The sequence below is a fragment of the Lagopus leucura genome, unplaced genomic scaffold (assembly GCF_019238085.1).
Source record: "Lagopus leucura isolate 7727_CA_CO unplaced genomic scaffold, USGS_WTPT01 Super-Scaffold_100002, whole genome shotgun sequence".
NCBI lineage: Eukaryota > Metazoa > Chordata > Aves > Galliformes > Phasianidae > Lagopus > Lagopus leucura.
In genome coordinates this window covers 48,661,401-48,733,489 of record NW_024962263.1, presented here as the reverse complement: position 1 = coordinate 48,733,489, position 72,089 = coordinate 48,661,401, and the positions used below count along the sequence as shown (strand labels likewise).

General features: G+C 37.1%; 1 protein-coding gene across 1 annotated transcript; it reads left to right on the top strand.

The window, feature by feature from the left end:
• Positions 1–45,303: 45,303 nt before the first annotated feature.
• On the top strand, positions 45,304–69,859 carry LOC122179426 (desmocollin-2-like). The gene is made up of 16 exons (XM_042870282.1): positions 45,304–45,345; positions 47,450–47,534; positions 50,241–50,443; positions 50,889–51,002; positions 52,285–52,440; positions 53,370–53,514; positions 54,801–54,967; positions 56,388–56,522; positions 57,788–57,973; positions 59,303–59,562; positions 59,745–59,887; positions 61,302–61,517; positions 62,143–62,367; positions 64,797–64,918; positions 65,931–66,167; positions 66,931–69,859. Exons 1-16 carry the CDS (start codon positions 45,304–45,306, stop codon positions 67,126–67,128), a joined length of 2,634 nt encoding a protein of 877 aa, XP_042726216.1. The 3' UTR covers positions 67,129–69,859.
• Positions 69,860–72,089: the final 2,230 nt, after the last annotated feature.

Below are 72,089 nucleotides of genomic sequence, written 5' to 3'. Positions count from 1 at the left end.
ATCACATTGCAATAAACAGCTGTACAGATGGGCTCTAGAGCGAGGTAATGGAATTTGTTTTTAAGTTTGAGCATAAAAACACTAGGAAACAGCCTCTGCAAAGAACAGAAAGAGCAAAGTTGTCTCTTAAGGATGTCTGACCTTGACTATATGAAAGCACTGTTTTGAGGGTTTATGTGCTGTCACAAGGAAGTTAGAAGACTGTTCTCTGTGCTTTGAAGAGAGACATAGTGTCTGGGAATATTTAACAATATTAAACTTCTAAACAACTGTGCAGAGGCTGAAAAGCATTAAATGACAAAAAACATTTTAGAGGGCATGATGCTATATTATCAGTAGCTATTAACCGTGAAAACATGAGAAAAATAATTAAAAGCATTTAAAAAAATTCTCCGCAGAGAAACAGATGAAATAAACATTGCACCAGTGAACTTAGAACAAATTTCCAAAATGATCTTATGAAGAAAGTAGCTGCCCAGAGAGGTTGTGGATGCCCTGTCCCTAGAGGTGTTCAAGGCCAGATTGGATGGTGGCCCTGCATGTGACGGGGGATTAGAGATTGATGATCCTTGAGGTCCCTTCCAACCCTGGCCATTCTGTGATTCTGTGATTCTGTAGCAGCTGTGAATGGAATAGAAAATGTAAAAATCTGCTCTGTGGTGTAAAAGTTGTCATGATGTAACTAACAGCAAAGGAATAAGACTATTTGCTAGTGCTCCAATTAAAAATAACATTGGTACAGACACATTGTTTTCTCACATACGCATTCACATACAGATGTAGTTTTGCCTGTCAAGTAGCCTGGCCCAAGGGGAGCGAGCTATTTACAAGCTGGACTGTTTGGACTGTTATCAGCAACTCAGTGATCCAATTTCTTTAACATTTTAACATCAACTATTTATTTTGTTTTAATATTTTATATCAATTTTTATTTTTCTATTTGTAGGTATTTATTTTAACAATTTCAGTGAGATCTTCAGATTTTTTAAAAGTATTCCTTCAATTCATCCTACTGTGTAAGGCATTGCCACCTCTCCATGAAAGAAACAAATACAAGCTTATTGCTTATTTAAAGAATATTTAATAAACTTATTTCTTGATATCAATATCAAAATTCAGTTTGTTTCTTTTTTTTTTTTTTTTTTTCTCCTTTTTTCTTTGCAGAGATTTTTTTTTTAGGGGCATCATCATCATCATCATCATCATCATCATCACATTTCCCCTGCTATCAAGCTTTCTGAGAATGAAGTTTCAATCACAACTGAAAAAAGACTGAAAAAACCCAGCAACTTTTAAAATGTATGTCCTTCTAACACACACACACACACACATATATATATACATTCAGAAATATTTATTGTTCATTGAAGAGGAGACAGAAAAATACAAATGTTCTTTGATTTAAAATTAAATAGCTAGTAATACCAAATTTCCCTCCCCCCCCCCCAAAAAAAAAGAAAAAAAAAAGTAGTGTTAATCAAACTAAATTTTGAAAATAACCACATTGTTGTTTATTCTACACTATTCCTACACACATATGCTTTTTCCTTAGAGTTATTTCAGTTTAGCTCACAAAGAAAAAAGAGTATTTAGACAAATATATTTAACACCTAATTATATGTAGAATACTCTAAGTAGAAAACATACTGTATATTACATATCATATCAGGTAAATCATTCTGTAGTATGTGTAATCTGCATTTGTACCATTAAAATCTGTGAGAAATTAAATAACTGAAGAAAAATTATTTCTGGCAGTGCGTTTTTTGCTCTACAAACACAAGGCTTGGTTGCTTTCCAACTTACTTCACTTCAAACCTCACTCTATGGAGGACACATTTTCTTCTATACTGGTAATAATCAAAAGTCTTTGATCTCAGTACTGTCCTCTATGTTCTCTCCATGTAGTAATAAGCTTGAAAGCCACAGAAATCATTTAGCTGCTAGTTTGTCATCTCAGTTGCATGCTTAAGGCACAGTTTGTTTTCCTGTATATATTTATGATTTTTCCTATCTGCTCCATCTCTACTATGGCATGGCATACATTACCAGAATCTTGTTTGCCTAAGCACAAAAAGGACTGTACAGATAAGAGATCCTACTACAGAGTGAAAATACTTTCTTACAGTATTCTCCACCACTGAGTTAGTCCCATACCTTATTCTGCATCTCTTCTTACCATTCCCTTAGAGGTCTTCTGCTCATAACTGATATCAGCCATAAATGTCAGAAAATCTTCTCACTGATTCTTAATTGCTGTTATTTCACTGCAGAGACTGATTTCTCTGATACATCAGTGATAATTACATTTCTTGGGATCCTTACTGTGGCATTATCTCTCACAACAACAGAAAACCTGGAAAAGGATCCAGAAATCCAGACACTAAACCTTAATGACTGCTGGGGAGAAGAGTCAGGCAACTGATCTCCTTTGAGCTACCATCAGCTGGAGCAGCATTATGAGATGCTCCAAGCAAAGGGCAGGGATCAGCCACTTGAGCTACAAGAGCTGCTGGAAAAGCTGATGCTCTTCCTCTGGCACCCACGCGAAGCTGGTGCTGGCAGTGGTGCTGCCACCAGCACTGTGATTACTTGGCAGCCTACTGACCTAGATGGCTTCCTGTTTTGTCTAAGCCTAAAGCCATCCCTGGCTCCAAATTCCCTGTTTGGCAAATGTTGGGAGGCACAGATATGACTAAAGCTTAGTGGCATTACAGGCAGTCCTCACGTCAGAGGTTTAGGTGCCGATGGGTCTCTACTGATGGTATTATGATGACAGAGGAATGTGGCTACAGCCCAGGTAGACATCAAGTGACAGAAGCATTTGAGATGCTATGTATATGCATACAATTCCCAATTATTTCTTTACAACCTTTTCTGGTTATAGCTGCAAGTTATCCCAGTTTACCTAGGATATACCTTCACTTATCATAGCATTAGTGCCCCACACACTGATTCCAGACGTAGATAAATAAAAAACAGTGATAAAAACATAGTAAATAACACCAATTATTTGCCTTTTTTTTTTTTTTTAATTATGACTAATAATAATTAACAGAAGGAGGGGAAGTAATTTTTTAATACGGAATTCCAGATTTCATACGACTAGCAAAAAGAAATTTGGCTAACACTTCTGATTAATTCTCAAACAGAATTTCTGTATGTATCTACACTTTAAAACAACAACAAAACCAAAGCAATGAGAAAAAACAGCAAACCAAAACAACAAAAATACCCAACACCATTGCTGTGTTCTCCTCCCCCTCAATCTAATAACCATTCTGCCTGAACAAAGAAGTACCATTGAATTTTATTATCACCTTTTCTCACTTCTATCTTTCAAGGCTCATAGAAATCATTGCAAAGACATACCCAACAAAAATGAAATCCACCATCAGCAATCCATCAATTTTTTTTCTCAGACTTCTTCACTCCCTTCCCTTCTGCATACACATCTGCTTCTGTTTGTATTTTCCATTGAGATGCAAAATTGAAAAAATGAAACTGGACTCCATTCTAGATAAGGCAGAGACAGGCAAAGAAAGTTGATGTGGCGTGGCCCAAGTGGAACTGGTCCTTTGGAGTTGATTCCTAGTTTCATTGTAGACAAATCTATAGTCCTTGTGATGCTCATTATGTTGTTCATTGGAGAGTGAAAGGTTGGCAATGTCTTTCCATACATCCTTGTATGAATTGCTAAGGTCAGTCCTGAGTCTTTCTGGAGATATGGGGAGACACACTGGAGAAAACTTCTCCTCCCAGGGATATCCCTAGGGTTTAGACAGTAATTTCAGAAGTCCAGGACCGTGTCTCAGCTGATACACAAACTGTAATCAGCGCAGACTTTTCCTCTAGGGACAGGCCTACAAGCACGTAAAGAACAGAAAACAAAATAAGACTCAGAGATTTAAAATCTCATAGAACAACTGTGTCATGCTGATCTGCATGATAGCTAGCAAAATGACAACAGGAACAGATTTTTCTTGTCATTCTTATTTTTCCCTTTTGTTAATGGGCCCAACGTGCTATCTCAAACAGCAGAAACAGCACAGCCTTGTTACTGTTTTCTTTTCCCCAAACTGTTTTGCTTTACTGTGTTTTTGATTACACTCCAAATGTCTCTGCTGAGATCTGTGTTTATCTAGCAGTTTTTGAAGGAGCAGCAACTGTGAAATAGCCTTAATATGTTCAGAACAATGGAAATCATTTATTAATTCAACAAATAAATAATCATGTACAGGTCAAAAATTGTAAAGTATTCAGTCTACAGTGTATCAAGTATATGTGATGAAAAGTTGTTTGCACTCTTGTCATTGAGATGCCCAGGAGATGGAGGCAAGCTAGTCTGGATATGGAAAAGCAAGTTATAAGGACAAGATTCTGCCCTGAAAAACCCGTGGTCAACTCTATGATGTCCTATTTGAGATCTCTGTATGAGATTTCTTGGCACACACATAGACTTGGAGGACGAATGAGTCATCTCAGCTTACCAATAAACATTTATATATTTTATATTGTGTTCTTTGGAATAAGGATTCAAGGTTGGCCCTCCCAGCTCCCAGTTCCATGGGAAAAACAGCAGGTTGTCATAGAGCCATTTTTAACTTCCCTTGGCAGATGGCTAATACCTAGGGCACTCTCATTAAAGGTGTAGAAATGAGACAGAAGATGAATTTAAACATATATGTCTCATAGAGGAAGTATTATGGACTGAGTACTACAGATGTCTGGATTAAACTCTGTCTTCCTATATGTAATGAGAAAGGAAGGATGAAAGTATCTGCCTCGAACAGGAGATTCGAACAGCATATAGATGGCTTCTTAATATTCTTCACAGCCATGGATAAACTGCTAAGTTTCCCTTAATACTACTGAGTAGTCAGTTTGGGTTGCTTCCCATTTCTAGTGCTGGTTCTTCAGGATCTTCATATAAGAACTTAAGCTCTGTCGCTAAGTGCAATGGGAAGATTTGGCATTGAACTTAAGGGCTATGAGGTATGCTGATGAAGTGGCCAAAAAATGAAGAAAACCACATTCTAACTTTTGTTATGTGAACATTTTTATTTTAGTTCTTGTTGCTAGGAATTGTTCTTAGCTCCACTGAAATCTGTTGCCAAACCCATGTGGACTTCAGTGGAGCAGTCAAGTCTCACGGTCATGCTGGTCTCTTTCACAGAGATTATTAATAAGCAGAATGAAGGGCTCAGTGCCGATGGAGTCCTAATGGTTTAGCCAACACAGATAATAAAGTAAAGAAAGAACAAATGAACTTCACTCATCAAACGCTTCTTTTTAATGGGAGGCTGCGTGGAGCCTCATTTGACTAAAAGCATTATTACAGATTGTGCACAGGCTATATCGATGAGAAGGTTTTCAAAGAAATTGCTGTGACTGTTGGCTGTAGGAATCTTTGCTGTTACCTGAAATGGTTCCTTCTCAAGGAAGTAATGGCAGGGTAAGACAGGTGATTGTCAGTCACTGGAGTAATAATTAGAGAAAACAAAAAATGGTACAATCCAATTAAATATTTTGATTTTAAAACTAAAAGGCATCATTAAGTCATTAACTCTAGATAAAGAATAAGTTTCTCACAAGACGGTTTCATGAGGCAGAACAGTTCAATGGTGTAATCAACTCAGTACTTCCAGTAGATGTAGCACTGCTGTCACCTTGGTTGTGGACAGAACAGGGATCTGGGGACACCACAAATTATGGGCTTTTAAAGTAGCTTTTAAAGTAGTTTTTATTTCCTCACTACAGCTCATCTCATTCTCTTGTCACGATATTGGCACCACTTGTGTTCCTGTTAGTGGATGATCATAATTAGACTGGAGCAAAACCACAGCATCAAGACCTTTTTACTGTATCAGTACATCTTATCAGTATCGTTATGTTTCTGTGCTACAGATCCAATTGTAAATATCTTCATGGTCTTCACATTGTACATGGCTGCATAACTTCAAGAGATGATGTCTAGTTGTTTGCTAGGTAGAACTGGACTTTGGTTAGTCCTTTCTTATTTGGTTCTGCAATGAACTCTCTGTGAGGAAAAGATATGTGATTTCAACATAGTAACTCCTGCACATTCATTATCACTTATTCATTCCTTAACAAGAATATTACAGTTCTGAAGGATTCATCTGCAGCCTGTCCAAACCTGTCAGGTCACACGTGCTGAGTAGACTCACTCACACTTTTGGTCCCACTCAGCCTGTCCCCTCATGGAGATGTCTCAGGCTTTGGAACACATTGGCTTCTCTATTTGACGACACCATGCGTCACATGCAGATGGCAGCTGTTATCTGCTCTTTCCCCAGAAACAACCCTCTGAGTACGTTCTGTTTCACCACCTGCTTTCCAGCATGACTCCCATATCTTGCAAAATCTGCTTGCAACACACTGAACAGCTCCTTTTAGTGTAGCGTTATTTAAGCTCTTCTAAAGACTTGTACATGAGTTGAGAAGTAAATGTAATTCTGACTCTTTTCAGTCATCTTTATATTTATCTTGGAAAGCCAGAAACACTTGAGCATAATGTGACTACTGAACTCTGGACAACAAATGACCTCAAAGCACATAGGGAAATCTAGTAGGGTGTTTTTTTGTTGTTGTTGGTTTTTTTTTTTTTTGCTGATTAAAGCAAGTATTTTCTACTGCTTATGATCAAGCTGCATGACTGTACCCCCACAGCAAAGTGGACTTGTATGACATACACTTACTAATTAATTCCTAGCTTATTTCTTTTCATTGCTAACCTTTCATATATGCATGGGCGGAGTACTCATTGGCAGCTCAAACCTGTTCAACAAGAAAGAAACTGCTCCACAGAAGATGTATAAACCTCCATTACACACTTAAAAATTGTTAAGTGATTACCTTAAGATACCCTGGAGTTTCACTGTCTTTCAAAAAAATTTTATTCAGAGGAAACTTGCTATCTGACTATTGCTATCTGCTAGCTATTTTTGAAGAAATGTGCCAATTTGGTAAAACTTTATCAGGCACAGGATGTAGTCTCATAATGAGGTGATTATGTCTGGTTAATTCAACAGTCCAAGATATGAAATTTGAAGTTTTTTGTTGTTCTGGGCCATGCGTGTCTTTCCTGCTAAAGACACAGGCTGGGGGAAATACTTCAGTTTTTGCTGTATGATAAAAAACAGGAATACTCCAAACTAGAAATTCATGTGATAAGAAACATGAACTTCAATCATCTTTACGTTATGTCATTCAAATTCTCAGTCATGATGTCAAATAGACAATATTTCTTTCAGTGCCTTCATTTTCAGAGTGATGTATAGAGAAAAAAACCATTAAAATATGTGTTCACTTTGGACTCCCTGATTGATTTTTAAAGCTTGTTGCAGAACAGCAACTTACATATTATAGAAGGAGAGTATTAAAAGACACACATCATAGCTTTAATTTTGCAAAAGAGCCGGTAAGAAATCTCAGAAATGCACTAATTTGTAAAATATAAGCAGCTTTGATTCAAGAAAGATTTGCCCAGCTGTTGAAATTTCTCTGTACTGCTGTTTAGGTCATGTGATGCTATAATGACAAATGAGCTGACTACATTGACTGAAGCATCATGCTTGGGAAAAACCTTATGAAGCATTTGATTTTAAAAGAATACTGTAATTCTAATAGAACTAAATAAAATGTAACAAAAATGGAGTCATTTTCTCACGTTGCTCACACATACAAAGGGATGATTCAAGCTCTTTTTTTCCCTGCTTACATTTACAAATGGCCCATCACATGCATGGGATGAAATTCCACTAAATAACTTCTTGAAAAACTGCACCAAATGATGTGAAAAGGGCAGGGTAAATGTCTTTTTTTTGGAGCATGCTCTTCTACTGTATGCCTTTCTCATGACTGTATCACAGAAAAAGTGGTCCCAGCTGGGCTACCACCAGAGCATGGACATCTTTAGGATGACACATCTCACTTGCATTGCTTGTTATTGTGTTTGTCTGCTCTCCTCTCTTCACACCTGTGACTCATATGTGTATATGCCTCTTTTTAATATATTTTATAATAAATCCTTTACTATGGTGGAGTTGAACTGTTCTAGACAGCCTATATTACGGTGACTCATTATTATCTAAACATTCAAAGGTAGAACTGGATCTATGTTGTCTGGTTTCAGCATAGGCAAACTCAGCTTACAAACATGTGTTTGCCTGCAGCTGTATCACATAAAAACAAACTTTAATTTGCTATGCCAAAAGCTGTATTCATTAGTCAATCTTGAATTTCAAATCCTGACTTGTAATAGGAAATCAAGAGAAATAAATGTTTTAATAAATGTAAACATCAAGTTTATATGAGAAATATTTGTTCTAATTATCAGGGTACTCTTGTTCTCTGCAGCATGAGTGTCCTGTGCTGTCCTGGTCCTGGAAGAGATTCAGTAGATACAGAAAAGAGCAATAAAGATGATCAAAGGTATAAACAACTTCCAATTACACAGGTGAGGAGACTTCAGCCTGGCAGACAGAAAACTAAGGGGATATATGATAAAGCTATGAAAAATGGGGAGTGGCATGGGAAGTGTGAATGGGGATCAGTTGTTCATTGTCTCCCTCAGTTGTAGAAATAATGACATCAGATGAATCCATAAGTCATTGGTTCAAAACAAACAAAAAGAGATTTTTCTTTTCTCATGCAACATGTATTAAGATTAAACACTATTGTAAGAGCTTTGTGGTTGCTAGGAATTTGCACATATTGAAGGACAAACTGGATAATTTCATGGAAGTAAGATCTATAGAGGCACAGAATATACATATGGAAGTCCGCGACTAGCAAATAATCAGTCTGTTGAAATGCTTGGTAGAATTACTACTTACCTGCCCTTCTTTTAGTTGTTATTCTGTTTTTGTTTGTTATCTTGGTCTGGTTCAGTGCAGTTATATGGTTCATCTGTAATTTTTGGGTCCTTACCCAATAACTATAAGCCTGTCTCTCAAAATTAATTCTCAAAGAATGTTGCAGTAAATGTGCCAGAGTATAAATAAAGTATGAATTAATATAGCATTATCTGTATTAAAAAGGAAAGAAAACATAGAACAGTAGGAAAAATATTTCAAGTTTAAATATGCATTTATATTTTTTACTATGTCTTCCATTATTATATAAAATCTTTAAGAGATTTTAACTTTGCTATGAAAATATATTACAAGATTATGTTTTTCAATCAGTTATGTAAAGTGCTAAAATGTATTTTTAAAAGTCACTACATTCTTATGACTATGAACTTGCCCATTTAAGACAAAGAAAACGCACAAGGTAAAAGGAATGGGAAGGCAGATAGTTATATGTTGAAGAATCTGACCTGTAATATAGTCAGTCTCGTTACTTTCCATACAGACTGCTTTTACAATATTACTATACCCGAAATCCTACTGAAATATACTCTGAAATTGATCAAGGTTTTAATCGTGAAATATAACAGTCAATTATGCATTTCACTTGACAATTTAGTGATAGGAAATTCAAAATTTGAAATACCTTGATGAGATACTAAATGAGTAAGTATTTATTTGGTTCTGGTGGATCTGCTTTACCTGTTTGGAAGGTGAAAAACATCTTCATTTCCAAGTAGAAAGCGGTACTGCTCAGACTGCTGAATTGAAAGCATTTTTAAACTAATTGTTATCCTCAACTCTGTGGAATGGAAATAGAGGCAGAATTATATGGACATATTGCCAGATTCTGTATCTGTAAAGGGGTAACCTTGGCTATTCATACAGACTGGGAGATGAGACACTGGAAAGAAGCTCTGCTGCAAGGCATCTGAGGATCTTGGTCAACAGCAAGTTGAACATAAGTCAAGAATGTGCCCAGGCAGTGAGGAAGGTCAACAATATCCTGGGATGCATCAAACAGCATTGCTTCTCTCAAGCTAGTTGAGGGAAGTGATTATTCTGCTCTACAGTGGGGTCTCACATTGAGTACTGTGTACAGTTTTGGATTCTATAGTCCAAAAGGGTCATAAAACGAGGGCTAAAAAGATGGGGAAAAGTCTAGAGGGGAAGATGTATGAGCAGGGCCTGAGGTCCTTTGGTTTGTTCAGCCCAGAGGTGACTTGAGGGGAAATCTCATGGCAGCCAACAGTTTCCTCATGAGGCTAGCAGAGGGACAGGCACTGATCTTTGCTGTCTGCTGACAGTGATAGGACCTGACGGAATGGCATGAAACTGTGACTGGGGTGGGTCAGGCTGGATATCAGGAAAGGGTTCTTCACTGAAGAGTGTCTGGGCACTGGAACAGGTGCCCCAGGGAAACAGTCACAGCACAGAGTTGCTGGCATTGAAGAAGCATCTGGGCAATGCTTTAAGTCATATTTTTTTGACTTTTAGGTGATCCTATGTGGATCCAGGAGTTGGATGCAATAATCCCTATAGGTCCCTTCTACCTCTGGGTATTCTGTGATTCTACTACATTTTCTGTGATGATGAGAGCCCATTATTACAGGCTCACATGAAGCAAGTTTGCATAAGCAAATGTTAATCCAGCAAGTAAAGCAAGCAGATATCAAAGTGAAATTTATGACACTTTGGCATAAATGAAAGCAAAGGCCTTACACCTTGATTTCTTTGAGGAAGAGGGGAGTATTTGCCTCAGTAACAAAAACTAAATAGCAGCAAACAGGCAAGAAATCCATTCAGTAGTAATGCAATACATGATGTGAGAGGTTAATTGGGCTTTCCAGCACTTTGCTATGCTACTAATAGCAGTTCCTTTCCTGGCACTTCACCTGTCATTGTCATTCACCTGTCATTCACCTGGACAAGACAGCACAGATCCTCAAACTATCCAGCATGTACCATCAAAGTCTGTCTTGGCTAGTCAGAGACTCATGACTCATGCTCCAGAGGGCAATAAATAGGATAAAATTCTGTATCAACCTCTTTGTGAGATGCTGTGGGGAATGGCTCCTCACTTTACAAAGAAACTGCACTTTAGTATCTCACCAAAGTCTCTTTTTCAATCAAGAAGGATATTTCATTACTCTCAAAGTCTTACACTGCAAACCTGTGAGAGCAGTTAATGGTGTATTAATGACTTTTGGGAAAGGGGGATAGAGAAGGTGTCATCCAAAGGCAGAAATGGACCTTCCTCTCTTGCTGGGACAAAGTCTGGTGGGAAAGAGAACTTTCCAGCAACAGGTGGCAAGAAAGAGACAAAGCAATCAATTAGGAGACAGGTGATTAAGTCAAGTAGAGCAAGTGTGCAGAAGGGGAATGAAGGGAACCAGACATGCAAATAGTGGGTAAATCTTGTTAGCACTGAAGGAGCCTATGTTTAACATAATGTGAGAATGAGAACCATAGGAAGATGCTGAGAGAAAGGAATTCAGGAAGAGGACTTCGGAAAGTATGGAAATAGGCAACCAAACTTGCCCAGAAGTTTGAATGGGAAGTAAATGTGGCCAAGTGTTTAAAAGATAATACTGGGATGGAAATAACCCTCTCATCTCAAATGGAGTAAGGAAATTTGTTAGAGAGAAATTCAAAGAAAAATGATATTGCATGGAAGACAGTACAGATTGTTGAATTTCTGTTTAACAAAATTTTGTTAAATTTTGTTAAATTCTCTGAAAGAGCACCAAATCATAGAAGCCAGAAGGGAGAAATCTTTGCCTCTGCCCCATTCTTGAGATATCTTGTAGCTGCCAGGCTTTATGCTCCTTCCTCCTTTCTTTCAATCACATTGTTGAAATCTACAACTCTGCTACTGGAGGACAGTCAAATCTTTGGGATATTATCACTTACAAGTCAGTCTAATTGAAATCAGAACTGACATTTATTTCTTATAGCAATCTCTAATATCTTAAATTCAAAACTGTGTTTAAGTCAGAAATCACATTTTTGCTGAAATATATATATGTATATATAAAGTGCTTATATACAGTATATAGCATAAATATTATTTTTCCCTAATGTTGTCCTTCTTCTAGGGCTACCATGCTCTGTTTCTGGAAAGTCTCCTGTTAAATAAGACATTTTTTTTTCTGGTCAAAGATATTTTTTGACATTGTCTCATAGCTGTCTTCAGTGATCTGTGAAATTTCTTAGTATTTTGCATATATTTATTCTTTTGTCTCTTTGTTTATTTTTTTTTACAAAGATATAATAATATATAAATCCGTATCCTGATACAAAAATATTCTGATAATCGTACACTGTTTCCCCAAGTTATAATAGAAATCTTCTGATCTTGTAACACATATTTTGACAACATGTTGTTACAGTAATAGGAGGGGTTTATTATAGTAAATGAAAGAGAGGAACCTATGGATGTTCCACCCAATGGTGCACTACTTTTCAATGAATTAAAGCAGTGTAAACAAAGAAAGGATCAGTTTTCTACAACGTCAATTAGGTTATAATTAAAGGACAGCAACCAACACAACTAATTATTAGGAGATGGGAATTTGATAACTTTGGGGAAAAGACATCTCTGACGCTTTTGCTTACAACAACAAGGAGCTGGACTCATCGACCCTGTCAAGGTCTTTTGTACCTTATACTATGACAGTCTATTTTTGGGCTGACCATTTTAATGCCATTTACTCAATCTGGAGACAATAAGGACAAAGATTTCCTTGAATGTGTCAGCTTTTTGAATGTCAGGTAGATATTGTGCGCTTATTAAATCCCTGGCACTCTTTTACTCCTTCAAAAATGATTCAATAGTTTTACTGTAAGAGTTAAAATTTAATTTGCCATTATTTCTAGAAATATATTCTGCTGCCCTGTGTTACCTTAAATTAATTGTGATCTACTCTTCCTCCATTGCTGTACATTTCCAGGCCTACTAATACATTATAAAAACAAAAATTAGTAGTAAAGTTTGTATGATCTTAAAATGCAGCTGTTATGCATGAAAGAAATACAACAGGTGCTCCCTCGGAGTGAGGCAGGGATCTGTAGCTAGCATAGAGATGGAGGTGTTTTAAAACTGAAAATGGACACATGATTGACAGTGGTCAGTGAATGTCTCAGAGTGCAACTGACTGAAGAAAGACAATATCACAATTGTTAACAAAAAGAAGTGATTAATGTTAAAATCCTGTGGTGTGAGGAAGGTTGGTAAAGAGTTTATGTTGACAGACAGCAGGCACAGCACCGCTCATTTAGAGACCCCTGCCAAGATACGTTGACTGAAAAAACAGCAACTGATGGGATGCATTTGCTTTTTGCAGTCTGATAAGGAACAGGGTCAACATAATGAATAGGCAGAATTCAGATTCTGAATTTCATCATCAACAAAGATAAAACTATATGACTTCATTTTTACTTTAGCCATTATAAGAATGTCAGAGCTGAGAAGCCTGGTATGCAGGTTTTGTGCATAGTTTTTCATTTTAGTTTCTGCCTATATGAGTTAATCTGCTTTAGTTGACACTGAATATTACTTATTACTCTATTTCAATGGATTATTTATGTTATTTTTGTATAGCAAATACAGCAAAACAGGATATGCAGAATGATAATCACAATGAAAATGTAAACAAAAAAGTAAGCATTTCCCTTATGAAAGAAAGATGTACTTTAAAGCTCAATGGTATGGACCTCCATAGAATCACAGAATCACAAGATTGGAAAGGACTTATAAGATCAACTAGTCCAACCTTCCAACCGTCTTTTTGCACAGTTTGAGTCAGAATAATAAGATATAAACTTTGGGAAGAAAGCAAATTTTATGAGAGTAGTAAAATTACTGGCTGGAATATTTATTAGAATAATTTTGCTGATACTTGACTCTCATTAATGTTATTGTTTATTTGTATTACAGGAGTACCAATAATGCCAAAGATGCTACAACACTATAAACAATCAAATCATAGAATCATAGAATCATAGAATCACAAGGTTGGAATTTACTGAGAAGCTCTGGGGCACATCACAAAACAAAGGTGGTGAGACAATCTTGTCAATGGGAAGTTCCTTCACAACACTGCTTATTTCCTTTAGAAAATCAGCTTTTTACAGATGACTGGAAGCATGAATGACAGTGACAAGGAGCATGTGGAAAAATGTTTCTGACTTTTCATGCTTGTTGCTCTGAAAAGGGAAGACATAAACGAATCAAGTTTCATCTTGTACAGAAGATAAGAGCTATCACAAACAGTAGGAGGTGTTCGACGAGTGATAACTACACAGGTGCCACTGGGAGAACTTGTACTGCTGTTTGATTTGGACAGTGATAGGGAAATATAATTTTCCTCATGATTATTCAGACTAATTCAGGATATTAGTACAGACCAAAATTAATTGTTGCAATTGTTTAAAATAATCAACCTCTGCTTTATGATTATCCAGAAATTTTCATTTTCATTATTATGTGTAGAAGTTAGGAAGGTAAACACCTATGTCACAACATCTCATAGGTAAATGTGTAAATACATAAGTCAAATATCAGACATAATATGTGTAAATGACAAACATCTAATTTGTATTCACAGTTCTAACAACTATTTACACAAACTAAATATTGTTATGTGCATGTCTGATTAGTTGCACAATAATATCCAGTTTGTTTCCATACTGAAGTGTATATTTTATATGTACATCATACCAGAATTTTCCAGATAGTTCATGTTTTTGATCTCCAAGATAAGCACTTTCCTCTCAAATCAAAACCAAAAAAAGAACAGCACAACCAAACCTGCTGCAGGTGTCCTTTTCCAAAGACAAGTAGCAGTTTTGTTCTGTCACCTAGAGGAAAAGCATCTTTGTAGTGCTTCCTATCTTCTCTCTTAATATAAAACTATGTAATTAATATACTTAAAACACTATAAATACTCTTTCATGAGCTCTACAGTCATCAAGTACAAGACACATACAGTTTTTCTCTTGCAGCGGAACCAACATGTAATTAGGCTGTGCCCAGGGTAATTACTTTAAAGATTTTAAAACAATGACGGAATTTTTTTTTTTTTCCTGAACCCATCATACACAGCATTAAGTAAGGCAGGGGATGTGAAAACATCCCCAGTAAACAAAGAAGAAGTGATGGCGAAGACGCAGTCATCGGCTGGGGGCAAGTCACACTCCCAAGTGCCAGTGTTGCTCTTGCCTGTGTCTGCAGGGCGATGAGAAGGGCCGGTTGCAGCGGGTGCTCTGGCTGAGGCCATGCCAGCGAGTCATGGCGTCTCTCAAAGAAGGCGTGACACCTCCTACAACATCAGACTTGGCCTCACCCTGCCTGAAAGCAACTCTCTGCCCAAGCTAGGAGTATCTAAGTTGACTTCTAAACTCAGTACCAAGCCCATTTTTAATTGGCAAGTTGATCGTGTGAAAATGCTGACTGAACGTCATTCGTAAGTACTAGCCTTTTAGTTAAGCACATTTGCAGGTGGGGCATATATAAGCATAAAAAGCCCTGAGGGCAAATGGGAAACTGAGCTCTGGCAGTAGCATTGTCCCCATATTACAGCTCAAAGGAGATATTCACTGAAGTTATGTAAACTTTGCCAAGCTGAATGCAAGCTGGTAAATCCCATGAAATTCAGGCTCTATGACTTTTAACAGCAATGGGGAAGCCTGGTTTTCCCTCTACGTTCTGTTGAATCTTCCTCTGTGTTTTCATAAGAATACATCTTCATAGAACTGTAATTATGTTGCATTAAAATCTGCATTAAAAGTAAGAAGAAGCTAAACTCTGAGTAATTTTAAGCTAAAATCTCAAATGAAGTCAGTAAGCCAAGTTTCCCTTATCTTTGCAGGTGGTCATAGAAAAGTCTTTGAAGATAGATGTGAGACAGTCTTCTAAAATACTATTACTCGCCCAATTCTAATTTAAAATCCAGTTTTATGACATTCCACTCATTTCAGAGAAGTTTGTTTCTCATTTGCGAAGTAAGTGAGATTAGATTCAAATCCGGTGAGGTTTACTGCAGAAGGTCTAACACTAAACTAGTATCTCCAGGCTTTTTTCTATGGAAAAGAGTCTCCTAAATCATGTCAGTTCTTGCAAAAGTATCAGGAATTATTATTAAAGAATAGTTGTATTGCCTCAATTTTTTTTTTTTGGTCTGCTTCTTATGGGATGAGCTTAAGGCTTCCACAGACATCTATGGCTATAGAAGTAACCATATCAGATGAAAACCACAGATCCTTCTGGCCCAGCTCCTCATCTCTGACAGTGATCAAGAATGGATCTAGCGAAGTGTATATGAACATGGTGTATGAACTGGCACTTTTTTAGTGAGCTCATACAGCCTACAGCAATCCTTGGCACAGGAACTTCCTGAGGAAAAATGTGACGTCCTTCCGTCTTACAGCAGAGTGCAAGCTGAGAGTAATAGTAATAACATGGAAATGTTGTGACGTTATATGCATACATGACCAACAAGTATTTTTTTTTTCTTTCTGTGGAACTACGCAAAACACACAATTTAAATATCTTCCTGTCCATTGTACATGTTCCTTGTACATTTCACATTGTGTTTAAAAATAGGATTTATTTTTAAGACAATGCCACTTTAATTTAGTAGTAACACAATTTGCAAAATAAATGATTTTAAAAGATAAATGCTAATTAAAGTGAAATCTGCTGTTAGTTATTACATTTGAATTCTATGTATCTGACAAAAGAAGTAAAGTTTAAATAACTTTATTATCAGTAACAATTATGTTCCAGTCATAATTTTATTGTAAACTTTAAAAGCTTTTTTTTTTTCTCTTCCAAAGGAGTACTCTGAAAATTTTTAGACAAATATTCTATTTACTCAAAAAACTCATTAGCATTTACTACTTACATAGTGCCCCAGGTACAGAACATGTGGATGGTGCTTTATGAATGCTAATTTAGATGAGGTTCCTGCCCTGAGAAATTTGCAACCTATTTTGAACAACCACAACACTGACAATTTAAGGATTAAGCACAGGAATAGATGCAAAGAGACAGAGGAGGTCAAAAAGAGGTGGGATTTAATAGGACATTTTAAAATCACTTTAATCACAAATAGAGCAAGATTCTTCCAAGCAGAAATATTAGCCAGAAAATTTCTTCAAAATTTTGTTCTGAAATAAATTTGAATTCTGACTGTTTGGAAGGTTTGGGGAGGCCAGACTTAATGCTCTTCACAAAAATGGGGAGGTAAGGAGCGATGTGCATATGAGCTGTTTGTATCTAAAATTAATCACAGAATTGTTAAGGTTGGAAAAGACCACTGAGATCATTAAGTTCAACCCACCACCACCAACCAATCCTTGCCGTGCCCACTAACTCATGTCCCTCTGTGCCACAGTCACAGGTTTCCTGAACATCTGCAGTGACAGAAACTTCACCATTTCCCTGGGCAGCCTGTTCAAGTAGTTCAATGATTCCCTGTGCCCTCAGTTTCTTTCATTTTTGAGCTGGAAAACTAGTTGGTGAACTTACAGCTTTTACCATCCTGAAAACAAGCAAGGAGCACATGAGCTGAGTTTCAGTTCGTTCTAATCTAACCATTTTTGTTTACAGCCTGCAGGCCAAATTAAGGTAATCACAGAGAAACCATGCTTTTCCATCCCTTCCCCTGAGAGAGACTAAATCACAGCACAGTCCTATGCAAGCTCCTTTGCCAACACATGTATGGTGGGACTTGTATGCAGCCTAGCCCCAGTGTAAGCCTTCTCTGCTGTGGACTCATGTCTGTCCCCACTTAGATGAGGACAGATGTGCACAGAGGCTGAGTCATTGCACAAAGCTCATCTCCCAGGCAAGTGGCCAGGGGATGCCTCCAGCACCACCAGGCTTTGCCACAGAGGATCTGCCAGGGCTGTTCGGGTCTGAGTGCAATGTGCATGGTTGCCAGCTGCCTGCTGCTGTGGCTAAAGATTGTTCCTGAACTTTTAGAGCACTGCCAGTTCATGTGGCACCTATAAATGTCTTTCTACACACAAGATCTATTGCTGATCATGATGTTGCTGATTTTCTTCACCTTTTTTTTTTTTCCCTATCTTATGCATTTACGATATTACAGCATTTACAATATTAAAGTATGATTTTGGGGGCATTTTATATAACCTCCCATAATAAATCAATGTAAAAAAATATCTGCTTGTTATTTTTTTCTGGTTACAGTCTTCTACTTTCTCAGGATCAGCAGCCAAAGATCATCTGCAAGATACTTGTGGTAGCAGCACCTAACATGTTAGATGAATCAGTGCCAAAAGTGTTGTGCAACAGTGGGAAGAAAACATATAGCTTGCTAGTCTAACAATACAGTAGAGTGTATGGAGATAAAAAGGAAATCCCCTCGTTAAGAGAAATGCTGAACTCTAATAAGTGATGTCCTGAAATTTATTTGGCTGGAAATGTATGAATAATGGAAGAAATGCACTCAGAAGCACATATCTATCCTGTCAGTGAGTTACTTTTGCAAGCTTAGTGAAGGGCATGCAATGATCTATAGTGCACTAAATTACAAGATACACCTGTAATGTTTTCTTTTGATTTTCAGTGTTATATTTCTTTCTGTAGATATTTTGAATAAAATACATTATGAAATAATTGTAGATCGTAACTGGAAATTGGCATAAATGTTCACCCTTAAGAAAACTGTCATGAATGAAAGCAAGTAGAAGCCTGTTAAGTTATGCATTTTAACTCAGCTGTTTTCAAAAAGGTGCAGATGAAAAGGATACAAAAATAATCTATGAATATAGAAGAAGAAAAAGAAGTAAAAATTACAAATACACTTTATAAATTGTGCTTCTCTTGTTCCACTCAGACTGTGGTTGTAAAGCTGATATTTCAGCTAATAATTAAAGTTGTATACTGTAACATGGTTTGGTATTCATGTGAAAAACAAAACAACGAAGAAATAATTTAGAATTACCAGCAGCACTTCACTCAGGCCATATATAGTACATATATATGTGTATACTTCAGAGGATAAACAAAGGAACATTAAATGCATTGCTTTTGCTTCATACCGCAGTCAGTGAAAGGAACGGAATACAAGCCACTAAAAGTTTGCACTTTTCACTCTTTACTGTGGCGGTAGAAAAAAAAGAATTTTGTAGTGGACATTATTAATATACATTTTTCACAGATTTTTAAAGGTGCTGCGCTGGTATTTCAAATCAGGAAAAAAAAAAAAAAAGAAAAGTGAAGAAGAAATGCTGAAGAAAATATAGGATTCAATTAATGTATCTGGAAATGAAGACAAGAAATACCCATACTGCCAAATGACAAGTACAGTCTCTTCCCTTGAGTAAAAAGAAACAAGCCAAGACAGCCCCAGAGCATAATCCCATAAAGCTATGTGCCTGGCAGTAACAGTGCTTCAAAAGTAAGGCTAAGGAGGAGTGAGCATAGCTGCAGCATACGCCCCAGTTCTGCCCAGTGACTTTAAACAGCACTGCTGCTCTCCAGCTGAGACTAGGTCTGTCCCTCAAGGACGGAGGCTCTTTCTGCAAGTCTGTAGTGGAAAAGCAACAGCAAATGGACTAATAAGTCACTCTGTCATTGATAAATTTATCCATAAAAGCAGACACTCAAGCACCATCTGTGTTTTATGAAATGACATAAATTGTTTTAAAATTAAAATTAAATGAGCTTAAACATTTTTCACACTTATGCAGTTAATAACAGTAACTACTGATGGAAGTGTCACTTTCTACACCAAGCACACAAGTTTGTCCTGGTCACTTTCTAACCCAATCTGAACTCCAATTCCACACATATGTATAAATAATAGGCTTCATGGAATCCTGCAAAGTCTCCATCATAATTACCCAGGACTGGACCTACAGCTGTTTCTTTGGCAGTGGAAATAGGCCAAGTCTCTGTGTTAGGGTCCATTCCCAGAGGCCTTAATACACCTTGCAATTCTGTGCTCCCTTCAGTAAAGCAAAACAAAGAGCCCACACATATGCAGGACTTTGCCATGTGACTCTCTTTTGTTTTCCCATACTGCATTTGTTTTGAACACACTGAGCACAGAGAAAGGCACATTATGTAGCCTTTTTAAGACAAGTTATCTTACAACATGTCCTTAAGGGTACCTATGAAATAATTTTAATATGTATCTCTGTCATTAGTTAAGTTTCAGGCACCTTCACAAAGCTAAAGAAATAATGGTGTACTTCATACCCAATAGATATGAAGTTGGAATTGTAAGTTTGATGTGGGAAGACATAAGAGAATAGGAGACAGAAGCTCACTAGAACTTAATATTTTTGAAAATATAATATATTTAAAAAATAATTCTTCCATCTGAATTAGAAGAAAACATCTTACTGTAACAGTATCACACTTCAATGCACTGGTCTTAAAGATGCTTTAAGGGTCCTGAGTAAGAAAAGATATAAACAATATTTTTAATACAAGAAGCCATGTTTTCTAGCTAAGAAGCTGTTAACGCAGATTGTTTACCAGGCTGTGTATTTCTGCTGATCACTGAGCTGTGATTTCACAGTTAGCAGTTGGGAAATAAGATTGATATTTAAATGGGAGATTTATAGCAGCTTTTCCAAAGCACTTATCTCCCTTGATCTCATACATATATTCTAAAAGGTCTGTACTTGGTCCAAAGAATCATATTGAACAGGAAAACATTTATATTTGTAGTCCTGTGTAAATAGATCTAGGTAGACAATATCAATATGTGAATAAAAATGGATTTGTGATAGTCAATTAAAGTACCATAGAAGTCACTTATCCTACTATGTTTCTTGTTCCTTTTGAGAAGATACATGAGAGTTTGCAGACTTAATGTTTCAAACCATAAGTTACTAATTCATTTTCTAAGCTTTGATACTCAAAAGCTTTAAAGTATTGAACTCAATTAGCAAATACTACAACATACAAAATTTCCCCATGAAACTGAAATATCTGATAAAGTACTTCTGGCATATACGTTATACCATTGCCATTTCCAAATCTGGTCTTGCAGAAGTGAGAGGCAAGACAAGCTTCTGTACAGTGCCTATACATATGATGAATAATCCAGTTCCAAGAGCACGTGAGCTGAGTTCAAATTTTACCTGCCTGTTCTCTGGGACAGAGGCACAGCTACACAGGGGAGGGTGTAGATTCTGCCTTTAGTTTTACAAAAAAAGCATTGATGTGGTCCGATTTAACTAATGACCTTGGTTCTAACTGTACTGGAGATCTGAAACAGAATTCCTTTTGAGGAATGCTACAGAATTGTATTTTGAGATCTCAGAAAAGCATTCCTAAGCAGCTGACTGGAGCTGTAATTAGTCTCATTGAAATATGTGGAATGATTACTCCCAGCACCACTGAAGATAGCTGGGCACTGAATGCCAGCAGAATTGGGATCCTGATTTCCCACTGAAAGGAAAACTACCATGTGAAAAGAGCACTCAAATACTCAAAGTGGATGGACAAACTCAAAGCCAACACCAATAAACTTTTATGAGGAGAAGACTGGCTGCCTGCCAGCATCTGAGAGCCTCACAGAACCAATCTCCTGGATAAAGCACAAGTCCTCTGACTTACTGCACCATGGAAGGCCATGATTTCCCACCAACAATTCAGAGGCACAAAGTGTTCACTGAAATAGTATGTTGATATGCATATGTGAGTGTTGATGAAAATTAACTACGGTTGCAATACTTTTTAACTTGTCAAGTAAAGAGTTGTGTGGGAATGTACAATAAAAACTTATTTTTCATGACAGTCACAGGTAGATCTTTCTGTCATCTTGGAGGATGACTTTTAAAAGAACAGCACACATTTCTTAGATGTGTCCTTTTCAAACCTAGCCAATACTGTTATAATAATAACTTCTAACATAGTAAGAACAGTCCCTTGATTTTAACACTTGAAACATGCATGCCTTCCCTCCTGGGGGTTGCAAACAGCCTGTATACAATTTTTACTTCCTATCATGCAAAGATGAGGGAGTATATGGGGCTACTTACGTAGAACTTTTTTTTTTTTAATGTCTAAACAAGTATACTAATAACTGCTTACTTGCTCTACATCCAAGTACAAAAGCTCTTGTAAAGAACAAGAGTAGGATAAAACAGTAATCTAACTTCATTTATTGAACTTCAGTGGTTCAATACAGAACTAGTGTGGGTTAGTAGGGTAGAACAAGATAATTTTCTCATTACAAGCTAATTGGAAATAAAGAAGGTGGCTACAACAGTTGATAGCCTGAATCCTTCATTATTTGTTTTCACGAGCATATTTTCAATGTCTTTTCACCTGCTCCTGTAGCCTGTATACTAGCTTAGAGGAAAGGGAAGTTCTAAGTTTTGGGTTATGCATAACATCTCCAGCAACGTGGTCTACATTAACAACAAAACTATCAACTTCAATTCATAGATAATGTGACGACAGCAAAAGCAGGCACTATAAAAAAGTTCTTACCTATTTAATAAGGCAATTTACAGGTTAAATATATCTCCCAGTATTACACTGAATGTATAACTACTTGCTTATGTTTGAATTGAAAATCTATTAACAATTATCACATCTTTCCTGCAGTCTTTCAATCTTAGCATAGCTGATACCCATAAAGTTCTTCACGTTTCACATATTCACATTTCTCTAATAGTGAAAAAAAGAAATGCAAAGAAAGACATAGAGCTGAGAGCTGTATGCCTAATTTCAGGGCACTTTGGAATATTGCTCTGATCTATCTTTTGTTATCACTGCTCATATGAATGTGAAATGCAACTGGTTTCAAAATTCTTTAGTTTCTCTGTGACTTTCAGGTACTCTGGTTGTGTGTTCCAAAAGTAACCACAAACATTTACTTTTTCATCCTTATTCACTTGTTGATTAAAGACAGGATGAGAAAGGCAAATATTTCAGAACAGATTCTGACACTATGTACACAAGTTATCCTAATATGCAGCTTTGTATTTCATGTGATATAGGCATATTTACTAAGTATATATAAACTTTTTTAAGCAAAAAATTGATCTTCTCTTGAGACCATTTGATGATGTGCATGACTTGATTAGCAGTAATCTAAATGACTAGAGTTCAGCAAGTGAAGAAATACTGTCAAAGCTAGAATACGAGTGTTCTTCAATGGAAATTACATTAATATTCATTGCATTTAAAATACCAAACATATAAACTATACACTGTACTAAACAATAAAATATACTCTGTATAAGCTTGCATATGTGCAGGCTTGAAGACTATGTGAAACATCAATAGTAAATGTATTTTCATAGCAGTGGGTTGGTTATTAATGTCCAATAATAAAAATAATTCATTTTACTTTTAGAAAATGGTGAAGATATGAAACTTACTGCTCAATTCTTTCTTTCTTTCTTTCTTTCTTTCTTTCTTTCTTTCTTTCTTTCTTTCTTTCTTTCTTTATTTGTGAATTTCATTCTGTATAAACAGAAAGCTCACTTAAGGACACGCAATAATAATTTAGTGCTCAGAAATTATTATCTTGACACTAACATTTTCATAATATCAAACATAAGTCACTTAATTTACAAGCATGAACAGAAGGTAGTTGGAGGAGGCAGATGCGGAATTAATTAATAAAAACTTATACTAAAAGTTTGCATCGAGTGTTGACACAATATAAATAAACATACATTTGTTCACACTTTCAATCTTAAACAATAGCACACAGATTTCTGTGCAGGTATAATGCTTAATGCCATCATTATAACATAAGCAATTCAGAAAATGATGTAGATACAACAGTAGACAACAACAAGAGTAGTAATATTGACTTTTAACTTTTTAGAAAAAGATTTGAGGAAAAGATGTATCTTAATCTGCATTTCTCTTTTATGATTATGTACTGTGTAAAGATTCTGTCTTCATATTGAACACGAATGATTTTTTTTTTTGTTACAAATGCTCATGTTTGTGCAGAGTTATTTTTGGGAATGGAAAATTGATTTAGTTTGTCATTAAAGAGATAAAAACAATGGAAAACTACTTGGTGAAGAAAAGTTGACAGGAAGGAAGTCAGTGAAGAGATAGTAGTAGATAGGCAAGTGGTTATGATATATCTGATGTGAATATATTAACAGTATATTTTCTATTCCATGTCAAACTTTAATTGCTGTCTTTCTATGCATATGGTAAAATGCATACACAATGTTTACTTTCACTGAAAGATGGTTTATAATTTAAAAGGAAACCTTTATGTTTAAGCCTATGAATATACTACAGCAAAATATCAAAAGATGCACGAACATAACAATAAATTATCAAGCAGATGCAGATACTAAACATAGAAGACTTCTTCCAAAAATATGTACTGGGAAGTCTACCTGTTGCACTAAGGCATATTACTGTCAAGTAATACTGAATAACAACAACACAGTGTTAAAGAACAAAACAACAATAATAATAAAAAATCATTAATAAATACTGATGGCTTTTTAAATGAAGGTTTATGTTGTAATTTTGATCTTCAATCATTTGTGTTAATTTCACTGCACTTAAACAACGGGAAATAGTCTATGATTTTGAAGCAACATTTGAGGTTTTTTTTTTAATGTATAAATGGAGTCTACCAGTTTTGGCCTTATCCGAAAATTATAACGCAGTATGGTAGTCACATTGCTAAGGCATACACTGAGCAGTTCCACATTTCATAGAGAAAAGACATAAGGTGTTAATGAACACTGAGTTTATTTTCATATAGTTATGCGTGAATATTAGATATTTATGTAGAACACAAGAAAGAAAAGATGATGACCCAAAGATATGGAAGATGACCCAACCGAAGAAAAGTTGGGAGATTTTTGTAAAAGCAGTAGGCATTGACTCAGGTTGTTTAATCCTGTCTACTCTTCCTTCCTTCTCCCTAAGAGTCAAAATTATAACTACTTTGATCTCATTCTTCCTATTAACACTACTTGATTACCTTGGTGATGCTGACCTTAAGCATTTGGTTTATGTATTTACTGGATTCCCTTGTCAGATGGCCAAGTGTATTACAGGTGTTGGGGAATTTCCCACAAATATTCCAGCTGCACCTTGAAGGAAGGACTTAAGAAGTGGTCACAGTAGGTAATCACTCTATTGAAATCATTAATCTCTGGAAATGTGGCAGCCCTCAATGTCACCTTACTCAGCGTTTGCAAGAAGTTTGTTCTAAATGTCACCTCTAAGTACTGCAAACACCATCACTGGATGTTTCACCTTTTTTCAGGACAAAAACTCTACTACTAGACCATGTCAAAATCAGCCATAGACATGGGAAAACATGTCAACTCTGTTTTACTACTGTTTCCATGGAAGGTTAACTCTTGAAACTGTTAGTGGTGCAGACTGTTTATATGAAAGTAGGATTTCTTTTAAGGTGTTCCTGCACCAGAACTATGCTTGCCTTCAGCTGTGCTGGCCCTCCTCTGCCACTGATGGGGGTGGAGAGATACTCCATGCAAACGCTGGGCATGTTCCACGTACAACCAAATGACTTGCTTGAGGAAAAAAAAAAGCCCACAACTCTTAAGCTGACTTTACGTCAACTGTTTTTATCCCATACAAAGTATTTTGCTGCTTTAGCTATTACTGTTGCCCACATTCAGATGTAATTGCTCACGATACTTTGAGGTTCCAGTGCAAAATCTCACAGCTGGGTGAGGTTCAGCTTTCTCACCAAACTGGCATGACTGAGCTTGCACTGCTGAACTCATCAGAAACTATATCACTTGCTGCAACTTTCTTAAATTGGTTTAAAACACCTCTTCACCAATCAAATGCATTTGTGCACACTATATTACCATGGCATATTTTATATTGCGTTTGGAAAAATCATATCATACAATTATACAATTTTGTCAAGGTGTTCTGCTGTTCAAGAACAGAATATTTAGATGTGGTATAGCTTGTTCAAAAAAGATGAGCTTATGTGAATCGCCAATATCTACTTACCTATTTCTTTTAAGTCTGAGATAAGTGATTTACTTGCATACATGTAAACCTGAGGTACATTTCCATTTTGTCATGTATGTGTTCACGCAGACATCAAGCAAAGATGTGGAAAAATCCATCTCATACTATTGGAATGTTTTGTTTGTTTGTCTTATTTTTTTACCTAGCCAAATTCATATGAAGATCAGGGTACAGACCCCAGAATTTGCTTTCTACAAGTGAACCAACAAGTCTCTGCCTTGAACTTTGTTTTCCCCAAGGCCTACTTACCTGCTTACAGACTGGAAACTAGTCAGTCAGTAGTTTTACACCTACAGAAAACAGCACAGCTTATGAGAAAACTGGGCCTCCCTGTTCCAGTTATATGAAAGCTCCAGGAGGGCATATTAAACATACTCTAGAGAGCAGTACTCAGGTGTTTCTAAGTTGTATCACTGGCACTTAAGCCACCTTTTTTTCTCATTTTTGAAAAAGAAATGTAATACAAGTTTTGGTACAGAGTTTACCCCTCCCTTCTTGCTGGAGGTGCACTGGTATCCTCCTGAAGTTTCTTCCCAGCTTGTGAGCACCACTCCAGAAATGAGGAGAGGTGCTGGCTACTGGGTGAGGTGAGGCACTCCTGTCTGCCCTGAGGCAGACTCCATTAGCCAAACACTCCCTACTCTGTAAGGACAGCTCATTAGTAAGGAAAGGAGGTGAGAACAAACATTAGAAAGACCTGTGCTACCCCTCCTCCTCCTCCATGTGCCTTTTTTTTTTTTTTTTTTTTGGGGGGGGGGGGGGGGGGTACCTTTTATATCTTTCCTCCTTGTTTGCATATCTCTGTTTATGTCAACCCCTTAGCTCATGCTGCAGGATGTTTCTAAAAGCACTACTTCTTTCTCCTCCAGTACTGAAAACAAGTTTTTGACAAGCTGACTTTAAAAAATAGCTTCATTTCTCTATGGTTCTTTTCTCCTGCCTCCTAGTTATTTTAATATTTTTCATATTCTTTGCAGCCGTTTTTATTTTATTATTTTCTTTTACTTCCTCTTGCTCAATATTGTTAGCTTTTTTGCTCTTCTCTAATTTTCTTTCCCATGTATCAATTCAATTCTTCCTTTGTGCTCCTCTTTCATACTTATTATCCTTCCTCTTAATTCCTTACGTATTTTCGGTGTAATTTTCAGGCAGTGTCCCATGTGGCTTGCTAAACCTTTCAGGCCCTGCGGATGGGAATGGAGAGGACTGGGAGGAGAGAGAATGAAAAAGGATGCAGACTTGAACACACAGTTGCCCTCCAGGAAAAAAAAATATGCTATCTTTGCAAAGTCAGTAAACGCAGTTTAACTGACTCACTGTACGCCATACTGAGTAGCAACCTCCTCTCGTGTGATAATGAGAGCCTAAGAGGGATGGTGGTTCCCTGAAGAATGAAAACATGAAAGCGGACTTCCCCAAAGCCATGGGGTGGAGCACAAAGGATGTGGAAAGTCTGAAGGGCTGCAGAGTAAAGCTGATGATAGATAGAAGCAAGGAATTCAAGCAATACGAACATCAACAATCGAATAAGTTCTCACTATAAACATTTTGGCCTTCATAGACCATTGGTCGGTGAGGCTAATGGAGTCCATTGTTTTGTTTCTGTGTGTCTGAATAAGTCCAATGCTGTGAATCATATAATGAATACCAGTTTCAAAATATTTAATGACATTTAAAATTATTCATGAACTAATTTCATTGAGAGGTTAGAAAGAATTACTACTCTTTTTGAAGGTACTGACAACCAGATTTAAATTTCAGTTTCAGAACAGGTGCCTCAGCAGATTTTATTGAGGCTGTTTTCACACAGAATATGGAAATCAGTATGCAACTGACAATAAAAACATGCATATATTAAAAGAAAAACTCATGTAAACATTGCCAAAAAAAAAAAGACATTTTTATTCTTGAATCAATGAGCTATAAACTTATTTACTACAGTTGTAAACTTACTTATTGTAGAGGGGTAAATTATGAAATGCATTTTCTGTGTGTTGTGTAAAATATATTAGCAACGCTGGTAAGTCACTTCTGGGATCTCTACTTGTATATTTGAATGTCAGTGAAGTTTGGCTTTTCTATTTGTCTTTTTTTTTCATTTTATTTTTTCCCTACCTTAATGCCAGTTGTTTGGTTGGTTTCATTCATCCAGCTGTATGGCTGTATGTTATCAGTTACTCATCCATACTTTCTTTCCTTTTTCACTCAATGTGTTTTCATCTCAGCTCCCTATAACTGAAAATTAGGAAAAACCTGTAGGCAGTTGCTGATCTTATAATGAGAAAGAAACGTGTGACAGGGCTGTAGTGTTCTGCAACTCACTTTCTGTTTTTACTTAGTCTTCTATAAAGTGAGCTCAAAGACATAATACAAGATCTGTGTAATTTGCATTTACTTTGCAAATATTTAAATTTCCATTAAAGTTCCAATGAGCAGTCAGCCCTGTAAGTAGGACAGTTATGAGCACTTTCTGCTTCTCAGTTGCACTGTAAGTGGTGGTTTATGCCACAGTGTGAAATCTGAAGGACCAACTCTTTGTTGTATTGTACACTTGAGTTCTCCGCAGAAGAACTCGAGAACAAGATTAAAGGTGGAGAACAACCCAGGAAGATTTCTCCTGGCATAGAGAGCACGGGACATTAATGTAGCTGTGCACTCTCATACCGCAGGTATGCCTGCATAGGTCAATGAAAGATACTATGTGATAATATTATGGATACCATATGACATTCTGATATCATGAGAACTCAGGCCTGCTTAGTCTGCACATATTGACCTAGAGAGGTGTTTCATTCTGTGGTAGTCAATGAAATAATGCAAGAAATAAAATATTTTCCTAATGTTACTAGCTTATGGCAACATACTGAAGAAGAAAATTAAAAATGTTTCATTTTTTAAGATGTTCATTCTTTTGAATATCAGACAAAAACAGAGATAAAATGAGAGATAAAATAAAAAGATACATTAAAACTAAACTGATTATAAGAAAGGGTATGAATTAATTACACTGGAACAAACTTCAGTTTTGCAGCCATCTTCTTTTATAATCTCAGAAAACATCTAAACTAATAAATGTAAACGTGTGCCGAAACTAATGTGCATGTATGAACTTGTCTGTGCTTACAAATGGAATAATTTAAACAGAACACGGCAAGGGAATTAGAAAAATAAAGAAACAACCACACCTATACTTTTAAAGCACGTAAAACTGAGTAACATTAAAGGGCAGCAGTGAGTGAAAGAAAATTGTATGTGTGTGTGTATAAGCTACTTAAGGTGATGATATTAAATGAGTGTATCACTAACGCAGGATGGATGAGGTGGACCTGGTCAGCTTCCTCTCTCTGTGAGAGATTAAATTTTAATCAACACAGTGATTAAACAAACACTTCATCAGTTAATCACTGCTATTGTCAGTTTTGACATTTCTTTTGATGCAGCTCATAACGCTGAGACTTTACAGGAAAAATCTTGATAATATTATTTGGTTAAAACTACAAGATTCTAATGCTGAGGACAGTCCGGTCTATGAATTTCTAAATAAATACTTTCTCTAAATGGTACTTTACAGATTTCAGAAATCACAAACGTTTGTGGTCTCTGTAGCCATCAAACCAGAATATCACAGCAAACTTCTATGGAACTGCGCATTGATTTCTGCTGTTGAGCAGTGGGTTTTCACTATATGTGAAAACATCAACCAGGGAATGGATTCCAAATTCAAGGGTATCTGTAGCAGTGTAAGGCAGTTCTTTTATAGCATATATTTGTAGTTTTTGTTTTTGAGCACTATAAAGTAAATCAAGAAAAACTGACCAAATGTAAGCAGTCTGGAAGTAAAAGACAAAGTGAAACAAGAATTTATTTAAAAGCTTCTCCTTCTCTGTATCAGTAAGTTAATATTTATATTTCAAATTGAAAACAGATCAGGGCATCCTGATCTGCTAAGTGGCAATACTGCCCATGGCAGGGGTTGGAGCTAGATGATCTTTAATTCCCTTCCACCTCAAGCTATTCTATGATTCTATGATTTTATGATTTTTGAGACCTGAGGAAAAGTCTAAAGTCAGGAAGACTTAACCTCAGTGCAAAACGATTGGGTTAGGAGAAATTCAAATATTAAAACTGAACATAGACGAATCCCTGAGAGAAAGAGATTTGAGGGAACTCACTGATGCCATTGTGGAGCCACATTTCACCATCTTTGAAGAGTTGTGGTTGCTGTGGGAGATTCCCGAGTCCTGGAAAAGAGCAAATCCTCCTTCAAAAAGGGACTAGAGCGTGGTCAGACTCACCTTGATGCCTGGGAAGGTGAAGGATTATACAATCCTGGGAACTGTTTCCAAACACACTAAGGACAAGAAGGTGACTGGAAGTAGTCAATATAGTTTATGAAAGAGGAATCCTGCCTGACCAACCCAGTATCCTTCTGTGATGAAGTGCCTTGCTTACTTGACATAGCAAAATATCGTGGATGTGGTTTGCTATGACTTCAGTTAGGCCTTTGATGCTGTTTCCTCTAATATCCTGATACAAAATAATGAACTATTGGCTAGTTAAGTGGACAGTAAGGTGTACAGAAAATGACTGAACAGCTGGGCTTGAGGGGTTAGAAAGAGATGTGCAAAGTCCAGTTAAAAGCCAGTCACTAGAGGAGTACTCCAGCAGTCAACATTGAGTCTGATGCTGCTTACCATCTTCATGGGACAGAGTAAACCCTCCACAAGTTTGCAGATGACAAAAAAACTGGGAGGAATAAGTAACATCCTTGGAGAGTTGTGCTGACATTCAGAGGGACATGGAAAGGCTGAAAAAGTGGGCCAAAGGACAGAATCCAGCAATGGGCCACAAAGATATTAAGGACTGAAAGCATCTGACATTCAATCAGAAGCTGCGGGATGTGTGACTGTTCGGCCTGGAGAAGTCTCAGGTGGGGCCTTATAAATGTATACAAGTAACTGAAGGCAGAAAGAAAGAAAGTGAAATTAAGTTCTTCTCTGTGATGTCTACTGACAGGAAAAAAAGGCAATGAACAGAAGACTGAAAGAGCTGGGTACAATATTCTTCCATGCAAAGTAATAGGATGAGTAAAAATGATGTTACTGAAAAGCAAATTTTATTCATTTATTTATTTTTCCAAAGAAGCTGACATAATGGTCTGGTATTATATCATCTAATTTAGGTCAGCTTCGTTAAGCTAAGACTACTAGGAACAGCTACTGAAGCAGAGATACATCCCTCGGATGTGAATCTCCTTGACACCAAACTATTCTGCAGGAGGCACAGAATGATAGAATGGCTTATGTTGGAGAGTACCTTAAAGATCATCCAGTTCCAGCCCCCCTGCCATGGACAGAGTTGCCAACCACTAGATCAATCTGTCGAAGATCCCATGCAACCTGGTCTTGACTGCTTCCAAAGACAGGGCATCCACAACCTCTCTGGGCAGCCTATGTGAATTCCTCACCACCCTCTGAATAAAAGAATTCTTCCTAACAGGTAACCTCCTTTAGCTTAAAGCCATTTTCCCTATCACTCTAATACTGTGAAAAGTTGGTCCACCATCTGCTTGTAAGCTCCCTGTAAGTACTAGAAGGACATAATGATGTTTCCCTGAAACCTTCTCTTATCCAAGCTAAACAACCTATCTTTATAATAGAGGTGCTCTGGTCCTTGAACATCTTCATGGCCTCCTCTGGATCTGCTACAGCAGCTCTATATTCTTCCTGTGCTAGGAGTCCCAGGTTTGGACATGGTTCTCCAGATGAGACCTCACAAAAGCAGAGTAGAGAGACAATCTCCATGCTTTCCCAGCTGGCCACTCCTCTTTTCATGCAGCTCAGGACACACTTGACCTTCCAGGCTTCAAGCACACACTGCTGGCTCATGACTAGCTTCTCATCTACCAGAACCACCAAGTCCTTTTCAGCAGGGCTGCTCTCAGTGAGTAATTCTCCAAGTCTGTATTCATAGCTGAGATTGTCCCAATGCAAGTGCAACACCTTGCACTTGGCCATGTCAAACCTTATTAGATTCTTGTGTGTCCACTTCTCAAGTGTGTCCATGTCCCTCTGGATGGTGTCCCTCCCTTCTATTGTGTCAGCTGCACCACCCAGCTTGTTGTCATCAAATGGGAGTATGGGGGAAACATATAAGACACATATTCATGTCTTAAAGTTACTTCAGTATCTAAAGTGTAGAAGAAAGACTGTTGGCCAGTCCCCCAGATCAACATACATCAGAGTTAAAATCTCACAGCTTTAAAGTGACTGGGAACAAAATGAATAATTTACAGCTTGATTACTGATGTTTTGAGATACGAATCATCAGAATTATGGCAGGACAAGGACTGGCTATTAACATGTTTCAGGACACATATATCTCAAAACTAATCTCAGAACTGGCATGGGGGCATCCCAGCAATGTAGGCAAAACTGAATGGTCATAAAGGCCATCTCACATGCAAGCCGAATATAGGGAAAGTGGGAGTTTGGTGGGGCATGGCAGGGTAGGAAAGCACAGAGAGCTTTATCACTTCTTTGTGATGAGATAGATACATGAGTTGCTCAGACAGATAGACTGGAGGGAACAGGAAAGGTCCATGTGGATTCTGGTGGCTGGAAGATCTCGTTGGCTTTTCAGCTTGGGAAGTTGGAGAGAGACCCAAGACAGGATATGAAGAATTCAGGAAGCCATAGAAAGTGTCAGAGAGCTGCAGAACCTTCTTTTTCTCTCTCCACTTTTTCCCTCATTTACAAGCTGATTGAATTAAAAGTCCAAAAACCTTCCCCCATATCCTTTCATACAGTTTCATGGGAGGCTTATATGGGTTATCCTCCCATGGCAGGTGCTACAATGTAAACAGCTCCACAGGAAAGAGAAAAAGGTGAGGCTGAACTGGAGAGCCACGGGGAGAATTGAGCTGCTGATCTGTGAGCAAAGCCTGAGAGATGAGCAAGATGCAATTGCTGTTATGTGGAGGAACCAAAAATCACTACTGACCACCAATTTGGACTTGTCCTTTGGTGACAACTGTGGAGCCACCAAGTTTAAGGGAAGTACATAGTGCCATTTCCTCTTCTCAGTAAAGACACTGTTCTATGCTGTCCCAGGAATTTTCCACTGTGACTACCCACTTATTTTTCTCTTTCCTGAAGCCAGCTGTGAAATAATAATCATTTGCAAAACTTAGAAATGCAATTTAATAAAGAAAATCATTGGGTGAAAAAGATTAGACATCCACTTCTGTGTCTTGCAAAATGTGTTAGGAGATTAAGATGTGCTAAACACCTTAATAATTAGTGATTAATAATTAATGAAGTCGTTCACATATGACTGCATGATGTTAGAGCATTACATGGCACTCCATGTGAGCTACACAGCATATTCTAATATATCTTTATGTATATCACCAAGAATGTATGTAGTTTTAAAGACTCCACTTGATTGACTGAATCCTTTCGGCATGCATAGGTAACACTGCAACAATTTCAGATGCCCAGAGAAGAGTAATACTAAGAGAGCTTAAGTACTGGCAGTATTTCAAGCTGACACCTGCATTGGTAACATTATGTGTCTAACTGTACTTACAGCAGCTCCAGATGCCATTTGATTGTAACACACTGGCCACAGGCATTTTGCCTACTTTCCTATTTACACTGATTGAGTTGGCCTAACGATAGTAATGCTAATATATTTATGATAGTTCACACAAGCTAAAAATAATAATAATAAAAAAGGTTAGCAAGCAAGGAATGTTTTGTAACATGTGAAAACCATATTTTGAAATGGAAGGTGTGTCTAAACCATTACTTTGTGTCTTTCACATTACCAGTGCTTCAAAAAAATCACTAGCTTAGGAGTGTGTGAAACCTTCTGCTACAGAAAGCACAGAGTTGAAAACTGTTATGCACTATGTTTCAGTAGCCCAACATCAGAACTTGCATCTCAAAATATTCTATCCCCTCCTTGTCTTTCAGCTCAACAGTGATCCATTTCCTTACCACTATTTTCTTGCCCCTTCCAAATTCCCAGTTTCCTACACAGATACTTCTCCAAAAGTTATACTTAGAAATCCTTTGTGTCTGCATACTTTACTCCTTCTTTAGGAGAGGGAAAAACAAACCATGTTCTTGGGGTTTATATTGCTCCCAAGAAGGGGATGCTTTATTCAAGGACATTTTAGACAGTGTCCTTGAAAACTCCTTTAAATGCAAATATATACATGACAGTAAAATGAAGAAGCACGTCAGATTATACAGATATCCCAGCATCTGCCACAAGAGCCTCACAGCTTTTTTTTCTAACCAAAGACCTTTTTTTTTTTTTAAAAAAAAAAACCTTTTTAGCAACCAGTGCAAACAAGTGATTTTAGACTTTTATTTCATTTTCTCTGTTCTACTTACATACCTAAACAACACTTTGAGAACCTCTTCTCTAGGATATTTATGTCTAGTAGAGCAAGCAAACAGACCAGATGTAGCAGTATTAGATGCAGTAGTACTAGATATAGTAATAGAATTACAAAATAATATAGCTACAAAACTAGAAGTAATAATATTTTCAAAACCTGTTTAGCCATTCTAATTTCTTCTCTGTGTCTGTAAAATCTGTTTTTCTGGCGTGACACTGTATATAAATGCCTCAAAATGATTATTTTCTCAATAGTGTTAAAAAAAAAAATAAGGTTTGAACATACATCTGTATTTATGAAATTCACACATTTGAAGATGGATTTTTCTCAGATGATAATCAATTCCCACAGAAAGGGAAAGTAGGGAAAAATATTCTTGGACAATTCCCTGTTTCCAAATAGAATTCCACATGCTTCTGACTCATTTTTGTTCTGGCTTTCATGTTCAATAGTAATTTCTGAGGTTTTCATGATAGTACTGATGAAGAGAAACATACTGAAATTTCTGTTGGGGAGAAATTCTAGGAAACTTCACCTCCCATAAAGGTTTTGATCTGATGCTGCAGGAAAGAGAACTGGGGATCATGTCTACAGTTCAATGATATGCGCATAGATTATAGTTGTCTTAACCCACAAACCAGTCTCAAAGATAGACGAATACAGTAAGAGCTTAGGCAAATCTTTCACCAGGAAAATGATACAGCAATTTTGAACTAGAATCCCTCATTTGCCTGAACAAATTGTATTTCATTCATTAATTGGAGTTAAACAATAGTTGTTTTGGCAAACTTTCAATATCAGATTGCCATTTTAGCCTTTTGTTGAATATTGTATTTCAAGAATGTTCTTTCATTCTTTTTTTATTTGTGTTATATACTTTGATCTGAACTATGTAGCATTAAAATGAATTTTTAGACATGGGCCCATGATATTAAATTCTCTTGGCCTTTGCTCTACAGTGCCCATAATTCTGCTATTCTAGTACCTTCTTTGTTTATATTACTATGCATACACTATCACTCTACTATTTTATTGATGTACTATCTTAAATATCCCATTACTACACTAAATATAATTGAACAAAAATGTATTCGGAGAGAATAATGTTTTTTTCCTTTTAAAAATAATGCCCCAATCACTTTCATGCTTTAACTGGAATTTATTCTATGGAAAAGAATCTTAGGAATACAGTATTATGTCTGCATTCTGTGCCCAAATACTTCCTAATCTTTAATTAATTTATATGTTTATATATATGTACATATACTATATGTTCCTAAAAAGTATTCCCAACTTTATATTAGGACAAGCTTATGTCAGATACTTTTCTTAAATTTTATGAATTTTCACCAATGAAAAAATTAAAGCCTCAGAAATTGCATCAGACTAAAAGACAGAAGAATTAAGTCCTTAGTTTTTTATTCTAAGGAATCTAATAAAGTTTTAAGCAAAGCACAGAAAACATATAGTGCCATGAATACAAGACTCTTAAATACCAGTTGTAAAATTGTCAGCAAAACTCTGCTGATTAGTGAGTTGAGTGCATACACTGCCTGATGTGGTACCACTTATAAATCAGCAAGAAAGTAAAGGTAAAAGAGAAGGGGTGGGAGGGAGAAGGAAAGAAAGGAGAGCAGGCAAGAGTAAAATTTAGCCAGTAAGGAATATTTAAGGAAAATTGGCAGTGTCACTTTACAGAATAGCATAGCAATGCTTCTTTACAGCCATACAATCGCATCCACACCAGTCTAGTCCCCTGCTTAGTTATTTTCTCAATTTATCTTGTTAGGGCTTGGCTTTCTGAGGTTTTGGGAGCTAAGCAAACTCTCAGAATTGCTTCATCCTATCACTGCGTTTTACCAAATGAATGCTACAGTTAAAGTCCAGGAATGAAATTCTGAGCTTTTGCCAGTGATTTCAGCAGGGACAGGTTTTCATACCTGAAGGCATGCAGAGTCTCAACCATTGAGACCTGCACAGCCGGACTTCAAAGCTTAGGTAGCTTTGGCTTCTCTACAACCACAGCCGTGGAGCAAACCCACGCCACGATGGCATTTCCCCAGTCCCTGCCTTCTGCCTGCTGCAGCCGTTCCCAGCAAGACAAGAGGTAAACATGTTGGAGTTCCTTCAAGAAGAGCAACAGAGGACAGGAGTTTTTGCATGATTAAAATAAAGGGCAGTAAGACATGCTACAAAAAGGAACAAGTTGCCCCCAGCCACCATGGTCAGCTTATGGGCTGCTGTCACAGCACAGCCTGTCATCACAGCTACATGTGGTGCTCTGAGCATCCCAGGGCAAGACTGCAAAAAAAAAAAAAAAAAAAAAAACCCTTCCAACACAGCATGGATAAGATTGCCACTTTTCTCAGGAGCCAGTAAATATGACAGTATCTTTGTCCCAAGTCTCTCTGCACATAATCAGCAGATAAAATATTCGCTAATAACTGTATAAATGAAAAAAAGTAGTGTCTCATGTATGTAAGATAGGATGCTAATTTAGCAGTGTTCAGCTCCACGATCCAGCACTTCAGTACTAAATAGGAGATATTAGGAAGGAAAAATAACAATATCACATGTGAAATAGATAAAGTATTATTAATATCTGACATTCATAATTCATACTTGATCAAAGCACTATGAAAGTTGCTAAGACTGTGCAAAATCTGTCTTTGACATCCAAAGCAAAGCTGTATATACCTCAGTGGTTTTGTTCTCCTCCATGTGTATTCCTTCAGACATTATTAATTTGCTTCTTCACAACCCAGAGAAGACACAGGTGTCATTAAAGTCCTTTATTGCAAGGTGACTTCTCTTGCTATCGAAATCAGTGACAGTTCTCACATGCTGAGTGAGAGAGAAACTCCAGTAATGCACCAATGAGGTCAACACTTGCTGTTTCAGTTCTGCCCAGCTCTGATGCTAACATTCCTGCTTAGGTTCATTTGAAAGTTGCACCAAATTTATGTTGAACTTTATTCAGTTATCAAAGAGGGGAATCAGTTTTGTTTCATGTCATTATGAACAAAATGTAACTGCATGTTCTTAGACACTGTCATGGCAAAAATGTTTATGTGAGTGTCTGGGCGTCCCTAAAAGACTGCTAAAGAAATCAGAAGCTTTAGAATCAGTACTCATGAGGAAGTTTGCGGTAGAGCACTGCAGAGATCCATTTGTGTTGTAAACTCTAGTTAGCTTTCCTGTATCACAGTGAAGTATCACATTACAATCTGTGATCAATGTTAGTTCAAGAAGAGTCAATTAGAAACCGTATTTCATCTATTCTTCCTTGCTCTTCCAGAAATCTCCTGGAATTTGTTATAAAAAAAATCTAGATTTTGATAAAACTGTCTTAGTGCATGTTCTCTTTACCCAGAGAGAGAAAATGTTCCTTTGGCCTCTGATACAACAAAGATTGAGAGCATGACATATTCTTAAATGACTCAAAGAAATAAAACATTAGATATGATATCTTATCACTGACTGTAACTGTTATAATACCTTCCAAACTTCTAAGGAAGAGAATTATAAATCTCTTCTGCATCAAAACTTGTAAAAATTCCTTTCTGTCTCATATACAAATTAACTGAATATGCAATGCATAGGATTAATTGAATACAATAAAATTCAGTGCAACAAACACTGCCAGCACATTAAAAGCAAGTATGAGCCTGTAAAACACTTCATAAACTTCACAAATATCATATTTATACCACTGAGTTTTCTTTCCTGGTTCATTTGAAAAGCACCTTCAGTTTCAGCTGTTTGATAGTTACAGACATGATAGATCCAATGCCTTTTGTAAATTTACCATGGCTACAAATTTCTCTCTATCTCCAGTTTTACCCTGATGAATTTTTTAGAAAGTCATAACTGTTCTAAAACTTCCGCTTTGATAGTTTAAATAGTATTTGAACCTCCTAGAACAATTAATCCTATTATTATATTGGCCTTTCTCTGTATCAGTCCGGATTTATATTATCCTATGAGCATGGATGATAAGACCTTGACCTGACATTTTAAAGAACATTTTACTAATATTATGTACCATAGTGCTAGAATGTCCTGGTCTTTATTGAAAATATCTTAAAATAATATCCTTTCATTATGAGAGAATATTCTTCTTGTGATCTGCCAGTAAATCCCATTCCTTCTCATGGAGTGCCAACTTTGGTTGATAAGTCTTCAATTTAGAGTGGAAATTCTGGATTTTGTTCCTATGTGCATTATGTTCTACAATGTCATTGTATTCTGCTTCCTTAATTCCAGTTCCTTAATTCCAGTTCAGTCCACCTGTTCTTATTACCAGTGGCATGATTTTTCAAGTGTTGCATAGTCTATACCACAGATTATTAATGTAAACATCAATCTAATTTTTAAATGTAGGGTCATGAATAGAAATATTAAGCAAAATGGGTTTCACAATTGCTTCTTGAGAAATTTCTTTATTCTCCTTTTTCCATCTGGACAATTCTCTTTTCAATGTATCTTATCATACTCTTCTTTTCAGCTATGTTAATCATTCCATAATCATTCCGTATTCCTTGCTTTCATTTCTAATTTCATTTCCCTTTCTTTGATTTTGTTTTAATTCTTGATTAATCTTCCTTTCAACATCTGTCACACTGTATTATGGGATACTAAGGATGGGATACAATTTTGGATACATGGATACAAAATGGGATACAATTATGGGATACAATTTTTCTTTCTTTTCAGATACATTTATTACTCTCACTATTCTCCAGTGGGAATAAAGTATCATTGCTCAAATTGTAGGTTATTTTAAAATCACTGCTACTCGACATAGTCCAAGCTGTTCAGATTTCACATAATATACATTTCCATTTACCATGCATGCAAATATTTTTATTTCCTATCTTTGTTATACTTTTCCTTAATTATATACATCATTTTTCCTATTAAAATTGGATGTTGTTCTTTTATTAAAATTGGAAGTATTAATATCTATGGTGTTTAATGTCAATCTCCACCAGATCGTCAGTGTGTGGCCCTGTTTGTCCCCTTCACACTACTGTACTGTGCTTAGAAACCTTGCAATTTCCTTTAGTTTCTTCAGTGCCTAGCTCAGACGTTTGTTTAGTTCCTAACTGAAGATGCATTTTGTTAAATTCCCTGATCAATTAAAGTGTCCTACATTAGGTGCTTCTTGGTGGGTCTCTACTTCTTCCCTATCTATACATTTGGAACTAGATAATCTTAAGGTCCCTTCCAACCAAACTGTTCTGTGATTCTGTGATTTTATGCATTTTTTTCTGCCCAGACTACTGAAATTTTCTCTTCATGTGATGCTAAGTCTCCTTCACGTTTCAATCCATGGTGCCTCTTAGTCATTTTGCATTTTCAAAGCTTGGTCCTCTAAAAACTGAAGCCTTTTTATCCATCTGTTTGTATATCCCAAATCTGAACCTCCTGTGGCTGTTTTGAAGATACTGTGATTACTCATTCCAAGACGTCTTTCTCAAGCAGCTTTTGTCCCTGATCACACCTTGCTCTTAAATTCAGATTCATGGCTTTCAAAGTTAATATAACATTGCAGCATTTATAGTTCAGTAATACTCCAGTAAAGAAGTTTTTCTGGTGTTGTCTCTAACAATACCTGACCTGCTATCACCATAATAATGATTACTACAGCAATCTATTAGGATTTAGTTTAAAAACTGTATCTAGGATAATAAAAATTACCCATGCCTCAGACTGTTATGCATTTTTCTCATAGTTCCTAAGAGATTTCTGTACATATTCAATTCTGAAAAAGACGTTATAAAAATTCTCCCTTTGAGTGATTTCTTCATCATCATTCTCTCACATGCAGTGAATATGGACAGAAAGTTTCAATTTTGATACCTAACATGAGTAAAATGGAGTAATAAGATGAGTAAACACAGGACATTAAATAAATACTAGATGAATAATACTCAAGCAACTCCTGTCATCCCCTCCTATGAAGTTTTCCTATGCATCTTTGATGTAAGATGAAATAAAGACATGCAGAACAAATAACTCTCGTTTTTAAAAAATCTTTACCAAGATATTTTCATTCTTCTATGATTTCATTTTAACTCTTTTTTGCACTTAGATATGCTACTTCCTTAAATAGTTTTCTTAGTGGGTAACTAGGCAAATGGAGAAGAAAGCATGATAGACATACGTTATATATATGCCATAGGATTTTTTTTTTAAAGCAATAAACGTCATGTTTTTTAACACCCTTATCTTAAGTCAAATCTCTACAAAAGTTCAGCAGGCAGATTTCATAAGAAGAGAATAAAATTAAATCTGCTCTACCGCATCCCACTGAAAGTCCAACAAATTCATCCCATCTCCAGCAGCAGATAGTAACTGATATTTAGGGAGAAAAAAAAGCATATGTGGCACAGTCTTCTCCCTATGCTCTCCTATGGCGCCAATCAGTATTTAGGAATTTTCAAAGTCAGCATCTTGAGCAACCACTGAAGAGCACAGTCTCTGTTATTTTTTCCTTATTCTTTTTCTGGCAAATTTATGCTTTTGTCCTCCATTACGTGTTACAGCACTGAGCTGCACCCTTTGTTTATTTGCTGTGCGAAACAGTGCCTGCTTTCATTCATTTTCTCTTGATTGCCTGATCCATTTCATTTGGTACATTCCACATTCTCACCTTGTGAGAAGCTGTGACTAATTCATCCTTCTCTATTTTTCCCTACATGTCATTTGCTGAACTGACCGCAAATCTGTTCCTCTGTTAAAACAAAAACAAAAACAAAAACCCCCAACCCTTTATTATTCCCTTCATTGTTGCTTGGAGGTAGAACATTCAGATTCCTCACTTCAGAGTGAAATGACCTTCAAAACTATTTTTTTTTTTTTCCTGGCATTTTACCTGAAGGGACATTTTTAATCCAAGATATGCGCATGCAACTTCAAGTAAACTATTTCAGTTTAATTTAAACACACATTATCCTCATTTGAATGGATTTTATTAAAGGCCAAAACATTTAATAAATGTATCAATTTCCAAAAAGATTGTTCAGTGTAGATCTCGAAGTACAGATGATTAAATGGCAAAGAAAAAAATTACCTAGTATTTGTTTGAAATAGCGCAATGAAATTTTTGATTATTTCCCAGTTCCAAAAGAGCAGGTGAAAATCAAACTATGCTGTGACAACAGGTACATTTAGATCATCAGAAGTGCAGCTTTTGTTAGGCAAATAGTAGTTTCCATACATGAATAATCATGAGAATTTGAGAATTCCTAAGTTCAAACAAGAAAAGGCAGGTTAAGTGCAGAAGATACCTTTTATTATTCTGAGATATAAAGCTGATATAACTTCAAATTTAGACAAAATTTTAATTGAAAGAAATTTCAGAGTAGCATATTTCATCTGAAGTTTCAGAGAGTTTGCGTATTACTATAAGAAAAAGAGAAGAGCAAAAGCATGGGGTTGTACGCTCCAGAGTCTTACTAAATCCAGCCCTCATGTGGAAATGACTAATGTGTATAGCTTCAGACCACTGATGATAATTATTCTCTAAATTAAGGATGAGCTTTATCCAATGTTCTTTGGTGACTAAGAAAGCTGTATTTTTAAAGCTAATTAGTTCTTAGTTAGGGTCATTGTTGTTTATTGTTCAGGCCCCTTTAGGGTAATTTAGGCTGACCTAAATTAAAAACACTTCATGTTTAGTTGATGATGCACAATAACAGAACCCCCAGACCAAAACAAGTGCTGGACTTTAGTCTCCAGAGGTGGTCTGCCTAGGAGGAAATATCATATCCATAGATGCTTCCAATATGAACGTCTGGCTGCAAATCCTTGCTTACTTGGCTAAAAAAAGTTTACCATCCCACTGTAATGGGAAAAAAATAGCCTTAGTGTTTTCCTAATCCTGTGATGATGTTGCATTTTTCCAAGCATTGAGAGGACCAGAACACAGCCAGCCAGGAAAGTTTTCTGAACTACATAAAGAATTAACAAGAACTAGCTTGCTCTAGGAGCCCAATGGTCTGCTGCCCTATGCAGCAGAAAGTAGATGGTATTTAGTGAAAGAGTAGAAATCAGGACATGTTAAATGTTCCTTCCTGTCATACACCATGCCAGCTTAAAACAATAGCCATCTTACGCAGGTCTGTAGAATCCTAGAATGTCTTGGGTTCAAGGGACCTCAAGGATCATTAAGCTCCAACTCCCCTGCTGCAGGCAGGGCCACCAACCTCCATACCTAATTCTAGACCAAGCTGCCCAGGGCCCTATCCAACCTGGCCTTCATTTGCTTTTTGTAGTGATGGGATTTATCAAATTTTTTGAACTCTCCAGTTCTGATCAGGTAAAACTTAGCAATGCTCTTACTAGCTCCAGCATTCCAGTTGATTTGTGAAATACATCTTTCCCTTACAAGTCATGCTAATTACTGTCCAGTATTTCATATAGGTTCATGTACATACTACGTCTACCCTTTAATAACTCCATATAACAAACTCTAAGCTAACCAAATTACAAGTTATATCTTGTTGCTTACTTTTTTTTATCATTGTTTTTTTTTCTCCAAGTCTATGATTCAGAATACTATCAAAGTGCTAAAGTTCAACTTAACACACGGGAGGAGTCATCCTGCAGTAACATGATCCTGTCACAGGTATCTATAGTGCCTGTGGACCCAAAGTTGAAATGATGACTGCTTTTTTCCCTCTTATCCTTGCTCTTTCACTCTAGTCCTAAGAAGGCTAAAAATTCCATCAAGGAACATCAAATATAAACATCCATGAACATCCATGGTCAAAAGCCCTGCAAAGGAAGAAAGGTAATTCAATATCTCAGTTATGTCAAATTCCTCACGTTCAAACCAAAGCCTCAGAATGCATCCATAAACTCACAGACACAGCAAATGGGGTAGGAATTTACTGCAGTTATGCAATAGAACTCTTCTGATGGGCAGGTCAGCCCGTTTTCAAATAACCTCTCTAATACTCAAACGCTTCCTGGAGATGAAAAAGGCATGACCAGCTCTTAAAGTGCTGTGACAAAAGGCATTTACTCACTCAGGTGGATTTTCCAAATGGATTTTTGAACAGCAGAGCAACTTCGGCACCAAGGAAGGACTTCATTTTTTTTGGAAGAAGCTCAGAGAAATACAGGAGCACACGAAAATTTATCAGACCCAGAGGCCTACACGGCCCAGTTGTTCTTTTTCCATCAGTGCCATAGGCCCATGCAGCAAGAAAATGAAAGAGTAAAGCAGTCATCTGACACTTCCAACAGCTTTGGACTGAAGATACCAGTCTATACTGACGCACCTCACTGCTAGTCCTGCATGCATCTCTCTTCTAACAGCATTTGCCACTTCTTCTCTTAAACTCCAACAGTGACAGTAGGAGCTGTATGTCCAGTGTGTTCTGCGAGATCTGGACTTTCTGTGGCAGAGGAAAACAAGAGTGGTACGGAGCCAGGCCAGGGATTTAAGGTTTTTAATTAGGGCTTTTGGAATAGACGGTCTGGGTCATCTGACCCCAGGCTCCTGTTCTCACAGATGTGGGTTTGTCTCACACTGGCACTAAATAAAGAATTCAAAAGCTTGAGAAACTAATTTCTGACCACAGGGTTAGTATTCCAGATTATTACGTTTGGAAACAATTGCAGGTCCAGACAAATTCATTCCCTTTCAATGTCCACAATTACTTCAATGGAACATAATGAATTTAAAAACATTTAGCACCTTTCACAGCCTGGGCTGCTTCTCAAGACAAATCAGGCATTACCAGGCCTAATCAAAATAAACCAATTGCACATTGCAGCCATTTTTTCCTGCTTCCCCTGAGTCTGTATGATGGAGTCTGGTGCAATGCTATGTGTTTATGGTGCAACCATCAGCAGAGCCAGGCTGCCGCTTGAACGTGCCATGGGGTACTGCAGCACATGGTTGTGAGCATCATACACTGCTTGTCATTGTACCCCATACCCAAAGAACTACTGCAATCCATCTCACACTTTCCCTGTGCACTGAGGCCTGTGATGCGCTTGCTTGAGATAAGCAACCAAATGGCTTGCCCACAGGGCTAGCAGGGGGCAATGCTGTGCTTTCAGCCAATCCAGAACTTCTTATGCTCATACAGATGTGCAAACGTGATCCTGCCTAATGGAACGTCCCTCCCTATCTTGCCACCTACTTCATTGGTGGCCTCCTATGCTTCCAGACACAACCAGGCCACTGACCCTCCTTACTGAGCTTGAAAGCACAAGCAGCTGTAAGGCGCAAACACTGTGTAGAGGAAACTTATTGTTTGAATGAAAAAAAAAAAAATTAAAATACAATATATACTTATATAAAATATAAAAAATATAATAAAAGTTATATTAAAATATATGGATGGATCTACTTGATCTCCTTTTGAAGTGCTTTATTATGGGCAGATTAAAAAAGAAAGCAAACAGAACTTGCTGCTCAGGGTGGTAAGCCTTTAGAAGTCAGTACTTCTTAGAAAGCCCAACTCCTGTGCATGCAACTGAATGTTTTTCATTCACCTGAAGCCACTCAGAAACACATAAAAGATGCGCTCAGCAGGTGAAACACACCGAATAGAAAAACAGCAAAACAAAGAACAACACGGTTGGAAAAAGAAAAAAAAAAGGTTGAAAAAGGGGTCGATCCTCCCGTCGGGAGCCGCGTGCGCGGAACTTGAGCGCGGAGTGCGGCTCCTCCCGGCCTCTCCCCGGGCGCGGCTCGGCGCATAGCCGGCGCCGCTGGGGCACGGCGGGAGGGGCGGGGAGAGGAGGGGCGGGACGGCGCGGCGCAGGTAGGCGGGCGGGGCCGGGCGGGGTGTCCCAGCGCAGTGCCCGGACCGGGCATTACCGAAAAGGGAAGGAGGGGAGGAAAAAAAAAAAAAAAGTAATTAAAGTCGCCGCTGCCGCCCGCGGTCCCACCCTCCCCACCGGCCGGCTCCTCGGGCAGACGGGAGGGGACAGAGGGAGACGGCCCGCCGTCGGGACACGCACTCCTCGCCGCTGCCCCGCCGCGCAGCATGGCCCGCGCAGCCCCCCGCCTCGTCCTCCTCGGGCTCCTGGTGAGTGGGGCGGCCAGGCGTCGTTCCGCGCTCCTCCGCGGGCGCGCAGCGAAGGGAAGCGTTTGAGGGGTGGGATGCGGGCGCGGGTCGGTGCGGTGGAAAACGGCGCTTCGTCCGATCGCCGCTTCCCCGAGCTGTTGTCCCTCTGGCGTGCGGTGCGTTGAGCCCCTCGGAGCGGTCCGTTGGGTCAGTGCCGAGTTTCCTGAACCTTGGATTAACTGCATTTATATTAGCACATAGCTGTGGCAAGGCCTTTGTCGGGAAGAATCGAGGAGTTGCTCTTCTTTTTATTTCCCTTTTTTCCCTTACCCTGCATCACTGCTGTGGCCAGAAGCATGCAGTGATAGTTTGAGCCTGGAAAAAAGATATTTGGTAGCACCGGAGCATTGAATTTGTTATTTTTGGCCCATTAGATATACGCATTTTTTATGGAAGCTCTACTTTTCCAGACACGCTGTGCATTCCTGCCTTTGCTGAGATATTCATATTAAAACTCATAGAAATGCGGATGAGTTTTACTCATCTGGCTAATTAGAAGGAAAACAAAATTTGCTTGTCACGTATGGGAGAGAAAGCCTGCACACACCCTAACCCCAAAAGCTGCTGAAGTGCCTTCTTTGTATAAAGTGAAAGGACGTGGTAGCTGTCTTATACTTGTATTTTCTGTCTATCTTATCATTTAAACTTGTTTAGCCCTTTGGTAGCTCTTTGGATGACTGTCCTGGCTTACAATTTTAATATTAGCCATCGCTGTTGCTGAAAATATCTTAGAACAATGTAGTTGTGTTATGTGACTTTGGTAATGTGAAAGTTAGTACCGTATTAGCTGGGACGGAGTTTTATCGAATATCTCATAGTAAGGAAAGTGCCGACTAAGGCATACGGATGTTTTATATATGCATATTTTTCTGTCTCTGTGTATACACATGCGTGTGTGTGTACATATATGTATAAAACAGCACAAACAGCTTTTATGATGCAGACACAACATTTAAATTGCTTTAATGCTATGTTTGCCCTCCCCATTTCAATTTAATTTTTCTGCTAATCTTAGTTTTTCTAAGGTTTGCTCATGCCTTAAAGATTTTCAAGTATTTTTATTTAAATTTTAATAAGAAAGAAGTCATTTTCAGAATTACCATTGGCTGTTTTCTTCTCTATACTTTTAATCCTGAAGATCTTTTTGGTAGACTCTCCTTTTTGCCACGCTTTCATCCTGGAAGAATGAATGTACTTTAAAGGCAGAATACATTTATTTGCATTTTTCTCTGTTTAAGTGGCTGTGTGATTTTTTTTTTTTTTTTTAATTGCAATTTTAAAATGTGAATAAAAACTAGATCATTTATTTATATATAAAATCTGAAGTCGGGGCTAAATTACTCTGTGCTGAGGAATGTCTTTGTACTTCTATATGATCCTGGTAAGGAGTTCTGGTTATCTGCTCCTTGTTTAACAACACACCATTTGAATTTTGAGGAGGACCCCGTTTTGTAACAGGTTATATGGGAGTGGTCTGCTGTCATCCACGACGTTTTATTTATGTCATATCTAATTGCCGAAGCGAGATTTAACCAGTTGAGAATGTGCTTTGAAGATGCAAAACGAGATGTGTTGTCATGTGGGCTTAATAAGACACTTCTCCCTTTAATGTTCGGCATCATCGCGACTCCACCGAGTTAGAACTGGTTCACCTTTAATGCTCAGAGGCTTTGGCCCTGAATTGACCAAGAGTGCTGCTGGGGGAAGTGTACTGCAGAGCTGTATTTCATATTTACAGGAAAGTAATTGCGTAGGTGATGTCTCCTAGTCTAAGGGAATCTTTGCAGCTGATGTCAGTGCTGTGATTTTGGGAAAACACCACAAATGGTGGACAGATGCAGAGCCTGGTCCTGTCCCCTGTCCAAAGCTCTGCATGCTGTACTGCCTGGTGGCTGCAAGCTGATTTCTGGACCTTCCCACTGCCTGTCTTTCAAAAAACAAAACTAAACAACAAACTAAACAAAGGCAACTTGAGTAACAGTAGTTATTATTCAAAATATGATGTAACTTTTTTCCCCCTAATTTCTTAATTCGTTTTTTTGTTTGTTTGGTATTTTATTTTTAGGTATCGAGCTTGTGCTGTGACGCTTGCAAGAAAGTCACTTTTCATGTTCCCTCTGTTCTTGAGGCTGACACGTTGGTTGGCAGAGGTGAGAAGCTGCAGGTGCCCATTGTAGCAGTGAAACATGGCCTCTTCTCTAGGGATGCTGTTAATACTGCAGGAGTGTTTTTTTTATTTAATGGAATGAATGGATGACTGCACACCCAGTTGAACAGCTGGATCAGCCTTTTTGTGGAGGATACGCCCTGTATTTGTTACAGGTTTGAACACTGGCTCTGGGCATCCATTTGACTTGTGCATAAATAACTCTTGTCAGCTTTTAGCGTACATTTTAAAACTAAAACGACATTTAATGCTTTCAGAATTCAGAGTTCTGGGGCACAGTATTCAGATCAGTGCCTTAATATTCCAGAGTGCACCCATAACCCACAGAGTCATTTGAGGGAGAGAGTAATCATTTGGATAATGGGAAGGGAGAAAAGAAAGCAAAACCCACACAACCCAAGAACCCAGAAGCCGCTTGTGTGTGTGACCGGAGTGCGATTGGGCTGTGACATCTCAACTCTGCTGGGCTGCTCAGGGCACTTGAGGAGATGAATTGCAGAGGTGTCCTGCATGTACACTCCATTGGGATGGTGCATCTGGTATTGGATTAGCACAGTGTGCAAGGGGTGGGGAGTCATAGGGGAGACCGAAGGATATACCTTTTCATTCGGTATTCAGAAGGTGGCTTTTAAAGGTAGCAGCTGCTACATTCACTGCATTCACTGCTGCCTGAGACTGAGTTTGAGGCCTCAGAGGTGCCCTGTGTGAGTCCCAGGATAACAGAGGTGCACACTCCAAACCTGCATCCCCCATCCAGATTGTACAGTAGGGCCAAATGCAGTGCACTTGTAATTCACTGCAATGCCGCTGCTTGGAAAATCTAGTTTTAAAAGTGAGAGTATGTTGACCTTACTGTTACATTGTACAATGAAAGGTTGATATGGCAGTTTAAGTGTTTTCTGTGTTCTTGGTGTTTATATTTAAATAAATTAAACTTGATTTGAGAGTAAGCTTCACACTGTTACAGTGCTGTAGAAGAAATTGTAAACCTTGACGTTAAACTTTTTTTTTCCAGACTTTTAACTAGGAATGGAATGCTTGAATGGCGTTCCTTGAATGTTTACTGGGAGAGTAATCGTAGGATTGTACCATGACAGTAGAATAAGTAGGATTTTCTTCACTGAAAGTTTTGTATGTTTCTGACTTATGCAATATATATGAGAGACTATAAAGGAAAGATCCCACAAGGCAATGACATACTGAAGATAATGCTGTTTCACGTAATCATTGCAAACAAAATACCCATTTTGGTATATTTGGAAATGATATATATGATATACTTTAAGTGAGGAGGTGATAATTCTGTTCAGAACTGAATTTTCTTTGCATAGATTGACAAGGGAGTGGAGTACTGTTGCAACACTATAGAAAGGCTATGAAACATTTAACTAAGCAGTTAAATGAAGGACTTAGTATGGAGGAGGAAAACAAGCCATATTTAAAACTATGCTTTCCATCTGTTCTTACATTTTTTTGGAAATTTATTTTATTTAAAACATCATCTATGTATATAGGGTGAAATTTTGAATCCAGTTTAGTCTTAGAGTTTTATAGCTGTAGAAAAACTGAAAAACTCAGTTTACTGTGATACCATTGAAGAATTACCGAGGCATGCTAGTACATAGTTCTCTTTATCTTAAAACTTTTTGGTTTAAAAAAAAAAAAAGAACAAAAAAGCCCCACCAAACCTGAACTATTTTATTTTGGCACTTGCTAAGAGGAAAAAAATATTTGATTCTAGAACATAACACTAACACCTCCATGTGTGTTGCGGAGTTGCTTTATCTAGAGCTTAGGAAAGCTCCTACATCTTTTTCAGTGTGCCAAACGCTCCTACACCTTTTTCTGTGTACCAAATCAATCTTACTTTGTGCTTTGATGTTATTTAGGTTAATTATTTCTATCCTGATTTTGACCCTCTCTCCCCGACCTCCCACTGTTGTGAAGAATTACTGCTTGGTGAACCAATTTTAGTGAAGTGTATTAAACTGTATTTAAGCCACAAATTTACAGCAAATGCTTTAAGTGTACCTGAGAAGTGTACTAAGATTACTTGACACTTCCTGTCAACTGCGTGGGATTCTGTCTTGTAAATATTAATAAATTGTTCATCCATCATTTGTTCTAGAGTTACTGTGTATCTCTCTCATCAGTCTGCCTCATAATTTAAAGACCTTTGTGCTCCCAAGGCTTCTAAATCACATAGGCCCAGTCAGTGTTTTCCTCCTTAGGGCAAATCTTCCAAGAAGTAATATCTCCCTTGGGAATTTGCATTAGTTAATATCTTCACTGATTATGTGGGGGGCAGAGCACAAGAGAAATGTAATACTCACTGATCCACTAATGAATGTGTCTGCAATGTTCATTGCATTTATATGTATTAGTTTGTCTCCTGTTGCATCAAGAATCCCACCAGTGTAGTAGTACCTTTTGGAGAGATGGGTATGAATCACCCATGTCCTTTAGGAAATACTTTCATAAGCGCAGTAGTGGAAATTTGTGTGAACTCATTCAGTGCTAAGTGCATGGATGAGTTCTAGAGTCTGTATTTGTACTGCTTAAATGCCAAATGACACGATTTTTAAAGAGGCTATGTCAGCAAATTGTAATTAGGGAATGATTTTTCTCTTTGAGATGGATCTTATCATTTCTCTGTTCGAGTTACTGTCTGAATCTTTTTTTCTTACAGTTAATTTAAATGAGTGCCTTCAGTCTGCAGAACACATCAGTTCCAGTGATGGGAGTTTCAAAGTTCTGGAAGATGGTTCTGTGTATACAACCTCTGCTGTTTCTTTATCTGATGATAAAAGGACTTTTGCCATATTACTTAAAGATCTTCAAGAACATGTAGAAAAGAAAATACTTATTGACTTGGAGACAGATGACAAAAAGGTGGGCCTCTAATTCTAAGGTACCTTCCTTCTTTGGGTGTGATTGTACGGAGTATGGTTTCATGTTGGGTGAACAGTTGGATTTTCAGAATTCAAGTAATCAGGCAACGCAGTCTGCACTATGGTGTGTATTTGTGGCAGTTGCTGATTGCAGTGTCGATTGAATCAGCAGATATCCTGCTTGAAAGAGGGGATGCTAACAAGGAGCTTAAAAAGGAATGTCAAGAATCTTAAAAGCCATGTTTGAGGCGTTCAGGCAGATCTTGTTTACAGTGAATGAAAAACCTCTTGGATTACTGTCACACATACAATCAGAAATAGAGATCTTGGAAAAATGGATAGTGTGAAAAAATGGAGTGGATGTGTGGGAAAAGCATTATGAAAGTTAAGCAAAAGTATACAGTTATATGGATATTTTCTTACCTGTCATTTTGACCCACACACAGAAGACTAGGCATGCTAGAGATACAGTTCTCAAGCGAACCAAGAGACGATGGGGCCCAATTCCTTCTGTCATGATAGAGAACTCACTGGGACCTTTCCCACTACAAATTCAGCAGGTACATTTTATACAGATCTTAATTTTACAGTGCATTGTCCTTTTGTATGATGATTATGATGTATGAAGAACAGAAGCGAGCAACTCATGTACTGTCCGCTGATACCATTCCTCTTCCTCCTCTGTCTTGCTCTGTTTTATGTTTCTCGAGATCCTGTAGCTGAAATAACTTGTGATGGTAGTAGCAACTGGAAACGTGCTACAGTTGTAAAAAGCAGAAAAGCATACTATGACAGGAGAGCTCTTCTGCTTAGAAATCAATAAATCTATGAAGCGTGTAGTTTGAACAGGAAAGTATCCACAAAAATGCTATAACATTGCTTAGAAGATTTAGTAGAAACAGGGAAGATAAAATTTTGTCCACTTGTCTGTATACTTTCTGGAGTTCAGAGTGAATATCTGTAGAATTTAAGACTGAATATTGTCTGTGTTATTAGGAAGAGAACCACCAGTATGTAAACAAGTAGACATGAAAGAGAAATACAAGAACTATAGTTATCATTAATGCATCTGCCTTCTCTACATTATAGAACGTCTGGTAGCAGATATGTAGAGATGAGTGTAATAACAGAGTCTGTACAGAGCAATCATTCTGCTAATCTTATCTGTCTAACTTCTGGCTTTCAGTAGATAGGGGAAGTATTTGGGGAAGGGGTTGTCTGTAAATAGATAACTGCTGATGTTACCTCCTTACTGCTTGTAGTATGGTGTGGAGAGGCTATTTAAATTGGCATGTTCCTAGACTAAGCTATAGGTTGTTTTCTTTTTCCTTTTCCTTTGCTTTTTGTTTTCATTAATTACAAGTCATATTGTCAGTGAATGCATTGGAACTAAAATCTTTTGAGCAGAGGCACACATAAGAACCATCTGTATATGAATATGTATGAATGCAGCATTTTAGAAATAGTAGATTTCTAGATCAGAATTATATTTTTTCCATGCATGCTATCATTTCTTAAATTGTTTCATGGTAAATGTTTGAGTTTGAATTAACTACCTATCCCCATGCACACACCTTATAAAGGAAGGCAGCTACAAGTCAGTCTGTTTCTCTATTCTGAGAAGCCTAAGCTGCTGAAGAAAATAAATAAATTTTTATTTATTTATAAATAAATTTATTTATAAATTATTTATAAATAATTTTTTATTATTATTATTTTTAATAAAAAAAAAAAAAGTTTTATTTTCGTCATTGAAAACTTCTGCTTCTGCGTATGTGATTGTAGGAAGTATTAGAGTGCTGCTGCTGTTTCACCCTGGGTTTAAAAATGTGTTCTTCGTAGGTCCAGTCAGATACGGCTCAGAACTACACCATTTATTACTCTGCAAGTGGACCAGGAATTGATCAAGATCCAAAGGGCTTGTTTTACATAGAAAGAGAAACTGGAAATATCTTTGCTACTCGTGCAGTAGACCGTGAGCAGTATCCAAGTTTTCAGGTACTGGGCTCCATAATGTAAATATAGTTACATCCTTTATTTCTTATATTTTTTATGTTGTGTGTGTGTGTGTGTGTGTGTGTGTGTGTGTGTGTGTGAAAGCTGGGTTACAACGGAGACATGGAGCAGACAGGATGTATGATCAGCTGTCTGTTCAGAGTGGTGTGTCTAGTGTTGGAGAGATGAAACAGATGACAAATACAGAAATAGCTGGTTATTCAGATCAGAGCTCTGCTTTTCACTGCCTAAGCTCTAATTACAGCATAGTTGCAGTGAGCTTTTGGATTTGCATTACTTCTAGGCAGAGTTTGAAGTCATCCCAGAGTTTTTCAGAGAGAGTTGAAAAGGTCTGCATAGAAAACAGATTGTGACAAATTCCAGATGGCTCTATTTTTGAGCTTACTATTTTGTTAACAGGGTAGAGTGCTCTCTCTGCTGGCTGAGAAGTGTAAGAAGGCAGTTAGTAGAAACAGCTTCTGAATAGATGGGTAATTTTCACTACCTATTTTTGCATTGCAACTAAAGAATGTTGTAATGGATAGATAGTTTTGCTGCTTTTCTTGATTGTGTTATAAGTAACAATAATTATATCTGAATTTTTGGTAATGCTGAAGTTGTTTGAATGGTACATGAAAAATTGTGTTCAAAAGACTTGGAAGATATGCTTGACAAAATTGGGGTGGGGAAAGCGTCTCAAATATTGCTAGTGAGGGAAGTGAAAAGTGGAAAGATTGGAATACTGTTCAAGTTTTTGAGTTGCCATCACTTCCCCTTCCACTTGGTTGGTCTTGAGGAGGGCACAGTTGAAACGCTGCATTTCTTTTTCTTGACTCCATCAATTTTAAGAGTTGAAAGCGTAAGAGCTGAAAGTGTAATAAGACTTCATGGTGCTTAAGTATGAGGTGAATTACTGAATTTCTGTCTTACAGATCATTTGCTTTGCAAGCACTCCAGATGGTTATTCACCGGAGGTACCCCTTGTGCATACAATCAGAATAGAGGACGACAATGATAATGCTCCATATTTTACACAGGATGTTTTTGAGTTTTGTGTCCCTGAAAACTCCAAGCCTGGTAAGAATTGTTTCAAACTGATCAGCACAGTTACCATAACTTATCTCAATTATGTAGTAATGTGCTGTTTATTCCAGTTCAGTGGGATTGCCAAAGTAAAATTTCTTTGCAGCAAAGACTGAATTTTCAAAGAGCAGCTCAAAAAATTTTTTTTAAATGAACAGAAATTAAAAAAAAAAAACACATAAAAAAGTGAAAAGTAACGTGTCAAAGAGTTTTTTAGAACAGAGATGATTCAGTATTCTTTAAGCAGCATAATAAATTCAGAAGACTTTTTTTTTAATTTATCCACAGTGAACTGCCTCCATTAAAAGCTTTGATTGCAAAGAACAGCACAGAGCAACAATTTTAAAAGAATAGTCTCCTACACAACTAAGTTAGTGGTATTTGAAGGTGTGAAAAACTTTTGATTTAAGATTACTTGTGTTGGTTTTGAATTAAAGTAGGACACTTTCTGTCTGTGCAGCAGAAGATCAAAGAATGATAGAATTACCAACATTGGAAAAAGACTTGCAAGATCACCTAGTCCAACTGCCCACCTACCACAAATATTTCCCTACTAAACCATGTCTCTTAATACCACATCTAAATGTTTCTTGAAAGCACATTAAAGGCTTGTTTCCACCTGTACTTGTAGAAGGGCAGGGATTTGCCTGTTGCTGAATTCAGATGTTATGAAGAAGAAAAGCAGGGAAAAAAGTTGGCTACAGAGAAGGAATGGAAAGATAGTGGTTTGCCATTCCCTTCCATTTACTGGACTGGGTGCATAGAGTGAGGAGAGTCTGACTTGTTTCACAAAGAACGCAGTATCTTCGCATTCACTCTCAAAGCATCAGCGGCATTTAATTCTCTGACCTCTTCTACTTTCAACTGGATGAATTATGGGTTAACAGTGAAGTCCAGACTGGGTAAGCAACGTGCCCCAAGGGGCAGTGCTGCAATTTGGACTGTGTCAGAAATCACTGAACCTCCACTTCATCTGTGTTTGGGATGTTCAGTTAGAAGTAGCTAAAATCTAGACCAATTATGTTTCTTTTGATTATTCCATTGTCAATAATTGCAACATTGTTTGAGAAGGAGGAAGAAATAGAAGATTAAAATAGTCAATTTTACACTATTATCATATTTTCCATACTACTTATTGTGTTTTCAAAGCACTTGGATTTAAACCTAACAGATAGTAGCTGTTTTTACCAATCTGAAATAGAAATACATCTTCAAGTAGTGTTTGCCTACTTGTAGATTTTTTTTTTCTGTAACTTAAAATTGCTGTATTGTGTTCACAGGTGTGGTTGTTGGAACAGTGACTGCAGAGGACAGAGATGAGCCGTATACTCTGCATACTACTTTGAAATACCGCATTGTGTCACAAGCTCCTTCAGTAACCCCAGCGTTTTCTTTGCATGGTGACACAGGTGTCATTACTGTGTTATCGCCACAGCTGGATAGAGAGGTGATATTTCCTGATGTATATTTAGCACTAGATTCAGTGCATAAATCTCGCTTCAATCCCTGGCATGAGAATCAACAGATAAAGCATTTATGTTGCCTCTTTCTTTGTCTATCCGAGTTTCTAGCTAACCTTGGTAGGGAATCTTTTGCTGTTCTCCTGCTCAACACTGAAGAGCTGACTATGGATTCTTACTCTTTCTCTGTTCATGAATCCCATGGCTGCTCTTTCCTCCTAGTTAAGCTCCATGTGAGTTGCTGCCTGCTTCTTTACAGGGAAGATGAACTAATTTTGCTGCATGTAATCAGTCATCCTCCACTCAACAGAAATTTGTAAAACCTAAACAGTAATGCAGTGCTTCCTGAGATAAGTGCACAGAGTATTTATTGTTGTTAGATAGCTTTGAAATAAGGAGTATAGAGAGGTTTTACTTTTTATTATGTTAAGAGCTTTTTGGATAAAAGGTTAAGTGAGAGATTGTTTGCATTAGAAAAACAGGCATATGTGATTAGAAATAATATTTCTAGCATAAGATAGATGTTCTATTAAAAAGAAAAAAAACAAACTGCTACAACCACATTTATTTAGGATAAAAATAATTATATTATAGAACATTTATGTTATTTCGTGGGTGAAAATCCACATTAATAGTGAATTGCAAAATTGTGCACTTGCAGGCACATCAAGTACAGATTTTCTAGCAAGAAAAAAATGCAGTCACCAAGTATCACTGTAACTGCTAAGGAAGCAGTCACAGTGACTGCTGAAGAACTTAAAGTTTGAAAATGTCTATTTATCTTTTAATAATAAATCTATGAAGTGAAACAGGAGATCCTTTTTCTTTTACCCTGGAAACCTAATGCTTTCAGGTGTTCTGCAGTGGGGTTACTGTCTCGATTTGCAAGCGCCTTCTTTGTGTCCAGCCCCTAATTTCCTAGGTTGCTCAGGTATTTGTAAGATTTTTTCAAAAAAAGACATTCTGTTGTTGTGATTCAAGTCACTGATTTGAGAGAAATAAGGTTAATGAAATGTAGCCACAGACTGAAAGTGCTGGAAACGTGGAGAATGCTCTGCAGGGGGGAATGAAAGAGAACAGATAAGGGCACATCATTTGAGTCCTCCAAACTATCAGATACTGGGAAACAAAGGTGTTTGTGAATGTTCTGGAGAGCTTTATTTGATGCAGGATATAGCTTATGCTTTCTAACAGATTTTGAACTGGGTGCTGCTCAGCACTATTATACTCATTTTCCTACTGGAATTGTAGGGAAGATGCTTCAAACTCAGTCCAGTCCCCTGCAAAATACAACAGTGCACTCTGGAGCTGAGTTGCAGAACAGGAATGAAACACTTATTTCTGTTGTGTTTAAAAAAAAAAAAAAAAAAAAAAAATCAAACTTCTGTCTACTTTTATTCTTTTCAGCTGGTGTCCACGTACACTTTATTAATAGAAGTGAGAGATATGGCAGGTCAGCCTTTTGGTTTGTGCACAACAGGGACAGCTATCATTAAGATTGAAGATACAAATGACAACGCACCAACTTTTAAGCAGTTGCAAGTAAGTCTTCATAAATTAAGTGTCTGTAAAGGGTGAAGAAATTATTTTTATCACTTCTCTAATTTCCTCATGGATATTCCTTCAAGTGTGATTCTGAATATCTTAAGACAGTGGATGCCAACGTAGACCTTTGTGAATGCCATATTGGTTGTTACATTGTTTGGTAATGAGTTGTTGTGAGTCAGTGGTCTTATATGACCACTGGGAGAAAGCTAACATGAGTAATTCTCTTCTGCAATGAGCTATCATAGGAATCTTGTAATTTGACCATACTATGATTCTGTGATTTTTTATTTTTATTTTTTAAGGGGTAGGGGTGGAGGGACAGATTGACTCCTAAGCATTTTCATGACCCCATTACCTTTGACCAGCCTCTGACTGACTCGTGTTAATGTCAGTGAAGTAGATGCAGTGATTTTCATTTCATTATTTTCCCTTCTTCATTTACATTTTAACATAAAAAAAAAATGTTGACTGCTAGGTTTCAAAAGTTTTTGCCAGGAAACAAAGCTGACATTTAATTGCTAGGTTAATTTCTCTTTTTAGAACTTAGTATATCTCAATAAGCATATATACAGCTGAAATGCTGTAGGAGACAGTATGAAAATGGATAAAATACAATATTGAAGAAGAGCAGGTCACTATCTATGAAGAATACGCATGCATAATCTTCCTGCTACTGTAGAACATCATCAATAATATTAATTCAGAACCACTCTTATCCTGCTTCTTGAGCTTGCACAGAATGGCACAGCTCTTAAAAAAATAAAAAAATAAAAATATAAATTTTATATATATATATATAAACCTTTTGTCCATTGTCATCCAAGTAGAAATGTATTTTGCCTTTCTTCAAGTTCTTATGACTTGTTTATATATATATATATATTTTTTATTTAACCTGTGGCATTTTTTAAATGCTGTTCTTAATTATGTTGTACACATATGCTCATCTGCAGCTCAAGAGAACTGTGCTCATTTACGTTTCCTGGAAGGAGAATTCCAGGCTTTATGTTATTGATAGCTGGGAGTAAAGGAGCTACACTGGCAGGTTCCTGTTTCAGTCAGTGTGTGAGGAAGGTGTGGGGGAAGTACATTAATGCACTGAAATGAAATAAGTCGTTGTACCAGTGTGGTAGATTGGCTCTTCGAGTTTAAGTCCAGCATTGTGGTCTAAAGTTTTAAATACAGTGTTGTCCACTCCTGAATTGTTCAGTGGTGTTCTATGATTTAAAATTAACTATTTTTCTTTTGATAACTCCAAGTATGAAACACAAGTGGAAGAAAACAGAGTGAATGTAGACATCCTGAGAATTTCTGTTGTTGATGCCGATGAGTTTGGGGCACCTGGCTCCACAGCTGTGTATGAAATTATAAGAGGAAATGATGACCATACCTTTGAAATTACGACAGACAGAAACACAAATGAAGGAATACTTTGTGTTGTTAAGGTAAGTAAAAATAGGACTTTGTAGAGCAACATTTTTGTCTTCAGGTGTTGCTTTTAAAGCCAGTAGTGTAGAACTCAGAATGCTCTGTATGTGTGTGCAGAATTTGAATATTGCTCTGTGTTTCACCATCTAGCAGAGCATAGTGACTTTTCCTAGTCCCTCAGTTTCAGTTGTTGAGATGTACGGATGTAACTGAGATGTAGGGGTGTAACCTGTCCTACATGGACATGTTTTTAACAGAAGTGAGAGTGTGTATGAATAGGGGAATGAGGAGCACCTCCTCCAGCCATCATCTTTCTGGGAGGTGATTAAATTTACTACCTTCTCTTAAAATTCTCCAGGCTTTGTTTTTCAGAGTAGTGATTATAGGTTTGCTTTTCTGGGGGTGCAGATGTGAGATAGAAGTTTTGCTCTGCGTGTTCTTCTTTTGCCTTTTGGTGTCTGTTTGACATTTGTAAGAGCTGTGCAGTAACAGGTAACTTCTAAGGAACAAAGAAGGTTAATATTAACATTTGAAGGTGTAAGTGATAAGAGTAGAGAAGCTATCATGTTTTTTTTTGTTGTTACTGATAATCACTGAAATTTTACATTTGGGTTGCTGGAGTTATGGTACTATGGTTAGGTTTCAGTTAGACTTTGATCTTTGAGGTCTTTTCCAACCTAGCAATTCTATGATTCTGTGATAAAGCTGTGTCTGTATTTTCTTATATCTATCTTAGCTCTGTAGTAGACCAGAGTATATTATAACTTCAGGATATAGATAACTTTATTAATGACATAAGATGTCCTTGGACAGCGTATCTGAAGAATTACATTTGCAGATAACTACTCATCAGCCCTACAAATTAAGATGTATTTGCAGCATATGATGTCTTACTGGGAAATAAATGTAGGTGCTGGCATGAATCATGATTGACTTGTGCTGGAAAGAAAATATGGTCAGTTAGGTCTGGGAGGAGAAAGTCCTTCCACACATCTAGTTCATATTTCAGTTCTGTTGGTAATTCACTAGCAGAATATTCATCTAAATATGCATGGTGATGCTCATTATCTTATTAGGGACTGTTTCTATCAAAGAAAGTTCTTTTCTTTGATAAATTCAAAACATGACTTGTTTTATGGTTGTTGTTCATATCTTGTCCTTTTACTGTGTCTTAAGCTGGATGCTCCACAGCGATACCTGATTTCTTTTGTAAATAAGTTTTACACACGGTTTTACTTACTTAATAATAGTTAAGAGAAAACAATGCCGAGTTTTATATTGGTTTGAAGTGGGAGGGGAAAACGTTTGTGTGTTTGTGTATGTATATGTGTGTATCTTTGTTTCAGGGGCTGGATTATGAAAATGCCAAGCAAAGGATCCTCGTGATTGCAGTCAACAATGAGGCACCCTACATGCTGGCACCACATTCACAACAAGTTGTTCAGAGCACCTGCACTGTTACAGTGAATGTCCTAGATATAGATGAGGGGCCGGTGTTTAAACCCTGTTTCTTCCGCATGGATGCTAGTGAATGTGATGACATTGGGACAAATATTGGGAAATATCTAGCAGAAGATCCAGAAACTGGAAATAGCGAAGGCATCTGGTATGAAACGCTGTTGTCTACTAGTTTATTTGGAGTAAAGCAAGGAGGGGTATGGCAAGGGGGAAATGTTGGTGTGTGTGTGTGTGTGTATACATGCATTTGTGTAGGCATGTGTGTATATGTAAATATACATGTGTATGTATTTGAGATCTTCAGCTAAACATGAAAATTATTCTTAACAGCTACAAAATACCACCTGGACAGTGTAACTGGGTCAATATTGATGAAAAATCAGGTGAAGTCAGAACTGTTAGAGTCTTGGACCGAGATCTAGGAGAAGTCAAACGAGGCCAATGCAATATCACAGTCCTCGCAATAGACAGAAGTGAGTACTAAATGTTTTCATCATCATCTGTACTTTGTGGAAGAATTTTATGTGCAAATTTAACATAGCTACAGCTACATTGATTCAGACATGATGTGCACTTAGTTTGTTGTCTTACTTTTGGGATGACTCTATTAATTGCTTAGGTAATATTATTACCCTTATATATCCAATGGCAGGAGTTATTTTTAGCCTTTCTGTGCTAAAACATCAGCAAGAATAAAAAGCATACCTTGAGAAGTTGCTTTACAGCTAGGTATCATAACTGTCTCTGAAGCTTGGATATTAAAATTACATGTAAACTACACCAACTTAAATTGCTTAGAGATTCTGTTGTAGAAACATCATGCTTATTTTATATACAGTTAGGTATTTCCGGTGATACTTTTAAGAAGTAAATTTGATATAATTTCTCTATAACACACAAGCATTTCTGATTCTTAGATTAGAAAAAAAAAAAAACAGATTAGGATGGATAGATTCAGTTCTTACATGTAAGTTTTGGTGATAAAGTGCACTTCATGGCTGAAAGAAGTATACTTGTTTCCAGGGGAGGAAGAAATGTTGTAGGGAAGCAGAAATACTGGAAGTCTTTCTGCTTTTGTCTCTCAGTTTGTCATAGCCTCCTTTACCTTGTTTCTTTTACCCTTCTTTTCTCATCCTCCTGTTAGAGCAGTGTATGTACTCATGTAAGATGCCTGTGAACAACAAAATAAACTCTGTCCACACACAAAACATGGAATTTTGGGACATCTTAATTTGGTAGTACTCTTTCTGTTTGTACCAATACACGTTGGTGCAATTAACTATGACCAGATTACACAGCTGAAAAGAGGCAATTTTCAAAGCAAGTCAAGGAATTTCTGTATGGGATCCTGAACTACGTAAAAAGATGCACTTCACCTTAAGGATTTGATAATTCAGATTTCTATTTTTATGTTTTTCCAGTGCAGACTTAACTTGAAAAATCGTCCTGTCTTTCTCACCCATGAGAGAGGACAAACTTGCAGTTGCAGACTTTCTTCTACCTTGTTCCATCTTTCCTGTTTCTTTTCCCTCCTTTACCCACTCGAGGATAGCACATGAATGACACCAACTGTCAATTTTTTCTGTGTCACTAGAAAATACAAGTTCCTTGCCAATCTTGCAAGTTTCTGTTTTTCTTTGTTTTATTCCATTTAGCAGTTTTCAACAAAGTGATCTGTTGTATGACCAATCAAGCTAAGATAAGAGGAGTGGCCAAAAAAAAAAAAAAAAAAGGCTCTCTCTGCTTTAGGCCAAACCCGTAGCTGCTTTCCACCTTCTCAGCTTGGCTGTTACAGTTAATGATACTTCGTTGTGAAATTAGGACTAGAAATAAAGAAATGAATGAATATTAGTATTAAATAGTAAAATAATTATTTTTATCTCGCAGATGGCAAAACAGGCACTGGAACCCTTCAGGTTGTCATCCAGCCTTGCAACAGGAATTATCCACGAATTCTTACAACTGACTATATAATGTGCAGAGACAGAAAACCAATCTGCCTCAGTGCAGGGGATGAAGATGAGACTTCTTACAGCATGCCCTTAGTCTATCGCCTGACTGACCGTAGCATGGGTTCCATGTGGAAGATAACACGGCACAATGGTATGTTGGGACTTTCTTCTCAGTTTTATTTCGTCCTTCAGCCGTGGTCACTGGCCACTTATTTTGCTAAGCAGAGCAGTAAACTAAATGGATTTCGCTTCCCACTGAATATGGGAATTGAATTATGAGAATATGAGAATATAATTGAATATGGAGAATATGAATTGTTCTCATTGGTATAGCAACAAAATCAAAGAATGGAGGAGGTATAAACTGAGATTTGGATTAATTTTTTCCAGTTACTGGAAGTGCTTTTAGTATGTGTCAGTTCTGCTGACAGTCTTTATTAGCAGACTTAAACAGTGTCATTTACTTCAGTGAACTGTGTTGACTTCATAGTTCTAAGTTAAATGTTTTTAGGAGGATATATAAGGGTTTTGCTTTTCAATTTCAATGTTTAGAAAGTGTGGAAAGTATAAATTCTTCATAATATCACATTCTGCATGTAGTTAGTGTCAATACTGATCAATCAAAACCAGCTTTAAACTAACACGGATTTGATACTGGCTTAACTGTGAGAATGAAGGATTATGTTTAGAGCCCAGATGTGACAGTGGGGTTTCAGATACACAGTTAACACTATATCTTGATGTTTTTTGTTTTGTTTTGTTTTGTTTTTCCCCAGAAAAGTCTGTGTATCTTTCACCAAGGGGTGATATTCCATTTGGAACATACACTATTCCTGTCAGCATATCTGATAGTTCAGGAAGGCAAGGAATCAGTGAAATTACAGTTAACTACTGTGATTGTGTTACTCCAAGTGATTGTGGAGCTGCTCGTAGTGCTGGGAGTGTTACTCTTGGTGTATGGGCCATCCTTGCAATGATCTTGGGATCACTGCTGTTGCTGTGTAAGTACACTTTTTATTTTACAAAGTGCAAAACACTTTGTCTGCTCAAACTTGATTCAGGCATCTTTGTGTGACTCTTCTATAACTCTAATCAGTAGTTTACTGCACATACTCTGTATCAATATCAAAGGCTTCTAGCTCTCATCTCATCCCATAGTTCGTGTGTGTGGCTTATTATTCTTATAAGAACACTTTATGATGTTCTATGTGTTCATGTTACAAGATCAAAAAAACGTATTCTGCATTTTAACCAGAAGGGGATGGGGTATGTAGCAATTACTGGATCCTACTGTCAGGTAAGTATTGCAGTTTGTTCATGGGGAAGTTTACAGCTCGCTTTGGCATGCGCATTTCTGTTTGTAAGAATGCGGAAATCAATTTCCTAACTTTTTTTGTAATCCTTAATGCATCCTGGATTAAACCATAGAGTCTGAGACACTGTGTTTAACAAGAAGTTTTACAAGAGCCAGCATAATGTTGGAGGACAAGTTAGATTTGTCCATAGCGGAGTAAACCCCTGAGTGCATTTTGTGTTACTGAAGTTGCTCAGGGACAAAGATTCTGAGCAAGTCAATATTGTTGTTAACCAGTGAGATGGCCTCTCTATTATGTATCATTGTCACAAAGTTGTTGGTTTTTTTTTTTTCATTTACCAGATTCTGATGTAGGCCAATTAACATCATCTCATTTTTAATGACATGGGGACATGCTATAGTACCAGATGATTCAAAGTGTTGTTGTTTTGTTTTTTTTTTTTTTCCCTATTAGTGGACAACTTGCTGTGCTCCTTCTCAATTTCAGCTAGTCATTCTTAGATACATCATTTGGACCTGCTCGCTTGTTTGAGGTCAGATAGTTCCGTGTTTTATCTAAATGAGTAAAACTCCTGAACTCATGGCACAGCCAGGAGGGAATAGTCAGATGTGAGAATGCAGAGTAGGGGAGCAGTGTGAGATGTTGAGTAGCTTTTTGTCCCTGTTCCTTGAATGCATCCATCCAAAATGTACTTGTTGCTTTTTTATGGTTAGACTTTACCCAGTGTAGTCAGTGCTCAGTGTTTTTACGGTTTTGTCTTCACATCTGCCAGCACTAAGAGGTGACCCACCAGAATCACTGGTGCAAATCTTGCTGATAGCTGCAGCAGCTAAATGAGCTTCAGAGAGGTTCCTAGGCAATTTCCATAGAAGCTTATATGCTTAGAGAGGATTTCTCTGTGAACGATTAGGCAGAACTGATTTATTCCTTGTGGATTTCTTTATTCTTAAGCTAAAAACTGGCGACAGTGTTGTCATTATGGAATCATAGAATAGCCTGGGTTGAAAAGGACCATAATGATCATTGAGTTTCAACCCCCTTGCTATGTGCAGGGTCATCAACCACTAGACCATGCTCCCCAGAGCCACATCCAGCCTGGCCTTGAATGCCTCCAGGGATGGGGCATCCACAACCTCCCTGGGCAACCTGTTCCAGTGTGTCACCACCCACTGTGTGAAAAGCTTCCTTCTAAGATCTAAGCTATACCTTCCCTGTCTCAGTTTAAAATCACTCTCCTTGTCCTGTCACTATCCACCCTGGATAGTTGTTCCCACTCCTGTTTTATGTGCTCCCTTCAAGTACTAGAAGGCAGCAGTGAGGTCTCCCCAGAGCCTTCTCTTCTCTAAGCTAAACAAGCCCAGTTCCCTCAACCTTTCTTCATAGGAAGGATGCTCCAGCCCTCTGATCATCTTAGTAGCCCTCCTCTGGACCTGTTCCAAGAGTTCCATGTCTTTCTTGTGCTGAAATATTTGAATAAAATATTTAGCTCTTTGTTTTGGAGGGATTTAATTGCTCTTGATTCTTTTATACAAAATTATTTCTGAGTCTTACACATAGTATTTCTGTAAAAACAGAAAATTGAATTCAAGGTATAAAGTAAGATCACTCTGATTCTGATCACTCTGTAACATACTTGAAATCTTTCAGGATTCCTGTCATCCTTTCTGTGAAGCAGAACTTTCTGATGCTGGGACCCTCAGCCCCATATTTTCTTATGGCATAGTTTGACGCTGCATATCCACATACAAAAAGTGTATGCTGTACAATGTTCTCATATAGGCATAAGACATGATTTTTCAACTAGATTTTGTTTTTGCATTTTATTAATGTGAAATTTTGCAGACTCTGTTTTTGTAAAGCTTGCATTTATTCTGGGGAAACCAAAATACGTTTTACAGTTCAACAGTTTCACTATTGTGAAAAATCCAACACTTGAAAAACAGTATGTATTTGTACACTTTGGAATATGGGCATTTTCATACATGGTATTATTTTTTAATGACATGCGGTACGTAAGCGTTTAGGCTAACACAACAAAATTTGCTTTCAGACAAAAGTAGGTAACTATGTCGAGGTAAACTTCATAGCATCTTTCTCACATTTCTTCTTTGTAGTAATCCTAATTACAATTTGTGGCTGTTGTGGTGCTGGGGTAATGCACAGGCAAGTGACTGATGATTGTGCCAATCACAACTTAATCATTTCAAATACAGAAGCTCCAGGAGAAGAAGTGATGGTAAGTTGTCCGTTTACTTCAATGTAGAAACATGTAATGATGCCATTGTATTTCAGTCTGAGGAGAGCCCTATCAGCAAGTAAGTGATTTAGTAATGGAAATAAGCAATGAATGCGGGGATCGTTTATATGCTTTGGTATTTTACAAGAATTTTTAAATTCTTACTTCAGGCAGAGTTGTTAGCACTGTATATATTTAAGATAAAGTTTTTTATTGCAAAAGCTGCTTCTTGGCTACTAACAGTTCTTTAGAACTTTAACTGTTGGGTTGGAAGTTCCAGGTAAATATTATAATGTCACTTTTTAAAATGAGTTTAGATGGGAGTTTACCCTTTTGCCCATGTTGAATGCCTGCAAAACATTGTTGCTATTCCTTGAAAAAGGAATTTTAAATTTAGCATGAAATCATTGTGAGTAATCATACCCCTTCTCTTCTGTCCTCCACCGACAAAATGATTTCTTTAAAAAACATTGAGCTTACTTAACATGAAAACCAAGAAAATATCTCCTAATGATGACAAATGTCAATTTTGTTACTGCTTATAAAATATAATGTAGTATATAATTTTTGTGATTGCATACTAATTTCTCCTTTTTTTGTGATGTGCAAACTTTATGAATAAAACAGAATGAACTTCTTCATATGACTGTATATCTGATGTAATGAGTTACAGGTGGTTGACTTTGCAAACCAAACATTTTGTGTAATTGTAAGAAACTAACGTGTGGGTTATAGTGCATCTTTCATCGGGATAATGATTGAGTTGTGGGATCTACTTTCATATCCAACTACAGATTTTCTTCCCATCTTAATATCTTTCTCTGAAGACCTCTTATTGATCTTCATAGACTTCAGTTCTAATGATGGCTTATTGTTCAAAATGTCACTGTGCAGAACTGAGCACTTCAGTTTTTAGCATGGAGAGTTTCTGATTGCTGTCTTTTTAATTTAAAAATACAGTAAAAATAATAATGAAAACAAAGGTTTCTCCACTGTTAACATCTTTTATTAGGATCACAATATAATTCCTCTACAAACTACTGATCAAGTAGGATGTGGAATAAAAACAGGAGATCAGCAAGCATTTGAAATGGTAAAAGGAAGAGGACATACCCTGGAATCAGTCAGAGGAGGTGGACATCAGACGTTGGGATCAGTCAAAGAAGGAGGAGGAGGACAAACTATGGTGGACACATGTAGATACTCCTATTCAGAATGGCATAATTTCACACATCCTCGTTTAGGAGAAGTAAGTATTCCAACAATGGTTTCCTAGAGTGTGGGCTATGATCAGTGTATGTAGTCTTCTCAAGAAAGACATTTGGGCTAGAAAGGGCTTTGGTTTTTGTTTTTTTTTTTTTTTTTTTTTTTAGTTTGCTTGTTTTTCTTTTCTTTTGCTTGTCTGCATCCTGTTTTTGCCCTCTCAGAAAGTCCTTTTATATATTTTGAGACATAAGCATAGATAACTTTATTTTGTTGGCTTAAATTGTAAAGGGTATGCGTTTTTTTTTTTTTTTTTTTATTAGAAGATTTAACTTCATTGATAATAATTACTAAAGCTTTTATGAGTTTATTTTTGTTAATTTGTTTGCTTTTATTCTAACTGCTTGCTTGTGCTATCTTACACCATGATATTTATCTTAGCAATGGTGTAGGAATGTACGTACAACATTTGAAATGTAGTTACTCCATGCTTTGGGGATCAAAAACTCACTCTCACTACTTGTCTAACTACTTTTATGTATCGGTTGTTCAGTTTTGAGAAACAGGTTCTTCCTCTTCTATTGTTACATACGTAATTAGTAGAAATGATTTCTTTATTAATATTTATATTTTATAATCTTAATGATATAGACCAATCATGTGCATTTTTTGTATGTAGGAATCCATTAGAGGACACACTCTGATTAAAAATTAATCAATGAAAGGTAAATCAAAAGAAAAATTATTTTTCTGCAATACTTTTAGAAAAACAATTTAAGAAAGTAATAATGTCTTCTTTTCCTATGCAGAAGGTGCATCTATGCAGACAGGATGAAGAACAGAAACATTCTGAAGATTATCTCCTTTCATATAACTATGAAGGAAAAGGATCCTTGGCTGGTTCTGTAGGCTGCTGCAGTGATCAGCATGAAGAAGAGGCACTTGACTTCTTAGATCAACTGGAACCCAAGTTTAGGACATTGGCAGAAACGTGTATAAAAAGATAAACATGTTTCTCGTGGTGCTGAAAAAAACTGTAAATAAGTGGCTGTCCTACTTTTGTGATATTAGGTATTTTGGAATTGAATGCAACAGATTCTTCCACCTCTTGCTTTCTGAGGGAAAGGTTTATCCAAATTAATTTAGTGAATGTAAGTAACACATTAAATGTACGGCATATTTTTTTTTATACCTACTAGACATCAAAAGTAAGGGATTCAGAACATCTTTTTCTTTAGACTACGTTCATAGAATAATACTATTTTCCATTTAGTTTTTACTTCCTATTCTTTGTGGTTGCTTAAAATGCGAAACTTAGTGCCATTAATGATTGTTTTGTCCTTGAAATTTTACTTTTTTTTTGCTTTGGAGAAGGAAAGCTTTTCTCTCTGTTTCTTTGTTTTCTTATAGATCTGTAGAAATAAAACCAAAGATATTACTGGTGGATATCAAATACCTTGTTAATTTTTAACGTATGAACCAAGCATATGTGAGATACAAAACATTTTCTCATGTTAAAATAAAAAAATACTGATGACTACACTGGAAAACTTTATATTTTGATTGAAAGTTAAATATATATATTGTATATATGTAAAATAATATTCAAAAATATATTTTTCTCCTAATGGGTTACTACCCATCAAACTTGCTATCCTAAGGGATTGATGGCATCAACACATAGGATATCAGCATTGTATGCGCATTTATATTTTTCTTTTAAGGAAATAAAAAGTTTAAAAAAAATAAAAAAGAAACAAGGGGTAACTACTGTACTTAAAGTGAATGCAAGACAATTCTCATGTTTACTTGATAGAAGTTTGTACCTCAGTTTCTTGTGAGTTTTAACATAGTATCGTTACAGAAATGAACATTGCCAAGAGTTTTGTCCAGCGTAGTTACCTCTACCTTCTTTACTCTAGTTGTGGACGTCATGAGACTTTCTTTCTGTAAGTAGAACTGGCAGAAGATGCAGCCTGAATGGTCTGAACATGTATTCATTAATAATGTGTTTTCGAGATAGCTCTACTTCAGATGCAAAGATACACTGCGATAAGGAGTCTGTTCAAAGTGCGTTACGCAGTGGTTGTAGAGGTGTGCATTCTTACAGTTCTCTGGCAGAGATCATCTGAATCCCATTTGTAATTTTAAGAGATAAGCATACATATAAACTGTATGTTTTGTATGTACTTGTATCTTGAATCTGTAATGCATATGGCAAATGACAGTAGAGTGATCTGAGTGTTGTCATTAATCTATTTCTGGAATTCAATTTCTGCTTTCTAAGGTTTTGTATGTTTTTAATAATTGCACTCCTGGTTAAGTAATATGTCCTCTTGTGCCTTGAAAGAATGTCTTCCTGTCTATGAGTAAAACTTATTGCAATTACTTATCATTGTTTTTGTAATTCTGCTTTTAGCACTTGCTCCATAAACATACGTCTTAGATACTTCTAAAAATTTACTATAGTTTATTATCTAGAGAAGAAATTACTTTGTACCAACAAAGAATCACGTTGCTGTGAATTTCAGTGCACAGCTGCTGCAGATTTCTAGTGATTGCAGTTTGTTCCATAAGTTCATAAAGTCTAAAATAATACTTTTAAATCTAGTCTCATGCTGTAAATGGGCTTCAGGCAATTTCTGGTACAAACTAGCTGTTGTTAATAATGTTAAATACATTTTAGTGTTATTTCAAATTGGAGATGAATTACAGCTGCTGCCAGTGAGTGGTAAGAGTGACAGTCACCAATGGCAAAATTTTAGATGAGAACCATGATGTCCAGAACTTAGTTTAAAAAAAAAAAAAAAAAGTTAACATTACTCATGCAAACACTACTCTTCCTTATCAGTAATATAAAGTTTTGCTATACGTTATCTATGGTTAGACAGATCTGTGGCTGGTATAAGTCAGGATGGCACTGCTGATGTCAGTGGAGCTGTCTATCTCCTACTGATGTTCTCACTTTCAGTCTTGTATCTTCACTTATTAGCTATACACTTAAGGTGATGTTAATATCCTTCCTTTCCTCCCCTTTTATTGTTATTATTTTTTTCATTATATATGCATCCTATAATTCAGGATGACCTAGGAAAAATAATGAAATATGCTCTTTGAAAATTGCTTTTGGGGTGGGATAGAAAAACCTCTAGAAATAATTTCTTTCCTCATAAAATTTGAAAAAACTTGAAAGAAATGGACCAAATTTATTTGAGCTGAAATTGACTTCCATGCTTACTAGCTTTAGAGTTAAAGTAATAACTTATTGAAAGTAAAACAATGTTTTCTACTCTAATTTACATTAAAGATATATTTTTATTTTTTCTTTTACATTTCAACAAATGTAATAGTTTATTCCAAATGAATTAACTAAACTGAATGGACTGTTTCTATTAAACAAAGAGTAGAAAGGTAATTGAGATGCTTTAAAATGTTAACTGTAAAATGTTTTCAGTGCATCTTTTAATCATGTGACTGGAGACTTAGCACATCACATTAAAGTTTACAAATATGGATTACCAAATAATATTTGTATAAAACGTACAAATGAAATATTGTAAAATGCATAATCTACTGGTTGTTATTGTCTTGAATTGCATTAAAAATTGTGAAAATTGGTTTTATTCAACTAGATCACATCTAAACTACCTAGTTGTGCAAGCAATGACATTGTTTTACTATTTTGTACAACAGCGAGAAATACATTTTTGCAAAATAAAAGGAACTTCCACGAAAAGAGTTCATTTCTTTTGATGTTTTATATCACAAGCTGTCCAGTTGTCTTGTGGGCTTTATTCCATTAGGCTCTACCAGGTCAGTCTTTGAAGAGGCCAAAGTCTGCTCTCCTGAAGTGCAGGTCTGTGATCTTATTTTTCACCCTCTTCTCAGGATCTTGAACTGTTCCATCTCATCATCACTGCAGCAAAGGGTGTCTTTGATTTCCATGTACCCAGTGAGCATTGTCTTGTTAGTGAGAATGAAATTCTCTCACGAGGAGCAAAGAACCTTGCTGTCATCTCTGTCTCTTTTATCAGGAAGTTGTCATTGATTCCCTCCAGGAACCTTCTGTACTGCTTTTTGTCCTGTTCATTTGCCCTCCAGATCCTTATCAAGGTGGTCAAGTACAATATGCACCATACTAATGTCTGCGAAGCTGCTTCTAGCTATCCATAGAAGGCCTCATCCACTTACTCTCCCTGGATCCACAGCAGACACCCACTGTATAATCTCCCATAGCATCTATTCTTCAGTTCTTAATCACAAGCTCTCAGTCGACAGCCGTAAGCTCCTCCATGCAGAATTTCGGGTTGGCAGATGGGTACTTTCATCCACTGCAGCAGGAAGTTACCCATTACTGTTACTTTTTCTTCCAGATGCTCCTGTATGGCTAAGAGTCTGTCAAGACTACGCTTGACCTGAAAGTATGCCCTGTTCCTCCTCATCACTGAGGGCAGTGAGCTTGCTTCAGTATTCAGTTAATGAATTTCAGCTCAGCTTCATGCTTTTGTTGCCCCTCCTTCCAGCGCTGGGTCACCCAATGCTACGGAGTCTAGTGGGAGGAGCAGCATTGTAGTGGTCCCCATACGCCAATGCTCCTTGCTGCAGTGCTGGTCAGAGCACTGGAGCTTCACATTTGAATGCAGGTCATACCCATGAAAGGAGAGCTGTTACATTCACAGTGCTGAGTTGCTGGTACACATGAGCTTGGGAAAAACTGGGGAGAGATGAAAGAAAACGGGCCCAAAACTGAGTTAGTCAATTTTGCTGAGTCTATACTTAAATCTCACAATGAAAATGGGATTGAAAGTCTTCTACTGATACATGGTTCTTGTTCTTCCCCCAGATTTAATGATTGTCTATGGAAAGGTTAAAGGGGATAAATAATTCCTATATCAGGACGTGCTGTTCTTGCTCTTTCAATTATATACAGTGTTTTCTGAAGTTTTTATTTGTTTTTAATTAAAAATTTTATTAGAACAGCAATGTATTTCAGATGAAAAGGACATCAGCTTGTCTAACAGACTTACACTGAAAATAAACTACCATGAAATCTGTGTTGTGTCATGGTTCTTTGGCCTTAAAGCCTTAATAAATTTATGTTTCTTGGAGGTGCAGGTGTGTGCTTTCCAGTGAAGTATTGACTATTATCATGCAGTGTATCTGTTGGACTGCATATTATGTGGGACTTTAAGTGAAACAACATGAGTATTAACTCAAATCTCTGTAATCTCTAATGGCATCAGAAAAATTTGTGACATATCAGATACACAGAGAAGCATTATGGTTTAAAGTCTGATTTGGCAGGTGAGCAACTGTAAGCAAGAAGATCTATGGAAGCAATGTATCATTTTGCACAGTTCTCAAGCCTTTATCTTGTATTGGGTGGAAAACATTGAAAACACTGTACATGATGTCTTTCTGTCAGTAAGTACCTTAAAGAAATCTGCAAGCCCAAAGTACCAACACTGGAACTTATCTTCAAGCTCCCAGAACAACTTGTTCTGCTCTCTGAGCACAGCCTGCCCCCCCTAATTTAAAACTTGACCTCTTCATCTCTATCCTCCAGGTTCCCCTCTTACCCTAATTCTCCCTTCTCTCTTGCTTTGTTCTCAGCCCTTGCCTCAGGACATGTCTCTGTGTAACTATCATCACTCCCAAACGGCTTGTTTTATATTTATTTATTTTCATATGTCAAGCTTCCCTGTTGCAGTTTATCCTGACTCCTGTGCCAACTGCATCTGAGTGGGCTGCCTTCACAGCAGGAAAGGAAATGCAGGGAGCGTAAGGAAAAAAGCAAATAGCTTAGCAGTGGGCATCTAAAATGCTTAAGTAACATAATTATCCTGCAGTGAATTTATAATTATCAGAGATTTAGAATCTTAGAATCATAGAATGGTTTGGGTTGTAAGGGACATTTAATGTCGAGTTCCATCCCCGTGCCATAGGCAGGAACACCTCCCTCTAGACC

Bases quoted from the DNA above. Each gene is read 5' to 3' on its own strand.
- LOC122179426 (XM_042870282.1), top strand. From the start codon at position 45,304: ATGGCCCGCGCAGCCCCCCGCCTCGTCCTCCTCGGGCTCCTG. The intron at 52,441-53,369 runs GTACTGGGCTCC...TCTGTCTTACAG, and splicing joins AGCAGTATCCAAGTTTTCAG to ATCATTTGCTTTGCAAGCAC. The intron at 62,368-64,796 runs GTAAGTACACTT...TCTTCTTTGTAG, and splicing joins GGGATCACTGCTGTTGCTGT to TAATCCTAATTACAATTTGT.